Source organism: Balearica regulorum, chromosome 3, assembly GCF_011004875.1.
Source record: "Balearica regulorum gibbericeps isolate bBalReg1 chromosome 3, bBalReg1.pri, whole genome shotgun sequence".
NCBI lineage: Eukaryota > Metazoa > Chordata > Aves > Gruiformes > Gruidae > Balearica > Balearica regulorum.
Genome location: NC_046186.1, coordinates 83,174,159 through 83,242,423, shown reverse-complemented (window position 1 = coordinate 83,242,423; position 68,265 = coordinate 83,174,159). Strand labels below are relative to the sequence as shown.

The 68,265-nt window shown below is 48.6% G+C and overlaps 1 long non-coding RNA gene across 1 annotated transcript; it reads left to right on the top strand.

The window, feature by feature from the left end:
* The first annotated feature begins 8,280 nt into the window (after window positions 1–8,280).
* On the top strand, window positions 8,281–32,843 carry LOC142601042 (uncharacterized). Its single transcript, XR_012834598.1, has 3 exons — window positions 8,281–10,840; window positions 30,718–30,907; window positions 31,458–32,843. It is a non-coding gene; the product is annotated as an uncharacterized LOC142601042 (long non-coding RNA).
* Window positions 32,844–68,265: the final 35,422 nt, after the last annotated feature.

The window sequence follows — 68,265 nt, the reverse complement described above, 5'->3', positions numbered from 1 at the left end:
CGGGTGAAGGCTTCACCGTGGACTTCAGCAAGAGTTTCTCCCTGCTTTTGCTAGGGCAGTCAGGCCTGTGGTGGGTTATGTTGCAGGAGAGTTCATTGCAGAAATTTCAGCTCCTCCTCTAGAAGGACTTTAAGCAGGAGGCGAAGCAGAGGAGGGAGCGAGGGGAGGCAGCACAGTGGCTGGCAGGGTCTGGCAATGGAGGGCTGGGACGCTGTTGTACGAAGGTGCTGCTGCCGTCAGGGAGAAGGAGCTGAGGGGTGAGGAGGCAGCAGGTTGCCAAGAGTGAAAGTGAATTTGCTGGAGGGATTGAAGAAAGGGCATCCTCACTTCAGTGCATTTTTAAGTGTTGAATCAATATGGAAGTACTCGCATGCCAGGAGCAATATTTTTGTTTGCCAGTTTTGCTCTCTTTTATAAGGTGATTGTGCTTACGCCTGGGCCCCGGGTGGTTGTCTTGAAGTGCCATCCCTTTGTCCAGGGTCTGCTCTGTCCCCTCTCACCGAACAAACTCCCAGTCACTGCTGCGAGGGGGTCGCTCTAAATTTACACAGGGGCAGTGGCCAAGAGCAGGATTTGGCTGTCGGCCCTGCAGGCAGTGGTACTCTAGCCTGCCGCCTCCCAGGGGCGGGCAGTCCCGGCCTGGGCCCTGCGACCTGGTGGTTGGGAAGGCAGGGACGAATGGTCTCCCATCAGGGCTGCCTGGGGCAGCCTATGTGCCAAGGGAGGTCTGGCAGGCCATGAGGGGCCAGAGCAGGCAGAGGAGAGGTGGGAGTGGAGCTGTGAGGGTCGTCTGGGTCTGCTCACCCTTCAAGCCCTGCCTCCTGGTTGTGCTGGGGGCGGAGCAGCATGGAGAATCTCCTTTTGAAAAAAAAAACAAACAAAAACCAACAAACCACACCTATGTTTTTTTCCCCTAAATATCAGCTTTTAAGTTTGGTTCTGGCCCTCGGTGTAAACTGGAAAAGCGTCTGGAGGAAGTGGGGGGAATCACGCTGCTGCGGAGCGGCTGCCAGGAGCGGCGGGCCCCAGAGACCGCCTTTCTGTGGCGGGGCGAAACGCCCTCGCGAAGCCTGTGTGGTCTTCACGGGAAGGGAGGAACTGAGCAAACCCACTGGAAACCGGCAAGGGTGTTGTAATGTTTTTTGGACAGCCGGTTTCAAAAAACCAGCGACTGCTTCCCTCTCTCTCTCTCTCTCTCCCCCCTGGCAGCCGCTTCCCGTGCCATGACATTGAGGGAGGTGGTGGTGGTGACTGATGTAACCGCGACTGGGGAGAGTCACTTGCCCAACGCGCAGAGGCTGGCTGGCGGCCAGAGAAATGTGCTAAGGCCGGGTTTTCTCACAACGGGCTCCCTGTCCCTGTGCGCATACCTGTAACTGGGCCAGGTGCTTGGCACAGCCGCCTCCCCGGCCGAGTACGCGAGGCAGCGGAGCTACCCAAGCCAGGAGGAGGAGGAGGAGAAGAAGAAGAAAAGGAGGAAATTTTTGTTCTTGTCCCACGTGAATGTAGACCAAATAACGTCCCTAGGCACGTGTTGTTTGTGTTGCCATATTGTAATTAATAACAATGCCCATTTGCTGAAGCCAGCTGTTCTTTGTGCTAATGGTGGGAGGTGGCAAGGAGAGGGTGAGGGCAGGTCTAGTAGTTTTTTTGCTGGATTGCCACCTTTAAGTTATTGTGACAGACCTTTAAAAGCATCTCTTTGTATGAACTGGAATATAATGCTCAGCTGGGCTCTTAAATTCTGGCTCTGTTGAGAAGAGAGATCCTTTCATATCGATTGTCATTTCATATGCAGTTCAGGCACCGACTTGTAGAAAATCTGGGCCAGGAGAGATATCATTAGGTATTTATGGGGGTTTGGTTGGCTCAGCAGTCAGTTTTTCCATTGTCATGCCGTGACAGTAGTGCATTACATACACCCTCAGGAGACATCCTTCTGCTTCCACAACAATAAAGGACTTTTTTCTTTTTCTGACTCATCTTCGGCTTGAAGAAAAAAAAAAACCACCAACCACCACCAGTAAATATAATTAGCAACAGGCAGATACACTGTATGTAGCTCTCAGAGCCCATTGGGATAGTTCCTGTTAAAATGTATGCTCATGGTTGCTCACTCCATGCTCAGACCTCCAGCTGCATTCCTGGTTATACTTAGATGTTTTAACATCGCCTGGTGATGTTGTAGGCTGAGGAGCCATGTCCAGTTGGGATAAAGAGGAGGAATATATTTAATGCTGGGATTGTCTTTCATGCACACACAGGAGCTTTGGCCAGGCTTGCAGCTCACAAGGTAGGGGAGTACAAATGGCTGTGCTGTGCTGGATGCAAGGTCCACTCAGCTCTTTATCCTGTCTCTGACAAGGGCCAGCAGCAGATGCTGCAGGAAGGAGGACAAGAAACAGAGCAAGTCTAGACTGATCCTGCCCCAGCACGCCCTCCTGGCTCCCAGCACAGCTATTCTTACTCACTGAAGGATGGGGGAAGAGGCAACTTAGTCCTTCTGTTCCCCAGCCTGCAGTGGCCCCCATTTGCTCTGCTTCCCAGACGTGGCTCCACGTGGGATGGAAAGCAGACCCAAGTCTGATCTGGTCGTGTCAGGATTTCTAGGTTAAATGTGTCCTGGCCCACTCAGTATTTCCCTTATGTAAGTGCGATGGAGCTGGGAGCAGGTGGTGTGCAGCTGGGCCCTGCTGCCTGCCAGGTGGGTGTTCCCTCACACCGCCAGCCGAAGCCTGCACCATCCCAGTTAGGGGCTGCCTCCCGTCCCGCGTGTGCCATTGGAGCACCGCGAAGCCAGGACCCAGCCTTCCGGTCCATATTTCACCTTGGGGCGAAGGCTGACGCCAGTCACATGGCTGCGAGCGGGCCAACTGGGAGATTAGTACGGTTTTGTTTATTTATTTATTTTAACCTGTGACTAAGATGGGGGAGTATTTGGATGGGAGCCGCTCCTCCCAGAAAAGTGCTGTTTATATTTCAGTCTCCGGAGCAGAGTCAGTCAGATCTGAAGTGCTCATAACCCAGCAGAGGTATGTGGGCTCTGCTGGCATGTCCTGACGTAACCTGGCATTCATGGCTGCCGGACAGAGTGTGGGCTGGTTGTTTGCTCATCCCAGGCACAAATGGCCAGAAGCTTTCCTCTGTATTCCTGATTGCTGAGCTCAGAGGGGTGGAGGGGAGGAAGAGCAAGCTTTCGTCTGAAAGTGGCCAGGCATTGCATAGGGCCGTACCTGGGGTTACGCTGAGAAAAACGTGACCGTGTGGGTGTGGTGATGGCTTTATATCCACAGATGATATTGCAGGGCTCACCTGTGCAGCATGTGTTCAGCACAGTCATTAGTAACACTGCTGTGTGTGTAAGCAAGTCAGTACCTGCTGCCATGTGATCAAAAGGAGAGGTGCTTTTAGAAACATGCAAGGGTGGCATGAAAAAACAAGTCAGCTGAAGTATCCTTAGCTTGTAGGGCACCTGTGGGCTAGTAGACATGAGTGAAACAGAGCACAGAAACTCCTCAAATATCGAGCTGGCATTTATTTCCATTATCTCTACCTAATTCCACCTGCATAAGCTACTTATTTCTTTGATATCATGTCAATTCAAGACCCTGGCTCCAGACACACCTAATCTCTGGGGGAAGGGCAGAGCCAGCTCAGCCGGCTTTGATGGAAAATTATTTCCCAAGTGATTCTTGTTCCCTATGGCAGGGCAGAGGGCAACGCGGAGAAATAGCCAAGAAGCATTTAAAGCCTAGGGCTTTAAATAGGACCTGACTAGGTGGCTAGCAAACTAATGAAATATGGGGAAATAGGATTTCATATTCTTGAGCTAAGGGAATTTTGGAGAATCCTGTCCCCATATGTCATCAGTTGCTAAAACAAGTCTCCTGGAAATGTAAAAAGTCTGTCTCTCTTCCCTCCTTGCCCTATAGCAATATAAGTAGCACAACTTCATCTGAGTTTCGTGATAAATAAATGAGTAATTCTGCCTCCAAGGCTGTCTGGAACTTCTGCACCACATCCTTGCTCCAGCTTGTACCACAGTACAGTATTTTATGATGTCTGGGATGGAGAAGATGTCTTCTGTGTAGCGTGCTGTGGTATGTTCACTGATCACAGTGTTGTCTGCGGGATGAGAAACAGGGCGAGGCTTCTCTCAAGCCATCAGTCTTGGGCATTTGCTGTTTTAGCACTCTGTTATTCTTTGCCTGGACAGTTAATGACTGGGGTCAGGCCTGTTGGCCTTTGGTCAGCAAAATAAAACCTGGGGTTTTTTTTATAAGCCAAGTTTGTAAGCAAGACATAGGCCCAAACTTCTTTTAAGCTGTCATGGCAAGGGCTCGGAAATAGGAAGAAACCAATGCCAGCTGAAGCACAGTATATGCTGAGTGTGGTGCTCTCATTTCCAGCAGGAAATGAGGACTTTCACATCCTAAACGAGCAGCTCAGCCATGGCAGTGCAGCAGAAATCCTCCAGAGAAAGGGGACTGTGGAAACTTTCCCCTGTGTTGGTGATACCTCCTGGTCAGGGCCCAGCAGCCATGGGACTGCAGGGAAAGTTTGCGTGGTGCTTGCTGGTGTGTTTGGTGAAGGGTCTGCAGGCTCCCAGCTGCCTGTGCCCACCTGCCCACCACCTTCTTAAACTCTGTCTTCAATGGCAAGTAATTGGGGGAGAGGAAAAGCAGCTGTCTAACTATGGTGAGGTTGGCCTTTTGTCACTGAAGAAACAGCCAGACATTAGTGGTGCTGGCTGAGCCAGGTTTGATCTCGGGAACACCTATGTAAAGGTGGGGTATTCTCAAGGAGGCAACTGTGTAAAACCAGTGTAAATGAGACCAGGCTCATGGGGTTCTGTTCTCTAAATACGAGTTTTATATTGAGGTCAGTGGGAGGCAAAGGTGTGTCAGTTGGGTGAATGGTTTTTTTGCTGGTGCTTGAGCACAATGGTGAACCTCAGGGAAGCTTTCCTGAATGAGCTGACTACCTGCACCGTGTCTGGTTTGTGTCCCTCTGGCTTGCGCTGACGCACTGGCATCAGCGAGCTTTCTTGATGTCTAGATTGCTTCTTCCATTTGGTTAGAACATGCAAAGTGTCTTTCAGAGAGAAGGAATGGTTCGGAAGAGGAAGCTGTGTGAGGCTTAGTTTGCATTACTGAATCATGCCTTGGTTTGGTAATTCCCTCTGTCTAGGCCCAGAGTTGCAGTGGTTTCAGGTTTCAGCCCAGCGCAGCATCAATAAGTCCATTCTTCCAAGAAGATCAGAGTTGCTTTCGCTCCATCCCTCCCCTTCTCCCTGGGAGAGTAAGGCTGTTTAACAGCAACAACGATTCAGGGTGCAGTCTGAGCAGGAGGAAGCATCTTTGCCATTTCTTGTCCTTCTGCAAGGAGGCAGGAGCAGCTGTCTCCTTTCGAAGCATCCAGCTTCCCCTACGAGGGTTTGGCTGCCTGTACCTCGAACAGAGGCCAAGAGCAGTTCCAAGTGCTTGGGACCTTGCTGGGTCAGCACTCAGTTTTCCTTCTTGGCCCCACCAGCCCAGGAGGAGCCTCATACAGTCACGATAGATGAGAATATGCTTTTACTGAAAGTGCCTAAGGAAAATTTGAGGTGTCTGATGACAGCGTGTTTGTGTCTTAAAGCTGCTCTGTGGTACTGAAGGACAATTATTGAAATGAATAAATAAATGGACCAAAATAAAATTCAGGAAAGAAAACAGCTCACCAGGAAAGTTATGAACATAGCATTCATTTTGGGTTGGGTGACAGTCGCAGGCACAGAACTCAGTGACATTCAAACCTTTCTCTACAGGTGAAGTGACACAAAATGGGATCTAATTTGTTCGTCATGGGGCATCACTTTCTGGCATTTTTTTTTTCTTGGCAAGAAACTGTGGGTAATTTATGTCAATGTCATCAAAGACACATTCTTGTTACTCTCACAATTGTGACCTTGTATCCAGCTAAAAGAGTTATAGTGGGTAACCAGCAAGATGCTCAGCATACGTCCACAGGGCAGATTTTCCAAGCAGCAGCTATGCTGGCAGGGCTACCTGCCATGTTGTCCGGCCACGTCGGTGCCAAGTGATTCTGGGAAAATGCGAGCAGCAACACCACGGACCAGTAACAACAGAGGTGAATTCCTGGAAGACGCCTACCAAGAGCACCAGCCCATGTTGTGATGTACCGTGGGATGCGCTACTGTAGGGACAACTGAAACGTGGGAGGAGGGGGTCAGACCAGTCACACCGGCACGTTGCAGTGTCCTGTCCGTAGAGCAGGCAGCAACCTTACTGAACCAATCGCAGAAAATTGGCTGCCTTGGCCGGGAGGAAACAGCTTAGCTGTCACAGCTTTCACTCAGAATTAGCTATGAGCTGGCCATTCATAAATTGGTTTTAGAGTTAGTCCTGCCAGCTGCATTACCAACAAAGCAAAACTTGTCCGAGGAACAAGGCGCAGGTTCACACGCTTAAACCCTACCTGTCATAAGGTTGCTAAACTTTTCCCTAGGGCTGGTACTACAGTATTTACTGTATTGGCATGCTGTCTTTTCTGTTCGACTGCTCCATGATTGCATTATAACATGTCCTGTTGACAAGGATTAAACTCAGATTGAACTGCGAAAAGAGATAGCTGTGGCCTTGATCGCTCCGTGGTGAAACCAGAGTAAATTACTGGATGCCAAATGAGTTATTCCCTGTTTATTTCAGATTAAACAAGCTTAGAACCTGGCCTTCAGATCATTTTATTTTTCTAATTCAACTAGGTCATATTTATAAATGCGTGTAGTGGTCAAAATGATCCAATAAATGCCAGCACACAATCCCAGCACTTGCAAAACATCAAATGTATATATTGGCACTTTTCCTATTTGCTGACTGCAGGACAAATAGGTTTCATATTGGGACATCAAAGTTTGTTTCAGCAACTGGATGCATGACAAAGCCATGTTATAATCTGGGTACTGATTATGGCATTGAAACATGTTGGCTCAGCATGTGGTACATTTGGATGCGTAGATAGATCAACTTTTTAGTGGCCTATGGCTTGATTTCAGCATGGAGAAGGTTGTCAGCATATTTGTGCTAATTAAGGAAACGGCATGGGAAACTCCTTTCCACTGCAGATACAGCCAGAGCTCAGGAAATGTCATTGCTCCTCAATGTTTTTTCTAACAGCCAGTTTGTCTTGAAGTACAGAAGCAGCTTTGTGTCTTGACTGTATTTCTAAACTGCACTGAAGCTTGTTTGAGTCTTGTCCAAGTCTTGTGTTTTTACCTGTTTCTGGAGGATGGATTGAACTGTTAGGTCACAAACACATTAGAAGAGCGTTTTAGCTGTATTTGGGGCTGCCAGTGCAGGGTTAGATTCTCTGCCTTGATTGGGTTTATTTGTAATGTTGACAGTAACTGAACACCAAGATATAAACACAAGTTTGTGCTCATGCTTCACTAGAAGAACTTCCTTGCTGCTGAAAATAATGCTTTTGCCCAACAGTAACTCTTTTATTTTCATTCAGGCAGTGTTTTGGATACATTATGCTACTCTTAACGTATTCCCATGTTCGAGTTCCCAAGAAGGCAGGCTGAAACATTGCCAACTCTATTAAGCCCTTTCTGTTACACTGAGTCAGCTGCTGTGATTTTACCTTTGCTCTTGGTCAAAGTGTTACACTCTATTATCTTTTTGTTCTTTTTTTAAACATGTGAAATTGCAATACAAGTGTTGGTTCCATGTGCCTACATTTCCTCTTACTTCAATGACAAAACCAGCACATTACTTTTATTATTAAGACAGGTACACCTAGAAGCCCTTGATGTTTTCCCACGGGATGCACAGCCTAAACATAAAGGACAGACAAAAATGGGAGAAATTAAGCACCTTTATTTGCATTTATGAACAGGGAACTGAGGTAACCACAATTAAAGGGGCACTTAATTCCTTCTTATTGAAAGGCCAAACAAAGAAGCCTTCAGCGAGGCTAAAAATAGACGAGGACCAGCAGGTCTCTGTTCTGCAGATGGCTCTGAACATGGTTCTGCTCACCGGCCCCAGCAGTGCCCAGTCCAGCATAGCCATACGTCCATGTGCCCCCCCGCCTGAGCTCAGGCCAGCAGCCCAGGTCTTTGCCAGCACCTTCCCTAGGTCAGCACAGCTCTCCTGTTCCTGGTACAAGGTGCTCCCAGAGCTGCTGGCCTTCTGCCACCTCCACTTTGATAAGAGTTCTTGCTGGATTGACATCTGCAGTGAAGGCTTGTGATGGCTGCTTATATTGATCATTGAAGACCTCCAGAATGGCAGCTGTTGAGAAACAGCTGCCGTGCGTAGGAGGTTATGGCAGACCTTCCCCAAGTGCCAGTCCGTGGGAAGAGTTTTGCAGCTCTTACAAGTTGAAGGTGGAGTCAGTCATAACCTGACTTACCTTCCTTAGCATTTTGAAGTCTGGTGAAACATGATGCATAATGACACGCATTCTGCCTTTGCAAGTAGGAGACTGCCTTTGTGCCGAGGTGTCTCATCAGTGAACCTCACCTCAATGCAGAGTGCTTATTCAGATGTAACCACGAAAATGAGGACTGGCTAAATAATGCCTCCGATTGAAAGGATCCACTGAAGCTCATTGTAATGATCTTAATGACTTCCAATTCAGCTGTGTCTGTGATACCAGAGTGCAAAGGTAATTATGGAAGTGCTAAATACTATTATTATTTGATATTAGTGACAGGGTGGGGGTGAGACCTGGTGAGTCCTTCCCCCATCTGGCCTAGAGAGGAATGAGGGTTGCCCCCTTCCCTCCACCCCTCTCAAGACCTGGGAAGGAAGGACTCCACAGGCAGGGTGGAGCCAGGACTCTGCTCCCTCTTCCAGCTGTGGCAACCTTGGCTCTTTGCCTCCATGGTGTCAGGAGGTGGCTCCTTTGTGCAGCAGGAGCTTTGGTGCACGTGCAGCAAACTGGGAGAAAGGAGAAGTGCCCCCACACCACCCTTCCTGCCTCCATCTTGGCAGCAGAGGAAGCAAACCTGCTGTCTGTCTCTGTCCCCTTGCTGGTCTTTCCCTCAGTTTACTCTGTCTCTCCTGTGGCCCTCTGGTACTACTTGATGTTGTTGGATTTTCCCTTCATGCTCTCTCCTTTCCTGCTGGGCCCCACCAGCACAAGTGCTCCCTTGGTTTGCACGGGATTTCTGTTTCCTCTGTGTTGGCGGCTCAGACTCCGAGGGTGAGGAGGGGGCCATTCAAACCTGGCTTTGAGTGGGATCTTGGACCAGATCACCTCCTGAGGTTCCTTCCAGCCTCAATTATTCTGTGATTTGGAGGCCCTGGCTCGCTACCGACATTGTTCTAGCCCGGGAAAGTGCTAACCCTTTGACCCATGAGGAGTTTTTAAGGAAACAGTGATAACTTATATGGTTAACAATTTGCTGCCTGACTTTTGTGTAGGGCCCAAGAGACTACATGATTTGCGGGAACCCTCCATGTGCCAGGGTCTGTACTGCAAAGCTGCAAGCACCAGCCTTGCAGGCCCTCCCGGAACATGGGTGAAATGGTGAGAACACATTCAACTAGCTCTGCTCACTGCCCGTGCCAGCCCGCGCTGGGAGAAACCTGTGTGGTGATGATTCAGACTCAAATGATTACTTGACCCAAAGGAAGGCTTGATGATACACTGAGGCTGGGACACACCAGCAGTGATTATAAAATGATTCACTGCCTGTGCTCTGCCATTCAAAACATCCTCTGTATTGCACAGGCAGGGCCATTCACGGAGGCTGCAGTGAGGAAGTGATATTTGCACCTTTTAGCTGCCACCTTCCCACCAAACCTTTCAGCCGCCGCCTCTGGCATGGTGCTTGTCTCTGCTGACGCTAGAGAGGTTTGCTGGCCGGAGGCAGCTCCCTGATGCTGCTGTGTGGTTACAGCCAGGCACCTCCTGCTGATAATGTCCATCCTCACCCTAAGAGGGTTTGGCCAAAAGTGTAACGCAGCCAGGCATCCCAGTGTCCCCCAACACCATCCTGTGCAGTTTGGAAGCACTTAATTGGACTTTAATGCTAAACTGAGGGGCAAGTGGGAACTCAAAGTCCTTTAATTCTCTGTGCTCCAGCCAGTAATTTGCACATCATTCTTCAAAACCCTCATAAATTCTTTGGCCTGCTATTCCCACTTCCATTTTTCCTGCTGTCAGAAATGTGGAGCTCACACAGCCCGGACTGCTTCTGTGTTTCCTTTACAGAGGGGCACATAGTCTGCTGTCTCTTTTCATTTCTCACACTCCTGTCATTACTTTCTTTCTTCCTGTTCCTCCCACCTTTTTGTCCTTCACTCTTCCTCTCCTCCAGATTTTCTCCTGCCAGATATGTGCACTCATATGGTTTCACCAAAATGGCCTGAGTGCACTCATCTATCTAGACTACGTCTATCTTGTCCTGCTGAATGCTTCCCAAAGTGCCGATATTACTGCATGCAGAGCAGGGAAGTCCTCAGCACCTGGCAAGTACTATTTCTCCTGACCCAGGAACTGATACTGCTTGTGGTGGTTTGCTGGAGGCACTGGTAAGATCTGAGGCATGGAAAGTTTACTCATGTTGGCTGGGACTCACAAACGTGTTGGGGCTAATAACACACATGGCTTGTATTGTGCTTTCCCTGAAGCTAAGTTGAGCAACATGTTAGTTAACAAGTTAGGCATTACTCAGAGCTCCTAAACCTCGTGTTTTGCCAGTGACAAAGTAGCAAACTTGTAGTACAACAATCCTGACATTTTCTGTGTAGTGTAATGGCCAAGCTCCAGCGGAGTTGTGCTCCATCCTCTTCATCTTACAGTTCTGCCTGGACTTTTTTCAAATGTAAGTCTTCAGCTGTCATGCACTCTTGCCAGCTATCCTATATGTCTAAATCATTAGGTGAACTATTTGGGAAAATAATCTATCTATATCTGATGAATGTAGCCCTTTCTTCCTGTGAGTGAACTGTCTTCAGACTGTCTTTCAAATGTATTTTACGTGTAGTAGTATTCGTTGTGCTTTGTCTAAACCTGTGCTAGCTATGGATTCTCTGTGTGCTCTTGGATATAGCTGTGGTTTTAAGTACCCACTGCTGGTTATTCATAGCGCACATTTAGTCATTTAACAAACATGGTATTAGTTCTGCTCTCTAAGTGGATGACTAATGCTCTTATAAATAGGAGGAATGTGATCTGAAAGGTCACGTGAATGTTCCCAGTGTGAACATATCACTAAACTATGAGACTTCTCATTCCAGGAGCATGCTTGCAAAAAAGAAAATGCTCATTATTAGGAAGAAGGAAAAGGTTTCAAAACCCATTCAAGCAATTTCTCTGCTTTAACTCAAACAACTTGCAATTGTTTGTTGAGTTTTGCATTGCAAAAGGTTTTTGCAATGTTTGCTTTTCTCTGCAATCTCTCCTGACCTGCTTGCAAACATAGGAATTGCCCCCTTGGAACAGTCCTGATGTCTCTCCTGTGCCAGTGCCCTCCTTTAGAACATATCAGGACCTGAATGTTTCTTAAGTAGATATAAGAAACATCCTTTAAATTTCTTCCTAACCTCTTTCACATCCCATTGGAAAGCAGGACAAAACCTAACACTGGATTCCAATGGAAATGAGAAGACCGCACAGTACAGGTTTCTGTACTGCCTGTAAGCTGCCAGCTTTCCTCAGCTCAGTGCCATGGAGAGAAGATCCTCTGCTCCCCAGGCGGTGGAGGAGGAATGGGGGTGCTGCCTCTGAGGTGAGGTGCTTGCTAATGCAGCCTCCTGAGAGGTCTGGTTTCTCGGTCAAAGAAAGCAGGAGGTAAAATGCAGCAGACCAGCTATGCAGGCACCCTCGTCTTTTCACTTTTATCAAACAAAAACAAAATAACTGAATGCTGCTGCTCTCCTGCCATTACAAGGTTTAGTTTATATTCACAGGAATACAAGGCTAAGGAAAGAAGGAGTGGTGGCCTCAGGACATTCAGCTTCATTTCATGGCTGTGCCACAGACTTGCTGAGGATATGTCGGTAGCGTATGCTTAGCCCGGGTTTGAGCCCAGTCTATCTTCAGGCACTGTCTCTTTGGGCCATTAAAGTCCTTGTCTGGCCTGCAGCACTCCTGTGGTCAAGTCTGAGGCCTTCCTTGGCTGGAGCAGTTCGGGGAGGGCCATCATGCTGGGGCTGGGGCAGGAGTGTCCTGCGGAGACTATGTGCCAGGGGTTGGGCTGCTGCTGCCGCCACTGTGATGCCAAGACCAGTGAGGCACCTCTTCTGCTTGCCCTTCCAGTGGAGAAACAGGCAGCCATGGCATCATATTCCCCCCCTGTCTACAGCTCAGGTTAACCCAGGTACTCATCTCTTGGGCTTTGGGCTGGTGGAACAAAGCAGGGTGAGATGCTCCTGGGGGAAGGTTCAACTCCCATCTGGGAGGTGGCACTGGCTGCATCAGCACTTCTCCATTCAGTGTCAGATGTGACGGTTTAAGCCACCTGTAGCCGAAGTTAGTTTGACTTTGCACTGGAACAAAGTGGAGGAGAGGACTTGCACGGCTGGCTCAGAGATGTGTCCTGATCAAAACAGGCAGGTACATTGGGTCGCTGGCCAAAGCCCGAGGCACAAGCCTGGGTGGCATGTGGCCATGCCTGTGCTAATAAACCGGGCAGGGGCAGGAACTGCGCCCTGATTTGTGGCTGAGTAACACTGTCTGGCCATGGCGTAACAGGTGAACCCTTTTGCCCTCCAAACCCATGTGGCCACACACAAACTACCTATCGGGAACAGTCCTGGCCCATGCTGACTCCTGGACTGTGCTTGGGAATGGTTTGGGAGAGTGCTAAACTGTGCCCAGGACCGCATTAAGAGCTGGAGGGAGGGAGGGAGAGAGGGAGGGAGGAAGGGAAAGAGGGAGGGAAGAAGGGAGGGATGGATCTCCCCGGCTCGTACCCTGATTCACTGGCTTGTTTTCTGCTCCAGAAGCTACCAGTCTGGCTGGTGTTGGGCAAGTTACCTAATGCATGATATAAGAAAGAGAAGACTCCTCCAGCTTCATTTCTCACCTTTGTGCCCTGTCTCACCTGGGGGTAAGAGTGCGTCCTTACCTACAGAGTAGTGAGACTGCCAGGATCGGATACATTGGGAAAGTGGGGTGTGGTACAGGGGAAAGTCCCAATTCGCTGCAGTGGTTTATAGAAATTCGATTCAGTGAAGACTTGGGCCCATGGTATACACATGCCATAAAGATAGTATTCCCAGTTCACAGACCTATCGTAATTTTGTCCATGCCTATTATACAGTTACGGAAATGCATTAGCATAAAATTACGTGGGCTAAAAGCAGTCAGTTGTGTCCTATATTCTCCTCCTGCCAGCCTTTGTCTTGACTTTAGGTTGCAGCCTAAAAAGGACAGTGGAGGATCTGGGTCCCCCCAGGCAGTCTATACACAGTCAAGAAGTCCCAGAGATTTGATAGGCTATACATGGTGTTTCTTTCTGAGCACATGACATGTTTCCTAACTTCTGCAGTCTCGGAGGTTTGATTTCAGCAGAGGATGGTATATATAAATGGTACTTGATTGAGAAGTGCATATGCAGGGCTTATGAAACAGTGTGCATGTCTGCATATGCGTGCATTGAAATAACAGGGCAAAGGTGACCACAATATATTATTTACCTGCCAGCTCAGATTTATTCGCCTGCCTTAGGGACTCCTGACTTTTGTCTCTCAGATTTTGTTGCTAGAGAAAATTTTGGTGTGAAGAACTGTGTTTGAGGGTGCTCTCCTATGGCTAGTGTCTGGGGGCTGAGTGGTACATTCAAACTGAAATCAAATGTTCCACCCAGGTTATTTTGGGCGTGCCAGCATTTGCTTGTTTGTGGGTGCATCTGGATTTTTCCTCTCCCTTGGTCAGTAGCAGAAGCATTTTTCTTATTGATGGCGAGGAGATGGTAGTGGTGGGGGCAGGTCTTGTTTGTCGCTGCTGGCCAGCTGACAATGGACAGTGATAAAAATACAGAAAAAGATGGGAAGAAAGGAACGGTTTGTGTAATTACGCCTGATAAGGATCAGCATGACATTAGGTGTGCTATAAACATATTTGAAACCTACACACGTAAACACATAAAAGAAAACATTCAGGACATGGAATCAGGTTCTTCCATAGAGCAGCCACAATTACATAAAGAAAAAAGGATTTTTTATACTGTGGTGCTGGCAGTCAGCCTTCCCTCTGACTGCGCCTGGGAGACGAGTGTGTTTAAGTGTGAGCAGAATAAATGATCCGTTCGTAAGCAGCATGGCAGACACCTGTGTAGCATCTCACTGCAGCACCTTCCTATGCCGTCTGGGTGTCAGGGGCAGGCATCACGACTAGTCACATCAAACCTAGTTACAGTAGATCTTCAGCAAGATCCTCAGAGGTGACTGTTGGAAAAATGCACCTACATGTTCCAGATAGATCTTTTTTCAGTGCTGTTCAAACCTTGCTCCCTACAGTTGCACAAACACAGACCTGGTTTTGCATGTTGCAGGGCAGTTGCACACCTGAACAGGAGCCATTTTGCAAAGGAGGAAGGAGCAGCACCCACCCTTCCCCCGAGCTGCCATCTCTCTCCCGGGGTTTGGGAAAACCAGAAAACAAGCCCCCCTCAAACTTTCTCTTTTTCCATGGTGACACAACAGAATAAAACAGGATTTCTTTTGAAGCAGTAACAGGACAGGCTTTGCAGCATTCTTACAAGGGTGAATTTAAATGCCAGAGAGTGGAATTTCCAAATGCATTTCCCTTCCTACACCTTTCTTTTTCATCTTCATAAATCTGTGTCAATTTTTAAAGAACCTATTTTTGGGGGAGGAAAGGGGACAGAACAAGTGATGAGCTATTCAGAGCTAAAAGAAGAGATTCATGCTGCTAGAGGTAAGACTCTAGAAAAATGTGTCAGTGTAGCAGATGATAGTTCTCCTCTCTTAATGCCTCTCGTGAAGCATCAAGGTATGCGTGTTTCTCAGAGGGGCTGTACATCTCAGAGGTAGTCTATGAACTGCATGTTGAAACGGTTGCCATGGCAGTGACTGAGTATAAGTTACAAAGCGTGATTAGCCAGAGTTGGCCTAAATAGCTGAAGGGAAAGAAAAAAGAAAGAAAGGAAAAAAAAAAAAAAGCCAAGGACTTTCTGTTATTTCTAATACAGATCCATCAGTATTAGACTGTGCCAGGAAGAGGAAGCGGCGCTAATGGAGAGGAGCTTGCAGGAGCACACTCCGCACACCAGCCAGGGTTCCACCAGCAGCGTACGTTGCGAGAGGACCTTCACCCCTTACAACGTGCCAGCGCAGCAGCTGCGCACTGGGGAGGGGATATTAGTACAGAGCAGTCCTGTTAGCGTTGATGTGGTGAAACGGTACTTCACCAGAGTTGGAGGTGAGGCCAGGGCACAGCATGGTCACAGCGCTCTCCTGGCTGATGCCTGGTGTAGCCACATTAGAAAGTGGGAGGCTGGCCAGCAGAGAGGTTGCAAGGCTTGCCCCAAGTGACACAGAGGGCTGCTAGCCTGGGTGGGATGTTAATTGGTGAACTCCCTGTCCCTACAGCCATTCCAATTCTTCTAGCCCACTAGCCTATGTCTGCTTGAAGCATGCCTCTGAAAGGCATCCCATCTTCATTTGGAGCCTAAGAATTGGAGAATGCAGCCCTTTTTGTTAATTCATTGCAGTGGTTAGTCATGCTTGCTTGTTAAAAAAAATAATTGCACCTTATAACTAATTTAAATGTGTATGGTATTAGCATTGAGCCTCTGGTGCATGCTGTGTTCTCTGCTATATTAAAAAAAAATTACTTCTTGAGATCCTGTGGGTTTTGGCTGTGAAGGTTTCTTAGGCACTAGAGTCACTTTCGAGCTTGCCTTTGAAGAAGCAGAATTTTTTTAGTTTTCTTTTAGATCTTCTCAGGGAAAAGTGGAAGATTGGGAGACTAAGGTGAAGACATCTCAATACCAGGTTGTCCTGGTTCCAGCTGGGACAGAGTTAATTTTCTTACTAGCAGCTGGTATAGTGCTGTGTTTTGAATTTAGGATGAGAATAATGTTGATAACAGACTTGTGTTTTAGTTGCTGCCAAGCAGTCAAGGATTTTTCAGCTTCTCATACTGCCCTGCCAATGAGAAGGCTGAGGGCACCCAAGAAGCTGGGAGGGGACACAGCCAGGACAGCTGACCAAAATGGGTCAAAGGGATATTCCATGCCATGTGACATCATGCTCAGTATATAGCTGGGGCAGTTGGCTGGAGGCAGCATGGCTCAGGAACTAGCTGAGCATTGGTTTTGGGTGGTGAGAAATTGTGCTGTGCATCACTTGTTTCTTATATTATTATTCTTCTCTTCCTTTTCTGTCCTATTAAACTGATTTTATCTCAATCCATGAGTTTTACTGTTTTTCAATTCTCTCCTCCATCCCACTGTGGGGAGGAGTGAGTGAATGGCTGTGTGGTTGTTTTAGCTGCCTGCCAGGTTAAACCATGACACAGGTCCAGATGGAAAAATGTCCTCTCTAGAAGCTGTAGAATGCCACATTAGGGGGCCAGATGCCCAGTGTAAAATCAACAGAAGAGATTTATGCAAGCTGAGAGCATGCAGCTAGGTGTTTGCAGGAGCAGAACCTCTTAGCCTGATTCTCTTCTCTCATAGCTTTCTAAAATAGAGAAGTTTAATTTACATTAGCCTGGAGTGCTTCTGCTTCATAGTCCTTTGAGTGAGATAAGACATGAATCTACTCAGGCCAATCCATAACATTTGACCACTTACCAAGGATATTTTTCTCCCCTCCAGTCCTAAGGGATCTGTAGATTCCTCCTTTAAGAGGAGTACAAACCAGTGGTACTTACTGCAGTTAATGGACATCTGTTTTGGCTGGCGGAGCTGGGGTGAGAGAGATCGTATGGCCTGCACTTCAGGAGGAAGAAAAGAAAAACCCACAAGACAGCTATTTGCCCTGGATATCAGGTTGGCTTTTGCCATTATTTGCAGGAGTCTCTTCCACTTCTTGCATCTCCTAAATCCTTGTCATCCAGGTTTGAAAGCTGGGACTATCTTCTTTGGCACCAAGTCAACAATACGTTTTTTAGCACCAGCAGCCATTCATATTTTACAGTAGTGTTTCTCTCTGTTCCTTTCAAGCAATAATCGTAAATATCAGCTTTCACTCCTAGAGCACCTTTCATCCCAGGGGCTCCTAAAGCACTTTTCAAGCTTAACAAGCTTATTGCAGAGTACTCCTTTAGAAACAGTGAAACTCGCTTCCCATTAAAGCCTGATTTTGGGATAACCCCCCCCCCCCAAATTATAATGTCTTCAGTACACCAGGGAGCCTTTGCAGCTGTTATTTACTGTACATGTTCCTTTAAAAAAAAAAAAAAAATTGCTTCTTGCTCCTCCATCTCCCATCTCCCCCAACTTAATCCAGCAGTGCTGAATTACCTGGGGGAGAAGAGTGCAAGTAATGAGAGATAATCATCCCTTGTGATCTGAGGAAGTGCTTTTTTCTTCTGGAGTCCTATCACTGCCCTCAACAGTTTCTTCTGGCAACCCCATTTCCATCCAGTCTATTTTCTCTTTATCAGGGCAAATATCCTGGGGCAGAGTTGAATGTCCTGTGGCTTTAGCCAGAGAGGTCACCATCCACAGTTGGGCTATGCTAAGGATCATGTGAAAAACTGTAGTCCTCTTCAGGACAAAGTCAGCTGGCCTAATTTAAGTCACATTCCCCTGCAATCAAAGCAAAGCTCGTTGCTTTGCATTGAAATTAATCACGACCTTTCAAATGGTCCTTATTTGGCTCATCTGTGGGAGCAGTAAGCCCAGAAGAGGAGATTGTTGCTGGTGATTTCTGAGCTGAATAGTTTGTTTCCTAATGAATTGTATGATTAATTTTAGGGTAGCTTGACTCTGACCAGTGCCAATTTGTTTTCCTTGCTTTCAGGAGGATTCAGTATGGTGGGACCTGTCCGTCTCATGCACAGAGCTTTTTTCCATGCTGACTGTGTGGGAAAGTGGTCTCTCCTCAGCTTGGCTGAGAGAGGCCCAGGTGAGGCACATGAACTCCTGTTGCTTCTCCAAGGACACACCAAGAGCCTGCGGTACAAGGGGGAACAAAAGCCCTATCTCTGGTTCAGTGCTTCCACCGCACAAACATAATTTATCAATAGAGATAGCTTTAGATGAAAGATACATCAAAGCATATTTTTGGCTGCTGCTTTCAGAAGTAGTACTAAATCTCCTGGGGGAATGCAAGCAGTGAGATATGATCCAAGTATCAAAATCTCCATCTTCTTAGTGTCTCTCCTTCCCTCACACTGGTCGGGTTCACAGGGAAACCCTTTCTTGGGGTTGTTATGTCATCTATTCCCATCAGTAGATTTTGGTTCAGTAATGCATTTTTGTTCTTTTCCAACAAAATGCTGCTTATTTCAACACTAGCTCTGAAGATCTGTAAATTGGCAAAGGATCCAAAAAGAATAATGAACCAGCAGTTACTGTTTACATTGGCCACCTTGCATAAGTGCTGATATTAGCATTTCTGAAAGGATTCATTCATCACTGAAAAAAGGTTTGTACCTGTGAATAAAAGCTTGCTTGGCCGGGCCTGTGTGCCTCCTTTCCTCTATCAACAAAGCTTACAAATGTCAAGAGATGGTTTTGCAATGGATGTTAATGCATACCTATTATGTCAGGATGAGAATAAGCCATTGAAAATATTCCATGTCTATCTCTGATGGTGTAATGAAAGCAGCAGTAAATTTAAAGAAAAATCATATTTATTTTCATGTGTCTTATTCGTGTATTTATTTCTTCAGAGACCTGGATATATATATTGAAAGTGGCTCTCTTGGGCTTTTTTTGAAGACTAAAATCCTGCAATACAACCTCAAGCCCAGTGATTAGTTCTCACGTCATGGAAAAGCAAGTAGACCTGCACTAGAAAGAACAATGGCTGTTGAAAACATTTTGCCCTTTCCAGACTATGACCTCTTCTGGGGATGTCAGCAAAATAAACATCCTTTTATAAAGTACCCTTAAGTCTTCCTTACCTCCTTCTGTTTGTCACACTTGTTGCAATTTGCCTTAAATTAGTTGCCCATGAGGGTCATCCCCCCACCCAGAGAGATAACGTTCTCTGCTTCTCAGGGGCCATGATTTCAGCACGTGGCTCTGTTGCATGTTGCACAGAAGGAGCAGGAATAATGCTAGAAACCTCTAAAGGGCTGAGTGGGTATATAAAAGGCCAGAGGTGCACATAAGGGATTTAATTGTAAGTGATCAGAGAAGAGGCGCCTGCTCTGCAATGGGCAAACACTTCTGTGCACAGAATCAGGATAATTTCCCTTCAATCCGGGGCGGATTGCCAGCAGTCTCAAATGTAATCCTCACGGTATTACTTCCAAAGATGAAACGAGGGTATTACGGGCATCGCCACTGAGACAGGTAATCTTTAAATGTAGCTGCAAATTGCCTGGTTTAATGCTAACAAACCCTAATGGTGAGGAAGAGAAGACAGGCAGCAGCACTGATACAGCATAATATAATGCGATGGCTGATATAAATGTGACTCATTCTAGCCAGAGGCTTTAGTGTAGGAAGTCGGGTAAAAGATATAAAAACAAATCTGAATTTTTTTTCCTCCCCAGTGAAGGTCACCACCAGGAATAGCATGGGAAATAATTAATGGAGGAAGAAATGTTCCCCTTCTAATTTGAAGTATTGTCTTGCTTCACAGTTTTGTTCTCCTCTTTGGGCTCCCATAACAAACACCGGCAAACACGCAGGGCCTTTCTCCCTGAAGCCGCTGATGGATATCCCACGCGGCAGGCAGTGAATGCAAGGGACTGGCTGTGCAATGCTCACGGTGTCTGTTAATGGGTGTCCGCCTCGCTGGCAGTCCACCCACCAGCAACGTGCTGAATGGGCCTGGGAGACTGAATGGGGCTCTATGCAATGGCAGCCAATTTTCCTGGCCAACCTGGAGGAGCAGCGCCAAGGCTGCGTGTGACAGCCCATGCAGCCTGCTACTGAGGGGGTTTCACCCCTTTTCCTCTGCTCCCGAGCCCTGAGGAGATGGGTCTTCTTTCCAGCCCCAGCACAGGTCCTGCTCCTTCAGTCCCTGTGCTTCACGCTGGAGGACTTGGGCAATACAGGGGCCACTGCACTTGTGATGGCACAGGCTGTTCTCCACTCCTCCCACGGAGGCCTGAGAGGCTCTGGGCTACTTGTTTGCTCTCTGTGATCAGCACTGCACTTACACAAGGGCAAGGGGAAGCTACACAGCTGTGCCTGCGGTGCAGCGTGCATGCAACGCTGTCTGGGGTGGGAGCCATCCACAACACCACCCATCTGCAGCACAGGAATGTGATGCTGCAATTTAATTCCCTTTCAGCAGAGTGCTCTTTGAGTGGGGACAGGTGAGGAAAGCAGTGAGGGCCCTGCAGGCTGGAAACTGGTGCAGCTGAGGGGCTGCTGCTCCCTGGGGCACAGGTTTGTTTTCTTCCAGGTGGCTGTAGCAGGGAGGAGTGCTGGTGGGAAGCTCTGAGCTTTGCACTCTCGACTAAAATCTCCTGTGTGTGACTCCGTCCCTTCTGCCACAAAGGACTGGGTATGTTTTCCATTCTTGACTGCATGTGGCTGCTCCGAATATCCCAGGTTATCTGTGCACAAGTCAGCTGCCTTTCCCACTTCTCGGCTCTTGAAAGCTCACCAGGCCTTCCTCGCTGCCCAGCGACCACATACCAGGGTCGTTAAGGCAGTTAGCACAGGGTTAAGATACATTCGTTTTCAGAGGGCTTTTCTTTCAGGAGCCCACGAGGTGAGAGTTCAGATCCTCCCTCTCTCCCTCAGCAGGTTCCTGACCCTACAGTGGACTGTCAGAGGTGGGAGCACTGCAGAAGTCCTGAGTACCCTTGAGCTTCCATATAGCACAGGAAAAACCTATTACGGGAAAGCTGCTAATGGCAGAGGTAAGCTCTTACTTGCATTTTCCACTGGTGTTACAGACTCTGGAGAATCAGCTTGTTTCGGCCAGGTTCCCAAACTGCTTTTTGGTGTTTATCCAAAACAAGCCTGTGCATTGAGGTTTCCTACCCCAAAATTGTCTAACAAAATGAAAGGAATGACCTCAGTTGCACAGATGCTTCTCCATCTGGTTCCGCAACTAGAGCGGGGCCAGGACACAACCCCAGCTTGACTCCTCTCTTCTCCCCCAAAAGGAGCCATTTGAGGACACTAGACCTTAGTCCAGATCTGACTTTGACAGCTGACCCCTCTCTGTGTAGTGAGTAAAATGCAGAAAGCTTTAAGGCAGTTCAGAAGCGTGGCTGTACATAAGTGTTGGGTGTTTGGATGGTAGTGCTCATAATGCTGTTCAGTCTGGAGTATTTGGGGAACAAAGATCAATCCCATAAGGACGATCTGTCACTTAGCATGTCTTCATGTTGACTTGAAGTCTGGACCTTTCATTCTGCTTGCTTTCTCACTTTCCAAGGCATGTGTGTCACTCTTCTAGCGGTCTCCTCACGGTCATGAGATCTGGGGTCACACATTCTCTTACCTGGGGTTTTCACAGCTGCTGCTCCTTGAAACGGTTGCAAGGGATGCTGACTTGAGTGGGATGACCTGTTGCTCTCAGGTTTATTTCTTTATAGCATCTCTATCAAGAAAGACTATAAGACACATAATTCAAATACTTCTAGCACCATAGCCTCGTCAAACTCAAATGTTATGATTCCTTGTGAATGTAGGTTTTGTGAGTTTTTATTCTCTTTTTGGTGAAAAAAGACGTTATGTAATTCAAGCTTTTTCTCCTTCCTTCTCTTTTTTGCACTCAAATTTACCATATTTGCAGATAGACTGTGACTGTTAGCAGTTGGTATGGTGCAATGGGAGCAGATCCATAGAGGCGGCTGTTTGGTGCTGAGGACTTGGTATGTCAGGGGACTTACATCAGACTGCCTCCATTCTGATTCCCAGGGACCGGATGCTCATTAGGGGTTGGAGCACAGGAGGTGCGCCCCTGGACTCCATCTCCTGGTTTCCTTTCGCTAAAAGGGAATCCAGTTAAAAAAAATTGCTCCCTGATGTAAATCAAAACATGGCAAGTGGGACAAACAGGGGATCTGCCTCATAAACTCATTACTGATGCAAACAAAACCAGGCACATAGAAAGACCGGTCAAGAGACCAAGCCTAGAGACATTGCTTTACCGCGGAGTCTCACATGGTTCAAATGTGCAGCAAGCGGATCAGTTATCTGGCTAGTGAAACAGCTGTTTAGCTTGGCTGAGCAGCTCTCTTATTCTTTCTTGGATATAGCTGCTAATCTATTCTTCCCTACTCATACACCCCCCCAGCCTTCCCCTCTTCCAAACCCTCACTAAGCATATACCTATATATATATATAAAAAAAATATGTGTGTGTGTAGGCAGTTGTGTCTGCTGCCGGGATTTCCTCCCAAACAATACCTGTTGTGCTGGCCGCAGCGGTTCTCTTGGTTCCCATGCTCAGAGCAGTTTGAGTTTCCTGCTGGCTCAGCAGCAAGACTTTCAGGGCTTTTTATACTTATTCTTCTTCGGGAGCCAAGCAGAGGAGCGCAGTTTGCCTGTGAATAGCGAGCTGGCCGGGCAGGCAGCAGGAAGCTTGCATACTAAACCGTGTGAACTTTGAGGAAGGGGGCTGGGGGCCACTGGCTGGGCTTCACGAGGTATTTGCTGCAGCCTGCTGCCTTATAAACTTATCATCTCAGCACAGGGATGCTCCCCCCCACTCCGCAAAGGAATGAAAATGTAAAATGGGAGTGGAAAGAAGTGAGAGAACTGAAAATGGAATTACAGAAGACACACAGGGAGGGCTTGGAGAACAGAGATGAATAAGGAGGGTTGGGTTTTAATTATTTCCATGAACCCCTGTGCCTGGGTTTCCTGCATGGAGCGGGGCCACGGCACCTCACGCTGTGCTGCCCCGGCAGTGGCCGCACCGTCTTCTCTGGGTAGGGGCAGCTTTTCTGGTTATTGCCCAGGCAAATTCAAAAGCACAGAAATGAAAACACACTTCCCTCTTCCCCCTTGCACTCCCTCCTCTACTCCTTTCTGTTGCTGTCAGCAAAAATTAATAAATAAGTGGGTTCCTGTTTGCAAGGACTAGGCATCACGGGGTGGCTATGAAAGAGGGGTTTGATCAGCAGCGACATGAAACGTGCCTGCTTGTTGGTCATGGGCAAAACTATCTCTGGAGCAGGGAGAGGGGTGATTTGGCAGGTGCTGTGGCTCCGCTGCAGATGCAAGCGTGCTGGAAGCATCCTTGGAAACAGGCGGGAAGCGAGAGGAAGGAAGGATGGGCTGCAGACCAGCTACCTGCCTCTCACTCGTGTCTGCACAAACAAATGAGGAAGAGGCTTTGCCTGTGCTTTAAAAATGAGGTGGCAGAGGATCACACAAGCCGTGCAGATGCTTCCTGAGCAAGAGTGGCCTGATGTGGGCATGGTGCTGTGGCAGGTGCTGGTGGGGTGGCCCTGTGCAAGGACATCTGCTGCACTGGCCTGGCAGGCACTGCCGGAGGGGTGGCAGGGACCGCGGGACAGGCACGAGCACCGTGCGCGTAGGATCTCTTTTTAGGGTGATGGCATGATGGAGAGGGCCAGTGGGAGGTGGAAATGCTCAGCAGAGTGACAGACCAGGAGATGGGGTGCAGTGAAGCTTGGTTAGTCATGCTGTAAGCATCATTGTGAAATGATGCAACCTTCCTGGCCTGATCTGAAATAACAACAACCCACAGCTTTCCCTCTGTTTGGCAGCACCCTTCTCTGAGGGATTTCTAAGCTGCCCATTACTCTAGGCTCTAAATAATCCAAAAATACACAGTAAATCTGAGAAGTTGGGGCCCCTGCTCCCCTGCCCAGCTCAGCAGCAGTCTGTGTCTAGCTCCCAAGCGAGCACCAAGCCAGGTGACACGTCTGCTTGGCACCTGCATCCTCCTGATGTCCCCCCAGGACAAGTAGCCTTGCCCAGAGGTTCCTGAGTACTGGGGAGATGGGGAGATACGGGTCTGGGTCCCAGAGTGGGCTTGTGGGGAGCCACTGGAGGTCCTGGGGGGACCCACCTGCCGACCTCATCTGGATCCCAAACAGTCTCTGCCTACACAGCCTGGGGCAGAGCTCAGGCACCTCCGAAGGTAGCCAGTGCCTTCACCGTGGTCGTCTTGGAAAGTACAAGGACAGTCCCAAATTTGGGGAATTTACCATCAAATTCATGCTTTTTCTGTTCATCTCTACTCCTGGCTCAGCAGCTCAGTTTAAATTACATGTAATTGATGACTTTGGTGCCTCTGTCTGTTTTTTAAGGTTATTCAACATTTTTTATGAGGCCAAATGTTTAGTTGCCTGTAGCCCCTGCAAACTTTCTTGTTTACCGCTTAGCTGTTTTTTTTTTCTGTGTGGGTTATCTGTCTCAGGCTGAATGCATCTGGGAAGCTTCAGCAAAAAATGTTTTTGCTTGCTTACAAGAAAGAGATGAGAGAAACAATTTTTTTTCTTCATATTCAAACATGTTCTTAAAGTGATCTGTTGAGAAACTCTAGTACTTTCTGCCTTTGGAGGAGAGGCTTGAAATTTGGCAGATATCAGGAATGTGCCTTTGGTTGTTCTTCATGGAGGGGGAAGAAAAAAAAGTTGAGCTAGGAAACCTTAGGGGGAAAAAAGCCTCAGATCTCAGACGTTCAACAGAAACTTCTTAAGAGTTAGAAGCTGAATTCTCTGAAGGCACTTGCGCAGTGGAGACTTGTTCAAGTCTGGCGGCTAAATCAGAGACGAGAGTGTGGCAGGCACACCGCAGCCTCCTGCTGCAGGTGCAGAGCAGCAGCTCGTTCCGATTGCTTTTCTGTGCTGACAAGGTTGCTGCGGTGCTGGGGACCAGACCCCGGAGGTGGTGTTGCACGTGCTTCTTTGCTGACAGGGGAACACGCGGGAAGGCTGATGTTGACTGGGGCTGGGACCTGGCTGAGGAAGGGAGGTAGAGAGCCCTACTGCAGGGCAAAGGCTGAGCCCCCCCTCCCCGGAGATGGGGACTGATGTCTGATGTGGAGCTGGATGTGGGAGCAGAACCAAGGCAGAAGACAGGCTGGAAGGACCAGGAGGAGTCAGGTTTAGGAGTATCTCTCCCCACCAGATCATACCTCCTGCAGAACCTGGGATACAGCAGATGCAGGGATTTCTGCTGCGCAGTAGTTGTCTGTTGTCAGCAAGTATTTGGGAAAGCCATTGGCGTGGGCTGTGACTCATTCCTGCCTCATCCCTCAGCAGAGGTTGATGGGATATCAGTACTCCCAGTTATTCTGCTTTTCAGGCACTATGGAATTAACATCTGAGAATAAGAGCCAGTCCTGCTGGTGAGTCATGCAGCCGGTGTGATGCCACATGATGGGATTCCTGCATTTTTGTTTCGGTTCGCCATCTGCAAATCAAGGAAATGACACAAACCCAATGTAGACTGAAAGTATGGCAAGTTTCTAGGGTCAAGCACTTGGTGGTTAGAAATGCTCAATTTAACGCTGCCCTCGCCATCTGAGCGCGGCTCCCGTCTCCACAGGCATCATGATAGTGTTGCTTACAGCTGCAGGATCAAATGCATAAGTAATTTTTTTTTTCTCGCCTCTTTTAATGCCCAGAGCAGACAGTTCTCAGCAGGTGAGTGGAGGCTGTGCAGGGAAGGGTCCTCATCCTGCCTCGTTGCAGCTGGGCACGACAAGAGGATCCCCCGCTCTGCCTTCACGCCATGTGGACTCCAGCTCTTGGCAGCAGCAGCAAGACCAAAACAGATGGAGTCCTCAAATAAATTATCTGCCAAACTCAAACAAGTCCCCATTGGGCACATGCAGAGTGAAGTTTTGTGTAACTTGACCACAGGTGGGAAAACTTTGGACCCTCGTGAAGGCACGTTCCCCTTCCCTGGCTGAGCATTGGTGCCAGCCTCTGAAGACAGAGGCACTTAATCTTTCGATTTGGACAGAGCAACCTAACGTATATTTTGCTAATCTTATTCTGGGAGACAGCTGAAGTATTTTAGCTAAAAATTACCAAAAGAGTCTGCCTGAGGCAGACATCCAGTATGGAGTATTTGGGCTCAAGCAGCTGAGATTTGTCAAAGCTGTGCATAGTGAAAAGCAGTCATTAATGGGAAGTGTTAAGCAACTTTAACTCCAGACAGCGCTCACAGGGCAAAATGAGAAACTTTGACTCTGTGGATGGTCCCACTAGAAAAGATGTGTGTGTATGGGTGAAATCCTGCTGCTATGCGTTCAGTTAGCAAATCGCTACGGGCGAATACTGACCTGCATTTGTAATATGGCATTTGCAGGTTCCAGGGGTGGACTTGCTGTTTTGCAGGCTTACCGGTTACTTTGTGGTTTGCTGTTAAATCAAACGCTGAGGAGAAATGGTGTTTTAGTGATGGTAAATTGTGAAGAGAAGCACGTGGGATTCCTCCTTCCCTGTGGGAGGAGGAGGTGGCAGCGCAGGGGGACGTGGATGCTCGTCCCGACCCTGCTGGCATGTGGCACATGTGGCAGGTCGCTTTGCGGGAAGGTCTCATCACTGCAGCTGTGAGTGGTCCTGGGGACACCTCCCAGCTTGTCTGACTACCTCTGCACTGGTGGAGGCTTTGGTAGGGGGTTGAGAGGGTGTGGTGGTGCAGCCGCCCTTCCCTGGGCCGCTTTGCGATCCCACCATTGTGTTCTTGTCTTGGTTACAAGCGCAGTGAGTCGGGATGATCAGGTGCTCCCTGACCCTACCTGGAACTCCTGCTGCCTGGATCATAGCCTGATCTGCAAGGTACCAGAATTACCAAAAAACCAACCAACCAACCACTGACCAAAGTCAATCCTTTTGCGATCCTACGTGAGATCCTTTGAGCTCTCCGGGATCGCAGTGGGCTGTGACCCAGTATCTCCCCTGAGCTGGATGCCTCTCGGGGTAGATTTCGCGAGGATTAAAAAATCGTCTGCTGACAGATGCCCACAAAGAAAAAGAGTTCAAAGATCATCTGCTGACAAATGCCGACGAAGGAGAAAAGTGAGTAATTCACTACAATTTGTGAAGAGAGAAAATCTTGATAATGGGTTAACCTCTGTATCTCTGTGTGTGTTGATGTGTATGTGGTTTGATTTAGGAAACTCTGTCATATCTCTCATGTGAACGTTGCCATTTTCAAATCTTTAAGTTGCAAAATTTTTATTATAACAAATTATGTTGAATAGCTTTTTTTAATTGGCTGATAATTGAGTCATTAAATATCATACAATCTAATCTCGTGATTTACCATAACAGTGTTAATACATCTTAAATTGCTGCTACCTCAAAATTGTGTAAAAAAATCAACTTGTGACACATTGGTGTAGTCAGCAGGATCCCAATGTCACTATTTGCGACAGAGGCTGCGAAGGTTCGTGGCGGGGTCTCACAGCCCTTCCTGCAGAAGGGGAAATGCAGGCTGGCAGTAAGAGGTATTTTCCTTTCTTGTTACACTTCATCTAAAGCTCTGTAAACAGCACTCTCTCCTTGATGTTGACACCTTCAAATGATTTTATCTCCTCCTTAGGGGTTTATTTACCCAAACTGTACTATTTAGTTACTTAATCTTCCCTTTAGTTATTTGACTGTTGTTCTTTACTGAATTCTTTCCAATATGCCAATGTCTTTTTTGGCACATGAGCGCCTGCAGTTACTTTCTCTGTTTAGAGGGAGGCTCAGTCTCAGCAGCATACTGCAAAGAGAAACCATCTTCCTTCTGCTCTCTTATAAGATGCTCTTCACCTCTCTGCAGGTTAAATCAGGCCCTCTTATTTTATAAACCAGCATCTAGTTTGCTACTCGTTCTCATCCCTGTGTTAGGCCCTTTTCAGCAGCTGCTACAGATTATTTTTCCAAATATGTTTCCTTGCACTGCCCACATCCCAGGCAGGAGCTGATAGCTGCTGTTTTCCTTCCCAGTCCCCCATCTCAGAAAGACTTTTTTCTGAGACTGAAATCCTAACAAGAAACCGAAGCTCGCACACTCTTCTCTTCTGCATTACTAAATCCAAAATGATCCTTTTGGAAAAAGAAATGCTTTGCACGTTTGTAATTCTCCAGCCTGGGAAACAATTCCATTCCATTCAAGGCTGCACTGTGCACTCCCTGCGTGCAGGCTGATGGCTAGTTTGGTTACATGGAAAAGGGAAGGGCATTAAAACGGTGAGCAAGGCTCTTCCGGAGAAGGATGGGCCAGAGCCGTCTCAGTCCAGCCCTTGGTTATTCTGGGCACTAATGCATTCTGCCGAAACTTGGGCAGAGGTTTAAAAGCTGATTGTTTGGACGAGTAAAAGGTTTGGAATGATATATGCACTTTGTATGTGCATGCTTCACTTTTATATTCCAAGTGCATTAGGATGTGAAAGGAGCTGATTTCAACTTAGTCTGCAAATGAAACCCAAGCCCAGGCTGCGAAACATGCACTACCTGAAGAGCATTTACTAGGGTGTTCATGCAGATTTTCTTAAGAAACCTTTTTGACTATTTCTTCCCTGCAGGCATTAGAGGTGGAAATAGGATAGGTTTTGGACCTAACCTCACAGTCAGGGAAAGGAGAAAGGCAAAGGGGTTCATCCAGGTAGCTCCCCAGTACCGTTGTGTTAAACCAGCAGTGAACCGGGAGCTTCTCCAAAGCTGCGGGAGCCACATGTCCCACCCTGTTTGCCTGTGGCTGCCGGGTTAATTTTTCTTCTTTTGATGTCTGAACACTTCAAAGCTTTGTTTAGTATGGGTAAATAAAAACTAGCTACAGCCAATGGAGAGACCTGGAAACCATTTGGTACAGAAAGATCACAGGATTCTGAACACAGACATCTTTTAAACTGAAAATAATACATACATTTAAACAGCAGAATGTGCAAATAGAGTCATAATGGCCACTATCAGGAGGTACTGGCAGTTTCTGTGAGCAGAAAAGTCCTTGTCTCGGAGGTTGCTGCTGCTGCTCCTCAGGCTTCTGTCCATTTCTGTGTTGTTACTTGCAGTGTTTAAGCTCCATTAAGCTTAAGTGCATAAATTTTCTTTGGCTATTCAACCCCAGCCACTTTTGGGAAGGAATTGGCCAGAATCCCCGAACCTAAAATAATCAAACATCTCCCTTTCCATTAGAAAGGCTCCCATTTATCTGACAAGCAGCGCAAAATGGCATCGGTAGCTCAGTACAAGCATCCTGTGAGAAACCTGTTGTTGCAAAACCAGGCAAGCGGCTTGCGCATACGCAGATAAGGTACCTTTACCAATACCCAGGTTGTTACACGGCATGTCAGTATATTTGGTTTCATAACACGTGTTACTTTTATTATCAGCCTCTTGGTTTCTACCACTCTCTTTAGAAATATTCCAGCCACGACTTGTAACCTTTACAGGCTCATCCAAGGAGCATGGCCTTTCAGACACTCCTTTTGCGAGTATTTGTTGTGCTCCAGGAGAGGATGTCTTTGTTTCAGGATTGTTCTGGGCATGAGAATTAAAAATCAAAATGGAGATGGTGGCCAGCCCAAAGAACCAACTGAAGTAATTTTAATGAATTTCTTTCCATACCTGCCAATCCACCCTCCCCTGCAGGAAAAACAACTCTCAGGCGAATAAAGCGTATGGCACGGGAGATGGAGTGCCAGTGCCAAGTTTGTCTTTGCCTTAGCAGAACTCACTGCAAGATGCTGAATCTGCAGATCTTCTGGAACATGCTTTTCGAAAGGGGAAGGCATATTCCCACCACCTTTTTAGCTGGGCTTCTGGGCTCTCGTTGTTGAAATCCTCAATGGGTAGGACATTATTGTGGCTGCAGCGCGGGCAGACACACAGTACTATGTTCAAGCTAGCTGCTGTGGGTAGCAGCACATGTGGCAACAGCAAAGAAAACCCATCAATGAGGTGCGCTAAATATTTGAGAAGGATCTGAAGCCCACACTAACCTGCCTTCTGCATGCATGTGGGATAACTATCTGTGACGACTGCTGTTTCGGCAGTGTGGTTAGACAGCCTGTTCCTGGCCATGGTTTGTTATCCAGTTGGTGTTTATATTGCTGGGAATATTTGAGGACATGACTGTATTTGAGCTGTCCAGATGTGAGGCGTTCAGTGCAAGTCTCTCCATCATGACTTGCTCTACAGTGAGCTCTCGCAGAGAGTGAGCTATCGCCACAGGTTATTTATCCCAAAATAGGCGTGGAGTGCTGTGAGAAGGTGCCGCTCTCCATCAGCTCAGAGAAAACCCTCAATGCCAGCTCAGCCTGTGGCCAGCCATTACAGCTCGCTCTGCTCCCAGCTCAGCCCCATCAAGTGAGGCTCTGGGAGGACACGTTGCTGGTGGGTCCTGATGTGGCACAGGTAAATACGACCTCACCACCAACTTGCTCAGCTCTCTTCTGAAGGATGTAGGGCGCTGGAGGAACTGTAATTTAAGTGCCTCTTAGCAGTACGCCTCTCCACGGTTGGGTGACAGCTGAAGAGGAGGTTTGAGTGTCAAAATTAAGAAGTTAGGCATCTAAGGCCTTTATTGGACCTATCTCTGTGGGGACTGATGCTGAGCAGGCTTACATAAAAGGAAAAAATCCCCTGCTGAGTTACTTGAATCTTTCTGACAGCTATGGAAATGTTTGTGCTGTGTACTCTTACAGATGTGTTTCTTCTATAGGTGCTCTCAGACCTGAGAGATGAGGCCATCGTTTTACCTGGACACGTGCCCTGGGGGGACACCATGGGTTGGGCAAGGGGTGCTGCTCTCCCAGGACCTCTTGCAGCACTTTGGCTTGGAGATGTTTCGTAAGGCGGGAGGTAAAGTCCCCACCTTTGGACCCACACCTCAGGAAGGCCTCCCACTGTGGGTAAGTGATGCCTCTCTTTCCACAATGTAGAAGATACCCGGCAGGGTGATGAAATTAATGGGCCAGGGAGCTCCTTTGTTTAAATGAATGCTGGGAGAGGTGGGGGGAGGCTTGGTTTTTCACATGGTTAATGTTCCTTTTTAGTCCTCTCATGGCAACCTGTGTACTTTGCAGTTCAAAGTCACATGAATCTCTGCTCAGCAGAAATGTAAATGTTTTGATAAAACTGTTCTTAACAAGTTTGATTCGTTTAATCAGCTTGATTAACTGCAGAGCTTTATTGTCTTTAATTGGGAAGGATTTAATATAAACCACCATATTTTTTTGTAATTTTGTGAAGAATGTGGCGGTGTGTAGGATCCTGCTGCCTCGGCGGTGGTGCAGGAGGTGCCTGTCTGGCACCCAGACGTTCCCCTGCAGCTGCACGTGTTCGAGAGCCCTGGAGAACTTTGGGTGCTGAGCCCATCCCTGGGCGAGGAGCAGGATGGACATGCAGCTGAAAGCGTCTCAATAGACCCTATTTCTTTTCTCTTGTGTTTGCATCTCCTAGATGATTAACCTCCCCTTCCAGGAAAAATGCAGCATGCCTCTTCTGACAAGTCCCACAAGAAAGGAAGCGTGGTCATCCACAAGAGCCTTCTCCTTGTTTTGGTTCATAACCAGCCTCAGCCTGCACTGAGTTTTCAAAGGCCAGCTGAACAAAATCCCCAGGTTTACCAGTAGAAAGGGGAAAAAAAGAGCTGATCAGAAAACCTCAGCTTGCATACACATCCCAGCTGGTCTTTCCTCTCTTCCATTTAACATGGCAGACTGACAGGCTGTAAAATATGTCCAGCTGGAAAGAAGATCATTTTGTTTTACTCTGCCCAGCCTCATTTTTCAGAGCTGAATGTCCAGTTGTATACCTGTGTGAAACCTCTGAGGCCCTGGAGGCTTAGTGCAGCATTATTATTTTTTTTAATAGGCGGTTTATTGTCCACATTACGTTTTTCTGTGCCTTTTGATCAATATCGCAGACTAGAGAAACCAAGGAGAGATTGAAAACAAACGAAGTCTCCCCTTAAATTTAGTCTGCCCGACGCACCGGAGCAAGCAGAGCATGGACACAGTCTCCGCACCAGCGGGTTTGCTGGTTGCTCAGCGAGCGCTGCTCTCTCCTCACACTGCCGTGCTGCAGAGCTGCTGCTCAGCGGGTCTCAGGGGTCTTGTCATCAAAATCCAAGGGCTGAGCAACACGGTTTCACAGCTCTCTTCAGACAGCTTTGTGCTTTTACTCCCACCTGACTCTGAAGTGGAATTGGCACCTGAGAAAACGGTGTATTTCATAAGAAAGGAATGTTTTTCATCCTTTCCTAGCACTTCCATGGTCCTTCTGCATGTACGGCTCTCACAGGCCAGTGTGATGCAGGAGACGACATTTCTAACAGCAAACAAGCCAGTTCCTCTTTCACCTTTGACATTTCTACATGATATGAAAAGCTCTCGGCTGTTCACCGAAAGTTAGTATTTAACTTTTTTTTTTTTTTTTACAGACTAAACATTCACAGGTCATATCCTGTACTAGCAGTTGTTTTAATGGATGCACTGCCAACAAAGACACTTGGGTTTAAGTGGCTGATCCTTTGCGACCGTAATGGCCTTTAATGAAAGGTTTTGTCTTCATAAGGCCGAAATGTTCTTTATCCAGCTTTGGCTTTTGAAAGAAACACCGCAAATGTTTTTGGATCAGATATGAAATGTTGTGTAAATTCTGCTAATACCAAGGTGGAAAATCTGTCCTTTCCTTATTAATAGACTGTATTTCAAAACAAGGGGAGGGTTAAAACCTAAATGTTTTTTATCCTATGAATTCATCAAAGTTTTACATCTCCAGCAAGGGGAATATTTAAAAACAGAATAAATATGTAAAAATAAATTAAATATGAAACTAAAGAAATGGTGGGTTTTTTTAAAACTAGATTTAGCTTTTCTTTTCAACTCCCCTTCTCTGAAGTTGCTTGCACTTGGGGATTGTGCCTCCTGACCCTCGGAGGGCTCTGGCAGGACCAGGCAGGGACACGGGAGCCCCAAATGACTCTTCACAAAGGCCGAGATTCAGAGCTGTTCTTCAACGTGATTTCAGTCCATGCTGCAGTCACTACGGCGTGTGTTTGAGGCTGAGGAGGCCACAGCTTACCGGTGCAGTCAGGAAACTGCTAAAAGCTCCGTCAGTGTTCAGGATGCAGCATGGTTTGGGCGGCTTGGAAAAAGAAAGTCTTATCGCTGGTTACTGGATCCAAGGAGAAAGCAGCTATGTGTTGCTGATTACCTCCTGGGAGAAGTAGCAGATGACTGACAACTTTTAAATTGCTCTTTCATTGTGCTGTGTGAACTGCACATGGGGACTGGAGCTGCACCGGAGGCTGTTGCATCACAGATTATGCTTTCAGCAGAGCTTTGCAGAAAAAAAAATGAAAGTAAACGGTGTTATTTTCAGCCTGAACAGTGAGCAAATTCTCAGTATCTAAATGAGAGCCCTTGAAGTAAGCTCCAGGTGTTGCAGGAAGTGGTGGAGGTGATTCAGTAAATGTCACACTTCCCTCCAAGTCAGTTCTGAAGTGGTGTCCAAAAATAATATTTCATGGGCATCTGGCTGTTTGAGATGGCCCTGCTTCTTCATGAAAACTAGTGCTACCTGGCACCTTCCTGATTTTACACCACCTGTCTCATGTTTGCCTTTATCTTCCTGTCTTTGTTCTTCCCTATGAAGATATAACAAGTCTCTAAAAACAAGCATTAACCCCTTTTATCCTCGTTCCATTGCTTTCATGCATTTTCTTAAATATTTACGCCCCTTGACTGACTGATATTTCCTCTGCTGCTTTAGTCCAACATATTTTTCTTTGCAACTGCCCTATTCAAGCATTGATGGGGGGGCAACTAAACAGCTGCCGGGTTGAAGCAGGCAGAGGGGTGCAATGGAAAAGAAAAAACAGGTGATACATGGACTGCAGGCAGAGAAGCATCAGCTATTTGTGCGTGGGCATTGCAGGCTGTGGGTGCCAGGCGGGCAGAGGCATCAGGATCTTTGCTATTCTTCATGGACAAGTCTGATGAACTTCTGTAACCACTGTCTAGTTTAGATTTTGTAAACTAGCACTTCTGTTTTTATCTGAGCCTCATCTGAAAGTGATTTTAAAGTAGTTGTCTAACCACAGGGGTGTCCGCTCCTGCAGCTACAGCAATGCTTTAGATCAGGTACTGGTACGTCCCTAAAGTTAACCCTAATGCACTACTACAAGGAGGGATCTCAACCCCAAGTCACCCCAGCCCCGAAGGAGCTGTCTTGCAGCAGTGGGTTAGGTGCTGGGTCCTGGAGATGGCCTCGGCTGCCCTGGCTGGTGGAGATGGACAGTGCTCCCAGAGGCTTGCCGTGGCCACTGTGCCGGGGGAAGATCTTGACGGAGCTGCAGCAGGGTGGCAGGCTGCCTGCCCATGCCCCAGCCCTCCTGGGTGGCACGCAGCAAACTGCGTCTCATGCTGGCAGTGAAATCACCCCGGAGCCCCTTGTCTTAGCGTGAACTGTCACCTCCTGCTTTCACAATGATGAGGTTTCATATCCTTCTTACAGCAGCTCTTTTCTGGAGCTGCCTGGGCTGCAGGCCAGCCCGCCCAACCGCCTTCTCCTGGTGGAGACTGGGGCTGAGCTGGATGACCCTGCCACACCGCCTCCACCCCTGTGGCCAGGCCTTCGGGTGTGAGGAGCACTTCCCTCCTCCGTCGTCGCAGCCTGTGGGAGCACAGCGTGGGCTGGGAATGGAGATGTGCATGGGATGGCAGGAAAAACCCTGTCCTGTCCTGTCCTGTGGGATCGCAGTGTGTACGGGCAGGGACCGTCCCTCTGTGTCTGTCCTCCTCTGCAGCATTGGCAAGGATGTTGTCCTAAACACATGTTCCCTCTCCTTCCCCTTCTCAGCCAGTGCCGCTGTGCTTGTGCCTCTTGTCAGAGTGCCTGGATCCACCTGGGCTGCTCGTACAAGTCAGTATCCGCTGAGCAGTGGTGCTGGGGCTCTTCCGCTTCTGTGCCCAGGGCAGACGGATGAGCTGGAAGTGCTTGCATTATCAGCTCAGTTCAGGCTGGGGATGTGCTTTGGAGCAAGCCTCCTGGTTGCTCCCATGCACTCTGCTTCTGTTCACCTTGTGGGGTGGCCTCAGAGTGCATAGGCTGGGTTCCTTGTGGAGGAGACTAAACTGGAAGATGCTCTCCAGGAGCACCCTGCCCACTTCCCAGCTCGGTCCATAGGGCCAGACTGCGGCTAACCGCCCCCTAAAATGTGTGTTACGTGGATGTCCTCAGCCCCGAGTGCTTTGCCCTACAGATCTGCTCCTATCGGGCTGCATGATTTGCTCTTGTAGCCACAGCCCTTGTGACTGCTGCTGGGATAAGTGAGCAAACCTGAGCTCTTTTGGCAGTGGCCACAGTCCAGCCTTCTGGGACGTTATGGTGCACTGAAATTAGTGCCAGGCAACCTTGACACACCAAAGTGAGAACTGCAGCAGTTAAGCAGTGCTGGCAGAAACCCATGGTGCCCAGGCAAGGCAGATAGGTGGGATGGGAACCACCACAGTTGTCCCAAAGTGAGTCCTTGGGGTCTTTGTCTTCAGTTCTCTGCTGCAAATGGGGGTGGTGTGTGTGTGGGGGGGTGTGTGTGTGTGTCACAACATTTCTGTACCTGACAGGGATGTGATGGGGGTCAGAGGGATCTTGCAGTCCTTGAAAGACCCAGAGGCGCTACAGTGAGGGGCACTGCAGAAGCACGTGGGTGGCAGCACCCCCTCAGCTGTGTCCCTGTGCCATGCCTGCGGTCCCCAGATGGGATGCAGAGGTGTGGGAGGGCAGGCAAAAGGCACACAGGCCAAGGAATAGGTTTTGTTTCTGAACACTCATACATCACGGGCGGTGGAATTTTTGTCTGCGAGTCATTTTAGTCCCATAAGTACAGAAAATGGGGGCTGTTTTGCTTCTCACTTATACTGAGGGGATTGTGTGTGTGTGTGTCCATTTTGCATCATGTTTCCTGGCACACAGAGCAAGTTTTCAGGGCTTCTGTTGTTCTGCTTCAAAAATTCCTGCCTTTTTGTTGACTGAGATGAAGGAACCCTTTGGAGAATGATGTCACCTGCACCTCAAATAATCAGAAGTTTTTGATCATGAGTTTTGGATGGCTTCAGGGTCAGTCTCACTGATTTACAAAGCATATACACCTGCTCTTCAAAACTTGTAAAATATGGAAGCAATTTGTGTATAGTTGGGAGAGGTGCTCACACGCTTGAAGTTTTGGGGGTTTTTTGCTGTGTCTTTACAATTTCTGAGTCCCTGGGGCTTTTTACTGTTTCTTTCAAGCAGACCCAAATGGCTTATGAGGAACACAAGGCTTTGGCCCTTTGAGTGCAGGAGCAGGTAGCTCTGAGAAGCAGTCAGCCCTAAAAGCAGCTTCTTGTGCAGATCCTTCTCAATTTTCTCTGGAAAGGAACGGGCACAGAGCACCCTGCCTGTCCCTGTGAGCCCATCCGAGACCACAGCCTTACAATCTCCGAACTGCTGTATTAACAGAATCGCATTTGTGCCCTTTCCAAGCAGCAATGGCAGCCGTTGTCACAGGAAGACAACAGCCGGGTTTGCAGGTCTGGCAGCCCCCTGAGCGGCAGGGGCAGGCTGTGCCTCTCTGACCTTTACAGTGGGCTCAGCCCTGATGAGCCGGTCAGCCCAGCTCCCTCTCTGCTGAGGCTGCAAAGGGGTGCAGAGCCAAAATGTCCGGGCAGATTTCTCTGAAAAGGTCAAAGCGGTGCAGGCTGGCGGTGCTGGCAAGCGAATGGCAGAGGGGGATTTCGGGCTCATTCCTGGGACAACAGCTGTGGGGTGGGAGCTCATCCTGGCCCCGGCGCTGGCTGTGGGGGGACCCCAGCTGCCACCAGCCCCAGTAGTGGCACCTGCGGGTCTGGAGGGGACCCCAGCACGCCATGCAGCCGGCTCGGGGTCTGGCAGCCGTGGTTTCCTGCTGGGCAGGCGGCCGTTGCAGGGGATGATTCAGAGCCGCTCGGCAGGGCAGCAGCCTTCTCACCAGGGAGCACAAATAGCCCCTCAGCAGGCAGGCGTGGGTGGGTGGGAGCAGGGGTGGGGGGCACGCTGGGACCGGGTCGGCACAGCAGCACACATGGAAGGGCACACTGGACCGCCATTTACGCCGGTGCTCAGCACGATGCCTGGGAGGTGCCGTGGGAAGCAGCATGGGCCGGTTCTCCTTGCGCTGGCTCAGGGCTTACATCAATCCCCTCAAAACCCACGGAGCCCTTGGACACACTGGCCACGGCTGGCTGGCTGTGAAACATCCCCAAGTATCCTGCCGGGCGTGAGCAGAGCTGCAGGCTGTGGTGATATGGCTGTGCCTGCTGCCCTCCTTACAGGTACGATGCTACTTAGCAGGACTTTGCATAATTTCTCGAAGGGAAGGATTTGGCAAGACAGAAAAGAGGAAATGCAAATTTTTTCCTTTTTTTTTTTTTTTGCTAGGGAAGCCACAGCTTTACGAAGTCACCATTCATTTTAGTAGCCAAAGCAGCTGCACACAGCAGATTTGGTGACCGGACGCTGCGGTCCAGTTGTGTGTGTAGTTGATGCAAAGCTTGGAAAATAATAAACACAAGCTTCCCCGAGCAGGGCGCGTCCGTTATTGCGTGCACGCTGTAATTCAGGAACTAGCAGATGTCTGAGCTTCGTGCCCAGCCTGACAGAGACACAAGAAGGGAACTGGTTCAGGGTTTGTGCACAGCTGCGCCGGTCAGATGACTCTGTCAGCTGAACCTGTCCCCAAACCAGCCCTGATTTATCATAGCAGGGACTGTGACCTTTGTTTGGTCACAAAAATACCATCTTGGAAAGCTCTCTGAAGGCTTTGTAAAGAAGGAGAGTGGTGGTAATAATAGTTCAGGGGCGTCCCTGTAAAGGACCCTTTGCCTGCCGGCTGAGATGCACAGCCCTCTCCCTCCGCGTGCCTCTCACCAGGGTTGCTCAGGGGCAGTCACAAAAGATGTTTTCAAGGGGCCTGGTTCACGGGATGGTTAACAATTTTGCTTTGTCTGTGGGGTGACAGGGCATTGCTCTGCCTGGTGGTCTTGTTCCCACCTTCAGGCAGGTGGTGCAGCCTTGCCCACAGCGTGGGTGGCTCAGACCCACGACCAGCCCGTGGCTGTTTGGTGGCCGGGGCAACATGTGTTGGCAGCTGCCATTGGATCCTGTGCCACAAAACCGGTGTACATTGGCAACCTCAGCCCAAGATGAGCAAGCCGGGCTGTGCTTCTCACTGTGAGGGCCTTCTTGCTCAGAACTTAAAACCTGGGCTCAAGCTCTGATCTCACGTGGTGGGGTGGCCAAAGGCTGTGTGAAGATAGCTCTGCAGATTGGCGTGGCCAGGACTTGACCACATCTCCAAACATAGATGAAAGAGAGAACCGGAGATGCCTGTGAATTTCCTTTCAACCTCATCTGTTGCAGCTGGGCACACCGTACTGCAGACCGTTGCGGCCACAGCTGAGTTATTAAAATGCTCAGTCGGAGAGCCTGAAGCTGTGTCGGCAGGGCTCTGGGGCGCCTTTCCACCGCTTTGGTGAGGCCGTGGAAGAAAGCAGGCTGCTGCCCAGGCTGCGCCTGTTGGGTGGGAAAATGGGAAAGTGTTTTTTTTTTAAATGAAATTGCTGCTTAGCAGAGTTACGTATTCACCAACGCTCCTTTTCTTTCAAAGTCCAGAGAGTAATTGTCTTTGCCTACTGTGTGAAGTGATAGGGACTTTCTGTTTGCAGGAAGAAGGGAGCATAGGTTGGTGGCTAAAACTCAGGAGTGGCAACTTGGAGATACAAGCACCATTGACCCGCAGGCACTGCCAAGCTGAGTCATAATTACGGATAGCTACTAATGCCTTCCTTTTTTTTTTTTCCCTCCAAAATGCACTGATGAAGGTTGCAAATGAATCCTGAAAGGCACTGTTGCCAAAGGGACCTCAGCAGGCAACTCTGCAGAAAAGGCTAAGGTTGTGCAACACTTATCTGCAAAAATCTGTGACTCGTTCCCCGAAGGCAGGCGCAGAGGCGGCAGGGTGTTCGCAGCAAAGCCCAGTCTGTAGCTGCAGCCCCGAGGGAATCCTAGCTACTCCTGCCAAATACGACTCAGTTCAAGACCTTTTCCTCAACCTTTGCAGCAGCCTGTGAAGTTCCATAGCTTAACTTTAAACAAGCAGCACAAAATGCCCCTCAGAACAGCAGGCAGAATGCCACCAAGTTGCATGGGTGACTGTAAGGAAATCAGGAGATCAGGATATGGAAGGACAAGAAGAATGTGCCAAAGTTGGTGATCACATAATTTGTTTGCAGTGAGTCATGGTCTTCCACTTTCACACATTCCCCTCAGCCTCCTGCACAACCATGTACTGTCTGTGTGGCATTTTGTGAAACGACCAAGCCTCCCGGCTTTCCTGGACGGTCCTCTCTTCCCTCGCCTGCCCTGCTGATCCTGCAACTCAACAATGCCTGCAGTATCATTTCATATAATATGAAAATGATACATATAATGCCTCAGTGATACTTAAGTCCCGTGGCCACACTGAGGAAAAAATGCTGCTTTTACCAAGAGGAGCCTAATGGAAAGGGTGTTTCATGCAAGGAAGAAAAGTTTGGGAAGAGGGGAAAAGTCAAATGAGTGCAAACACTGATCAAAGCTGTTCTCTTGCTCAAAACGAATACTAAGAAAACTTGCTCAGTGGGTCATGATGAGCTCATTCAGTCCACTCGATTACTGGAAAAATCTTCCACTTTGAGAAGTATGCATGTGTCTGTGTTGAGTCAGAACCTGGCACAGCAGCTTCAGTACACATTTTTGTTATAAAAAAGTCCCCTTTGTCTTTTGCAACCCTAAAAAAATTCTGGCCCAGACACTTTCGGTGTTTCGTGTTTTTTACATAGAAAATGTGGGCACTGTAGTGTTACGTTTTGCCTGGAAGGCAGTATCTTTGGGCCCAGGTCCTTTTTCCCACCTGCAACACTTCAGCATTGTGCATCCTTTTATTTGCTATCCAACTGCCTTTTATTTAGTATACAAATAATGGTGTATGAACAGGTTGCAAGTGCACACCTGCACATGTTCGTACACAGAAATTGCATTTTAAAAAGTTTGCTGAAAGCATAGCAAAATTTTTCTGCTGAACTTCTTGGCAATTTTTCAATGCAAAGCTGGCAGCTATTGTGTAATGCCTAGAGCCTACGGTATGAGGGCCTCAGAGAAAATGATGTGTTCGGTGAGACTGAGAAAACACAGTCACAGACACCACGGAGCTATGCTGGGATGGGCACAGCAGTTGTGGGGAGGGGTCATGGTCAAATATGCTATTTCAAGCAGAATCTGAGATGAGGATGTGTTCTTAGCCACAGGAAGAGCGTTGTCTTACTCAGAACATTTAATCATGCATCATGAAGAGAAATACGTACTGTAAGTCCTCATGATTTCTGTTTCCAACAGATTTTTTCCTCCTCTGAAATGACTTGTATATATTTTGGTGCTGCTCATTCACAATATGGTAGCATCCGCGCTCTGGCTTTGTTGATGGAAAGCTGGAGGTTCTCCAGGTGGTATGAGCCATGCTTCTGTCATGGAGTTAACCTCTATGTGCCTCTTTTCAGGAGGCAGGCAGGCAGAGAGAAAGAGGGGAAAAAAAAAAAAAATGTCCTGCTGACGTCAATGAAGACCACACTGTACTGGATAATATTACTGTGTACCTCAACCACCCACTCCCTTTAATTTACTAGAAACTAAGCAAGCTGTTTTGAAACCCATCGCTTCCAGCGTGTTTGCACTGTTCTCCCTTGACCAAAGGCTATTAATTGTCAGGAGCTTGAAAGCTACCTGATTCCTTGTTCAAAGCACTGAGACAGAGGGGATTTCCATGAGTAATAACTTCAGTCTGTGCCTGTGCAGCGCACCGTAGGCTAGAGTAAATTGATCCAGCTGCTTGCAAGACTAGATGGAAAAGTGCCCGGGGGGGCCGGGAGCACATCACCAGATGGAGCTGGATGCTGTTGTCATCACGTGGGGCTCCCCAGCTGCTGGGCATGCTCGGGCTCGACTTCCACCATGAGCAGGGAGCGCTCAGCCTTCCTGTTTGCGCCGACTTGCAATGCGAGGCAAATTCGCCAGCATATGTTGCAACGTCTTCTCTTGTAATGAAAAGGATAATTTTAGATTAGCCAGAACTGCTGTCTTCTTCCCCCCCCCCCCCCCTCTTTTCCTCCCTGCTCAATGTCCTCACCACGCTGACCCCAATATTTTGTGCATGTGTTTTGCTCGGCAGCAATCTTCTCTGTGACAGAGACTATAAAAGCTTCTGAGAGGCCAGCTACCTCTACAAATAATAAAAATTGGCAGAATTAACCTGTAACCTGAGGCGACGAAAATACAGATTCCACTAGCCAGATGGCAGAGTTCAAAGATCCATTCACTTCCTGGCGGAGGTTGCACAAGTTAATTTTTATCCTTGTTAAAAAGAAATAAGAAGTGAAAACATAGCAATAAAATGTGTGCTGCTTGCTATCTCTGGTTTTAATCACATTTATTTTATTCCTTTGTGTTTTGTTATTAGAGATGTTAGGAAAACACATTCTTTCTCTCTTCTGGAGATGTTTAAATCCTGCTTGATTTTTTTTTTTTTTTTGTTATTTTGCCGGGGTGTTTGTATGATCAGTTCAATTTAGGGTATTGGAAGAAGACCACTATACAAGAGAAACTAATACGTGAATGCAATTCACTTATTTTTTTAAAATGAACAATTCAATTAGAATTGCAGGGAAAAGAGATGGCACCCTGGATTCAGTGTCCACTTGCTTGCGGGAGAGCCAGGGGCCGGCGGCGCGACAGCAGCTGCCTGGTCGGTGCAAGCTGCGCGAGGGCCGGGTGTGCTCAGAGGGTCTGGGGGCTGCCTGAGCCCGAGCCCGAGCTCTCCTGCGAGTTCATGGAGGGAGAGATCCCCATTGCAAACCAGGTGCAAAGCCCTTAACAAGGTTGCCAGAGCATGGGCTGCGCAGTGGTGGGGCAGGGGCGGCGGGGAAAGGCGTCCCCCGAGTGCTGGCACTGCCTGTTGGGGATAAGAAATAGGGCACGGAGGCTTTGCGTCCCAGCTGCAGAGCAGCTTGCTTGGCAGGAGAAAGTCATTTAACAGAGGGGGACGCTGGAGCAGGGAAGCGGGGTGTGGTTTATCCAGGGAGTGGCAGGAACGGACCAGCGCAGGGATGTCCCACTCCGTGCCCCATGCACCACGCTGCCGTGGCAGGGCTGGCCAGCCAGCGCCTTTCCCAGACAACAAATCCGCTCCGTCCCTTTACCTTTCCCATTAGTCCCCTCTGACAAAACCAACGTATGCGGACAGCGTTGCAGCACAGGGACCTCACCGCACCCCTACCAAACCAGCGGTAGTAAATTTACTGGAGAGAGATCAGGGAATGTTAATCTGAGAGCAGCGCTCGGTTCTTCGTTCTCCCCGCCTGACCACACGACTTTCTTCACAAGTTTAGTGTTAACTGGGAGAAGAAAGGCTGCAAAGTGTGAGGCTGAGATAAGTGCCCGTGTGCCCCGCTGTCAGGTGGCTGTCATGGAGCGTACACTAAGGTAAAACGGCTCAGCCAGCAGATTGCAGAAGCAGGAGTGGAAGAATAAAGTTCACGGGTTGTTTTTGTGACGGTTTGTCCTCCCTCACCGGCTGGGCCATTAATGAAAACAGAAGTTGAGCTGCTGGCAGGGTTTCGGAGCAGGCTGCAGGTACCCTTCAGGAGAGCAGCACTGGGAGTTCCAGGCAGGGAGTTTATGATTAACTTTGCAGGCATTTATTGTGCAATGCGAGATGGCCACCGGCCAGCTCAGAAGTTAAGCCAGAAGATGACTGTCAAATGAAACTGTTACGTTTGGCAGATCTTTCCAAAGCTGCTGTGCAAAACAGGCATACTGAAGCTGATTTCTGGATTTTCCAGACCCTCTGTATGGCACATTCTTGTACGGCAGTCTTCTTCGTTTTCCCCTTTTTGGCCGAAGAATTGGGTTTGACTTGCAGGCTGCGTGGATTTTAGGTCAGGATTTGTACTACAAGCCTTACATTTACCAGCAAACCTCTCCTTCTGGTAATTCCTCCTTTAATGATCTTACAAGGAACCAGCTCTGCTTCACTTGGCTTTCTGAAAACAAAACCGTTTTCTTTGAAAAGCCTTTTTAGCCCAGATGAAGGTGAGGAGGAGATGAAAAGGCTGGTGGTGCGAAACGAGCCCTGCCCGTGCAAGCAGATTGCGATAGAAATTTCCCTCTTGTGTGGCTTACCCCAAGCTAAGGTCAGTCAGTTAACTCTGTTTGGACACCGTCTGGCATGAATACTTCAACGATAAAGCTTAATGTGTAACTGAGGGCTTTTTTTTTTCCCCTTCTGTGTCGGCAGTTGGCAAGAAGATACTGTAAATAAGGCTCCCTGTGAGTAAATAGATATGTGTGGAGAGGGGAGGGGAGCACTGCAGTAAGCAGTTTTGAAATTCATGCCAGCGTTGCTTCAAGTGATAAGGTTATTTGAGTAACCTGCAAACCATGCACAGGTTTCAAAAACAGGAAAGCGTCGTTTAAAAACCTTCTGAGGCAACACGAGGGCTTAGAAAAGAAACTGGCTTTGCGGTTAAGTGATTGTACTTCCTTATTGATATCAGGACTGAGGCGGCGCAGGGCCTGATGGGATGGCGGCACTGCGGGTGGCGCGCGGGGTGGCTGCGATGACCACGTTTGCACCCGGCCGAGGGGCTTTCTGGAGGGATGAGAAATCTCAAAGTTTCCCTTTTCATTTCCTCTTTGGGCGAGTCAGGAGGGTTTTTTTATTCTCACTCTCTTTTTCAGTAATGCAGTAAGAAATAAGTAAATAATCCAAGCACAGGCTGACGTCCTCAGAGGATGCTTTGTTTTCTGAGCTCACCCCATCCCCTTGCCTTTGGGAGGGAAGGGCGCAGCACTTTCCTGAGGGGTTTAAACATGGACATGCAGAATTTGCTGATGGCTACATTTCTCCATAGATAAAACAAAGCCGCATGCTTTCTGTTTGACCTTTGTTTTTTTGATTAAGAAAATCAGCCCGTGAGATCTGAAGTTAAGTTTCCACGGGAGAGAGAAACGCATACGCCTGGGCGCACGTGACCGTCGATGCGCACGTGCCTCGCTGAACACGGCGTGACCCCTGCGTGCATTGGCAGCACGCTCCTCGGGGATTTACGGAGCCGGTACCTAGAAAAGACAAGTCTTTCTTACCTGAAATAGCATAGTTGACACAGTTCCAACACACTCCGTTATTATTTACTAAACAGGAGAGTCAAAGCGCAAAGCTGGGATGCAGGCTTTATCTTTCCCAGCACGCATGGTTTCCAGGGGAGGTCGTGCTCGTTCCTCTTGAGTTTGGGTACGTCCGTTCTTTGAGCATGCAGCATCGGGACCCGAGTGGGTCCCTTCCCAGAGGGATGCCTCTTCTCCTCGTGGAAGCCGAGGGGATATTTCAGTCCCACCCTGGCTTCTCCTCCCTGCCACCTTACCTTCTGGGACACACACCCTGGTTTCCTTGCTGGCAGCAGCTGCGGTGCCGGCCACAGCGGAGTTAGTTAGAGCAGAGATGGCTTTGGCTCGTCAGGTCCTGTATTTTGATTACTCTTCAACTGAAATGTCAATGGCTTCTCAGTCAGCTTACTGCAAAGAAAATATTTTAAAAACTTTAGGAAATTAACTTAACTAGACCTGGAGCAAAGTTTTTTGGCTAGAAATTCATGCTCCAGCCAACACAGCAGACTTTTGCCAACTCATTGCCTTGGTCCTAGAAGCCAGCAATGAAAAGAAAGAGAGAGGGAAAAAAAAAATCCCCTCCATCGCCCATTAGATTTAATTGTGCTTTTTTGTAAGCCTCATAAATCCTGCCCCAAATCACGTCATCGAGCCACAGGGAAACTGAAACCTTGCCTAAGGCAGGAGCCAGCAGGGCTGTTCTAGCTAGAAGGGTTACATTCAGGGACAAGTTCAATGCACTGCAATCTTGTTTTGAATGGGAATGTGCTTGTCTCTGTGTGTGCAAGACAGGCACCTGGGTGCGGGAGACGGTCCTGCCTTTTTCCTCTTTGGATGTCAGAAAAGCTACAAGAGGAAGAGCAGCACGAGTGGAGGCAAAGCAGACATCCTCACTGCCGCTCCCCGAGAGCCTTTCAAGCGCTTTTCCTCTTGCGCTGCAGCGAGGGGGAGCAGGAAGGGAGGGACAGGGACTTTATTTTTTCCTTCGGGCATCAGACAGACAGAGGGAGGAGGATTGAAAAATAAAGATGCCTAAACTAAACTGAGGGTTTTCTTCCCCTTTTCTCTTGTGGTGCTTTGTTATAATTTTTTTTTGCATGTAGCTCCCAGCCAGGAAGAGAAAAGAGAGCTTCAGCTGGGAGGCAGAGCCTCCGTGCTGCCTCCGGTGCGGTCCCTCGGTCACAGCTCTCCTGGCACGGGGCAGGTGATGCCCAGCGAGATCAGCGGCATCTCCCCGGGGGAAGCCAGGGCCTCCCCAGCCCCAGCCCAGCCAGCCGAAACATCACCATCGGCATTTCATGGGAGGGGGTGTGCATGAAAGGGCCTGCAAGGTTTCGGCAAGTGCATTTTTTGGCTTTTTACCAATGGGGCTGAGAGCAGGGTTTGGCCCAAAGTAGCGGCTGGCACTGCGCAGGGGCACGGTCGCTTGCCCGTGAAAGAGGGGTGTCACGTTGCACCCCGCTGTGCATCTCCCTTCGCCTCCACGGCCGGCAGCCCTGAAGTGTTCCTGCAGCCCCTTGTCTCTCCGGAAGGGATAAAGCTAACAGCAGCAGGCTTGGACGGGGGCTGAGCTATCGCTAGCAGTGTTTAGTCACCCATCTACAGGCTGCAGCAGAAGCTGAAAATGTTTGCTTATTTCTATTTGGCTTTTTTTTCCCCATCTCATGCAGTAAAATATGCGTAAAAGCACAAGGGGATAACGCTCCCTCCTGCCAAGCGTCAAGCCGAACCCCCTCAGCTCTGCAAAGTCCCGCCACCCTGACCTTTGCCTTCGGTCGGGCTTTTTTCAGACTCATCATTATTTGTGCTGCATTTGTGCTGCGGAGGAATGCAGGTGTTTCCTCTGTTCCCACCAGCGTGCCCATGCTCTGATTTCTCAAAGGCTGGGGAGGCTGCTCATGCGTGTCCTGTAGTGCTCAAGGAGGCATTTGAGGAAAATGTGGATGCAGTTCAGGCAAATGACCAGGGCAACGGCGCATTTGCATGCACTTGCATGTAAGTGTAATTTAGGCAGGCAACGTGCCGAGCTTGCTTGAAAATCTGGCCCATGTTTTTCCATTCGTGGGTTGGTTTTTTTTAAGTTAAGAAAAGGCAAACAACTTGTTCCTCCATTTGATGTGTAATAACCTGAGCTGGTTCCCTTGGAAAGCTTATTTATTCTCCTTGGCTGCTGAAGTGGATGCTGAATTTTGAGCATCCTGAGAAGAGACGGTGTGCATATGGGGTTCTTTGTTGCTGAAGCTTTTGTTGGACGATTATGAGACTCATTTATATAGCTGTTTATGTATTAAAATTGTTGGGTTGCCTGGAGCTACGGATAAGCGCTCCTTGTTTGACATATCTCTAAATAAATATAGAGGCACATTATTAATGGATACAGCTTTAAAAGCAAACACCCAGAGATGCACTTACAATAAGGGGCGGAAAAACCAAGGTTACATCATGTTGCTAGAAGCCAATTGCTTTGTTTTCTAAAATGTTTCTCTGTAGGACACAGATGATTTTTTGACTCATTCGGTGTTTGAGCATCCAAAAAGTCTCATGGTTGTTCCAAAATTCTTTCAACAGCATCCCAAATGGCATTAACAGACGGTTACAGTATTTTACTGTCCAGCGTATCCTTTTTCCCCGATGTCCTCATGTTTGATAGGGAGGTTTTGGAAGGAATATTTTCATATTTCTGGAGAACTGTGTCCCTGCTGAGGGAGGAATCAGCATTCTGGGGCTTTTCAAACCACATGATTTTGCAGTCTGAAGAAGAGTGGCTGTCCCTGGGCTTGTCCACGTGTGCGAGTGCAAGGGTACCTATGGGTGAGCGCCCTGGGTTGCCAGGAGAAGATGGAAGCCCACTGCTCCCACTGTCATCCCGCTGCCAATCCTTGAGGTGCCTAGCTATGGCTGGCACAAGGAAACATCTCCTAAATGCGTAGCTGGTTCCCTAACTGGCAATTATGAACTGGCTTGTGCACTCTCTGCCACCCCTGCTGCACCCCTTCTCTGGAGAGCAGTGCTCCCATCACTGTGCCACTTCTTCCTCCTCCTCCCCAGCCTGCTCAGGCTTGGAGCCAGAAGCTCCCACCCGGCTCTTGCTCATGGCCTTGCTGTTTGCTCCTCAGCCCCACCAGGAACTGGTTGTTACTTGTTTTGGACCTGAAGGGTGCAGGTTCAAGCAGGGCTGTGACCGAGGACAGGTTGTCCTACCTCCGCATGGGGAGCTGAACCAGGGGTTCAGGACTGCAGGTTGGGTTGAAAGCTGACAGCTGGTGTCCCTCTGCTCTCGCTGCAGAAAGATTGATGCTTTTGCTGCCATTTGCGCCCTGAGCCAACAAGCTGCAGTTTTGGACAGAGGAACCACTGCCAGCTGCCTCTTCCAGGGGCCAGCCACCTCTCTTCTCAGACCTCCTTGCTCAGCAAAACCCATGTGATGACATTTGGGACATGGGACTGAAGAGCTTCCTCACGGAGCTGCAGCAATGCTCCCAGGGCTGCGGGTGTATCCTGCCTTGGCAAGTTCGATGGCTGCATCCCTGCACACACCTCAGTGACGCTGTTGTGCCAGCCAAACCCTGCAGCACAAACCTGGCTGTCAGCTGTAGTTTTTGTGGGCACACCTGCGGTGCCCCAGGGGCAGGCTGAGACCCCGAGCCCTCCCACAGCACCCAGGGCCAGAGCACAGCTGGGTGCAGGGATGCTGACACTGGCCCAAGGGGGATGTATGGCTGGATGAGACCCTTCCTGCTCCTCACCAGCTTTGGTCTCGGTTGTTACCGCTCACCCAATTGAAAAGTAGATACACTGTGCTTGGAAAACCATTGGAGGAGCAGCTTGGCCGGGTGAAGCAGTGAGACCCCTCGGCACGGGTGTGCTAGCTATTTAAGCCCTCAGAGGGGGTGGCAAGGCTCCTTGCGGCTCCTCTGGCTCCTTCCTGGGACACATGAGCCCCCAGGCTGAGGGCTGGCAGCTCTCTGGAGGGTGGAAGCCGGGCAGGCCTTGTTATTGCCTGCTTAACTGGCCCCTTCAAGTGGTTAGCCTCTTTCCTATGCGGTTGTTTTTACAGTGATCCCATCTGTGGGTGGGTGAATTGTTCTCTTCCTCACCCGGCACTGCTCCTGCAGGCTAGGAGGGTTTTGGCTGGTGTGCTCCTGTTTGTTTGCTCTAGGGAAGTAGTGTGCGTTCACCTACCATGGGGAGGGCACGTGCACAGCAGCCGGCGTGCCTCTGACCCCTGCAGCGGCTGCTTTTGGAGCCAGGTGTTTGCAAGGGCTCCTCAGACCACTGCCATCTTCTGGAAACCCATCCCTCGGCATCGCCTGGGCTGCTGCCACAAGAAGGGATGGTTCCCCAGCCCGACCCTTTGCTCCACGAACAGCCTCCCCGAGAGGCGCAGCCTTGCAGCTGGGTGGCTGCAGGAGAGCCGCCGGCCCAGCCGGACGCGGGCATCCCCCTGTGCGCAGCCCTGGCTGTGGCACCTCTGCTTTGCTGGGTGAAAGTTGCCGTCCCCGCCACCCTCGAAGCAGTGATGTGGTGTCCGAGCAGCGGCTTCTCCCTGCGGGGCCGGGGGTCCTGCCTCCGGGCTGGGGACCATGTACAGAGGTGCAATGCACTGCAGAAGGGAAAGGAGGGAAAAATGAAAGAAGACAAAAGGTTTAACAAAAAGTACAGCCCAGTTACAGTGCTGGACGTGGCAGCGTTGCCCCAAATCTTTACCCCATTTCACTTGTCCGTGTTGCGGGGATGTGGTGAGTTGGCAAAGGGGGTCTGGCCTGGGTTGGGTGGGAGGTGTGTGTGTCGGCCTCTGCTCAGCTGCCGCTCGGATTCCCAAAACCTATGACACTGGCAGGAGGGCACAACAGCTCTGGCAGCACTCTACCACCAGAACGAGAGCTGCCGTGGCACCTCTAACCTAGTTCAGGGCAGCATTATCACCAGTGTCCTGGCCAGGCTCTGGGAGCTTTTGCAATCCACTGCTTCCAACCAGCTGGAATTTGGTTGTCCTAAATGACTCCTGCCCCCTCCCGTGAACAGCCCTCAGTGAACCCATGGGATGACTTTCCTGAGGAAAGGGAACAGGGTTGGCTTTCGTCTGCGTGCTGTTCAACGTTAGCTGTGTCCCTCTCAGCAGGCAGCCACTTTCTACCTTCTTTGCTGTGCGCTTCGCCACGCACGCCGGGGTGCCTGCGGTACGAGGCGCTCGCTCCTTGTGCTCCTCAAATGGGCAAGCCAAATCGGATGGTGTCAAGCTGAACATATTTAACTTTTGGTTAACTCGCAGACTTACACTACATGGAGGAGCTTTGGAAAGTGATGAAGGAGACAGAAGTGTTGGAAAATATGGAGAGAGTGAATAAAAGGGCAGGCTAGGCTGATCAAATTCCAGCCAAAAAAAATCTCCAAAGCAGCAAACCAGAGATGGATAAAGAATTGCCAGTGAGTCAGGGGGAAGGAATGGCAGCATTGTCTCTTGTTTAAGCAAAGAATCTGTAATGGAAGAAGATGAAGTGCCAGGGAACTAATATCCCTCTGCAGCAATTGTTTGATCCCTCCCTTCCCCTCCAAAAAAGCAAGTTGCTGCTGGCGAGCTAACAAGCAAAAAAACCCAGTCCAAAACCTAATCTAGTGTCTTGTGCCAATAAGCGCATCTGTCGGTGTGTCAGTGTTGATCCTCCTTCAGTACATGCCACATGCTCGTTTCTTTACACAAGATGGGCTGGAAGGGCCATTAACTAGATTAGAAATTCTAAGGCACAATTAAAAACCATGCTGCTTCTTTGCTTTAATCTTCTCTCCTTTAGCTTCCAGGCTTGTTTTCTCCCTGGCCTGACACAGTCCTAAGTCGTTTGGCGGTGGTAGGGTATCATTACACAACCGAGGCTGGTTTCTAAACTGTGTAACATCATGCATTACCTTGGCAGCAACACGCAGGTCCATCAGGCTCTCCAAAAAAGGAGTAACCCCACTGACTGGCAAAACAATAGCTGCATTTACCACCTGGGGGGGAGAAGATTTGAGCATTGAAGCTGTGCGACCCGGGAGCAAAATGGTGACTCGAGAAATCCTCTTCTGTGCAGTTTACTCTCCAGAGTTACGCAGAAAAAAATAAAAGGAAAGGAAACGTTTGATGTATTTGTTCATAATGCAGCTATACATCTGCAGACCTATGGCGTGCTGTTGGGCAGCTGGAGGTACCCGGGAAAGAGGGCTACTGACTGTGGGCAGTGCTCAGCGAGGCAGGGCTCGCGCCCCAGCAGCCGAGACGAGGGGCCCAGCGCCAGCAGCCAGGATGGCTGCATCTCCCCCGTTCCCATGCAGGCCATTTCTCCAGGGATGAAGCGACGCTGCAGATTCCGCCGCAGTGTGCACTGCTGCAAGAGAGGTCGTGCTTTTGGTCCTCCCGCTCTCCTCGCACAGCCGGGGCAGGGATGTGGACTCTCCCCATCCCACTGGGAGCAAGGGATGTTCGGGCAGTCCCTGCCCGTGGCTGCATGGCACAGAGGGCGGCTCTCGCCCGCCCCGCTGGTACCTGTGCCCTGAGGGCAAGGAGAGCCCAGGAGGAGCAGCACCATTCGGAGCATTCCTGATGTCCTAAGCAAGATCAGATAACACAGGGTAGATTGCAGCCTGCTTTCTGAGATGGGGAATTGCTGCTTAATTGCTACTGCATTGTACCAATGCAGGGGGAATTTTACAGAGGACATAACGTGTTCTAAAATGACTTTTTTTATTCCTTGGGTAAGTGTTTTCCTCATGCAGAATAGCGTTCATTACTGTTATTAATGGCCTCACCGGTCCTTGTGCTAGTTCTGAATCTTTATAGTTACTGTCATTAAACAATTTTGAAGGTACAGCCAGAATCCTGGCCTACCTGCATTAAAACCAGTAGAATTTAGGAATTTGATTTTTCACAGGTTTGGGCATCAGGATATTTTTGCATTCTCTCCTGTGCTTATTGTGCTGAAAAGCCCTCATCATCACTGCCTATAGAATATAGTAGGAAAACACTTCCCTGCTGTAGAAAATTAAAGACATTATAATTGCCCCGTTAATCCCTACGGGATTCTAGAAATGAATGCTATAGTGTCCTAGTATTTCTACAGGAACCCATTTGCTTGTCCTTTTTAAACGCTGCAAGATTTTTCCATATGGTTATGTTTAGGATGCATTATGGAGGCCTTTCATCTTCGTCCGAGCCCCAGGATGAAATATGGGTCACTGCTAGAAAAAAGCAGTGAGGCTTTGTGATCCAGTAGTCTGTTGCATCTGATATGGCAAACCCTGTGCTGCTAGGAAAGCCATCATCCTTTTGGGAACTAAATGGCTTGGTGGGGTTGCTTTAAAATTGGGGCTACACCTCTTTGATACTTTTTTGGATGAAAGAACAAGATCTTTCACTCTCCTTACTGTGGAGTGCCAGCCAGGTTTAAAATTAATATCAACCGATGTTGATATTAAGAGGGAAGGACATGAAAGAAACATTTCTTCCCCAGAAACAGCCCTGCTTTCCTGCCTTTTCCATAAGTGCATAGTCGTCTGTCAGTTTTGGTACCAGCAAACATTAAAAATAAGAAGTTTTTCAAATACCGGGAATTCCTCTGCATCTTTAAGTGTCGCCCAACAGGAATGCAGAGGCTGTAAATCCGACAAAAGAGAATTGAGCCAGTCAAACAGTTAACGTGCTTCTGCAGAGAGCGCTTATTCCCGCTTAACAAAACATCTGAAATGTAGCGTGTGTTTTTGGAGAAGGCTGGAACAAGGTGAAAGGCATTGCCTCTTGTGTCCTGGAGCCTGGAAATGGAGAAGTAGCCCAGAGCTGAGGAACAGGGATTGAGTTTCCCGCTGTCCCAAATTCACTCCAGCTCCCCAGCAGATTCCAGGAGCCTGGGATAGCTGATGTGAGATGCCTGCGGTCTTATTTGCTAGAAATACTGAGTACCTATCCTAGTCACTGATTCGGAGCACAATAAACTGTGGTAAATCAGGCTCTTGGCACTCAGAATACAGACGTTTGAAATGAGCAGAGGCTCTCTCAAGAGATATTTTTCCCGGCTATAAAAAGGGGGAATAGCTACATTACAAGAGGGGAGGTTAAATCATGGGGTTTTTTTGTAAACGACTTTGAAGCTTTGGAGAGGAAGCCATTATAGGAGTACAAATTGCTCTTTATTTTTTTATTTTATTTATTGCCTCATTTTCAAATAATGAAATTCTGAACATACCTCCTCGCTAGCTGCTGAAAAATAAGGGAATGCGGGAGGATTCTTAATGACACTAATAAACCCAGCTGAACACTTTGCCAACAATTTTTTTTTTTTTATTGCAAAAACCCCATTTTATTAATACAAATGGTCTTTATAGGATTGCATTGGTTGCCACATAGTTTTGTTTATAAAAATATACAGACCAAATTATTTTGTTCGAAAAGTTCCCTTTTTATCTGGTTGGAACGGAGCAGTTCATTCCAGAATTTCATTTTGCAATGACTTTTTTTTTTTGTTTTGGTGGTGTAATTTATATTCTACAATAAAAATAAGAAGAATTTAAGTGATGTAATTTTAATGAAAGTGCAATGTATTATCATAGGATATAACTTTGTGTGAGTGGAAACTTCAATTAGTGGGAAAAATGCAAATATACTGGTGGTCCATTCTGCAGCCTTGCTGCCCTTCTTTACTAAGGAAGAGATGGAAAGCTTGCTGGAGTGTCCAGAACAGCCCTCTTTGCTTCTTCTGTTCAGTCCTCCTTGTTCTCAACGCCTTTCTTGGCTAAAAGGTAGCATGATTTCAACTGCAGGTTACTTCCTTCAGGCCGCAGTACGTAGATTTTTTCTCTCCCTTGGCCTGCGTGGAGACCCTGGCCGTGTGTGACGGGGGATCATTCACCCATTCAGCCAGCAGTGGTGGTGGGGAGAAAATCCATCCCTTCCGCCCCTCCCTGCCGCTGCCCTTCCTCCGCCCTGCCGTGCCGAGCTCCATCGTGCTCTGTATTTCGCTCTCCACGCGCTGTTGAGTCCTGTGGGTGCCGTGGGTACCCACCAGTCATTTTTCTTCCTGCCATCCCCTTTGGTAGTATGAGGCTGACCAGACAAATTAATTGCTACGCTTCTGAGGGGGTTTTGCCTGCCGATATGGTGTTGCCATTGGGGTTTGACTGACGAAAGATGCTGATCGTGACGTGTGGTGAGTCCCACGAAGCACAAGGAACGCTCCTGCCTTATTCTGGGGAAGAGGGATGTGGAAACATCCACCCTTGGCACAGAGCAGGAAAAGGGATGAGAAAGGTGGGACTTAAGTTCTGTTACTCGACAAGTGTTGGAGGCGATGTGATGCTCTGAGCGGTCAGAGCCCAGGCAGAGCCCCGTGCAGCGTGCACAATACATGGTGTACTCGCTGCTGAAACCGCTGCTGCTCTGTGCTTTTCCAGGAAAAATGGAATATGTGAGTCTCCACAAAATGTGCACTCTGTTAGGCATCGTCTGGAGTGGCTTTTCGGGGAGTGAGGGAGCTCTCTGTGCATTAGCTGGAACAACTCCTCCGCTGAATGTACGCTCGGCTCCCTCGCTCCTCCGGACCACTCCCTCTCATCTGGCTCTTAGCACTTCCAGCCTTCAAAATGTTCAAATAACTTAGCTTATCCTCACAGGACCTCTGTGGGAGGGATGCAGGGATGGGTAAATCCGTAGTTTACCAATTGGGAAACTGAAAAATAATCCCTCATCCCTAATCTGCAGGGAGGTGTGCCAGGCAGCGCTCAGACCACGCCGCAAGCATGTGTCTGCGCGTGCAGGAGCAAATGCACACTTGTGGGCATCTGTATGCTAACACAGCTGTGTGTTTATGGCTTGGCCAAGCTACGTGGATACTGCAGGTTCAAACAAAACTTGCTTTTGGTTTCCCTCACGTAATGCTCACCTGGTATCACAGAGTCTGGTGCAAGCTGTTTGTAAGAGATTTATTTCCCTGTTGGGATTGGTCAGCGAGGAGGAGGGATATATTGACATGCAGTGACGTCTATAGCAGCGCGTACATGGACACAGCAAAATGTAACCCACCGGTGGTACTAGCCAGAGGTACTGACATGTGCAGAAACCACTTCCACATACCGCAGGGCGCGAGGAGCCAATGGCACCGCTGCCTCGGGGTGCTCCGGGGTGCATCTGCTTCATCTGAGCTGCTTATTTGCTTTTCCTGGAACTGAACTAGAACCCCCAAAGGATGTTGCATGAAACTTGTAAACCAAAGTCAGGCCTCTTTGTCTTGTGATGCTTGTTTTAATTTTACTGTGGGCTGTCAGGAAAATAATTTGTGATTAAAACTGAAAGCTGCCTTGAGGCAGCTGCCAGGCTGGGGGGTGTCAGTGGGGACTCCGAGGGAGTTACTTAACTCCACGTCCTCGGTGCATCGTTTTTCCCCGCTCAGATCCACACGGAGGATCTATTCCCAGGTGTAATCAGGGTAGACTGCCTCGGACTTGCAAAGAGGTGAATGCTAGAGCTGTGATCAGAGTCTGGAAGGAGAAGGCAGCCCTTGTGTGATTTACCTTCATGCTGCAGCGAGCTACTGAAACCCTTTGTAAGAAAGGAGTGAGTCTGATTTAACGAATTTACCAAAGCTCACGGGTTTGTGGTGAAATGTCAGTACAACAGGTCTTTGTGAGCTGTGGATTTATGACATGTAAATAAGTCACCGTGCTAATTGTGGCCGGTGTTAAAGGTAGCGAGCTAACTGTTAAATAAAGCCTCGCAGGATGATTTATTTGGGTTATTTTGCACACGCTTGTGTGAAATACGTTTATAGATCTTCTGCCTCCCTTCCCGGCAGCCGCAAGGGTAGGCGCAAGGAGAAGCGTTCAGTGTAGGCTGGCCCACGCTTCCTCCCCAGGGCGCCGAGCTCCAGCAACCAGAAATCATTAAACCGGGAGAGGGAAAATGACTTTTGGCTGCGCCCGAGCTCCATCGTCAATGTTGCCCTGCAAATCTCTGTGCTGAGTGGAAATGGTTTCCTCTCCCCCAGCTCTAAGCTTACAGACTGGGTTTCCTGCCTTCCTGTTAGTGCCTCCACCTACCCAGACAGCTCTGACACTTCAGACTTACTGATCAGCTATTTTCTACCACAGCTCTCTTAGCAAAGGTTTTACACGGCGGCGTAACAGCTGACTAAGCAGCGAGCCTGCGAGCGAGAGAAATGAATGTAGGGCTGCTTCTTATTCAGCGACCTGACAAGGCTCCGTCTCAAAATGTTGAGGCGTTTCTCTATGCGAGCAGCCTGTTCAGTGGGCTGGCATCCAGCCGTGCTCTGGGAGGTGGGAGGCCAGCCCTGCCGGGCCCCTCGACGAGGTAAAAAGGCAGGGGGGATATTTAAAATACAGTACCTAGAAGAGAGGAGCAGGGGCAATTTCCATAGTGAAACAATGACGGGAAGATATGCTGAATGTTATCATATGCACAAGCAATTAATACATAGGAGAAATGTTATAGGCAGAGACTCTCTGGACCAGAAATACGAAAGTACAAAGCAATTTTCACATCAGAAAGCCTGTCATTTCAGAATGTCCCAGAATGGCGCATTTTGGGGCACCACAGCTGAGCTGGAACCAGCCAGCCAGCTCTCAAAAGATTTTTTTTAATATATACATATATATTCCCTCCCCTGTGCTGAATTCCCTCCCTAGCCAGGGTAGTGCACATTTCCATGGTGCTTTCAGTTTTCATGCTCACTTTTGCAAATTACTGCCAATATATCTCAAGAAATGAAGCAACTCTGTCTTCAGTTAGTGATGGATGTACCTTAAAACATTCAAAGCACTTGAAAAGTTCTGATATCTTTGGTCTGATCCTTAGCCAAACTATGTCTAGCCTTGTTGGAGTCTGTTTTATTCAGACACTAGGGGCAAAAACATCTGTAGATTTCCATTTTAGCACTGTTAATCTACTGTCATCTATCCTAAACGGGTCTTCAATCTTACCACACTGGGCAGGTGGGGAAAAAAACTGGGGCATACTCTTTTGCAGATTTTAGGAATTAGGAAAATTTATGTTACTGTGATGGGACCTGGTTTCTGCTGTGAGGTCGTCTTATTAAGTGCCCCCTTGCCCGGTGGCTGGTATTTGAGGGCAGAGGGGTCAGGGCACCGTCAGGATATTAACACTTGCCCACTGATGCAACACACTCCCAGACAGGGGCTGCTAATGCTGGGAGGGCATGTTCCCTCCTCCTGCCTGGAGAAAAGTGAGAAAGAGGAAAGGAATGGACAATTATTAACAAGGCAAACCAGCAAAGGTGCTAAATGACTTCATAAGGACTCTGAGAAGGAAAATGGAGGAGATAGATGATCAGGGAAGTATCGGTGATGAGAGGAGATGAGATGGATGGACTTTGTGGGGGATGAAGGCTGGTTCAATGGCAGATGGAGCAAGGTTAGAAAGAAAGTCCAGGGCTGGCCTGTGTGCCTGAAGATGAAAGGACCTGGAGGGAAAGGTGACTTCCTGTGAGGGTGCTCATTCAGGGATCTGGTAATTTCTTGTGCTTTACCTTTTAAGAACAGCAGCGGCACGTTTCTACATGTATCTGCTCCTGTCTTTGTGCCTACTGGTACTCCGTTGGTGCTGAAGAGCTAACCTGTGGAGCAAAAGGGCTGAAATATGCCTTGATATTGGGAAGAGGTGGCATTGCTGTCACTTGGGAGGGACCTCAGGGGTGAATTTTTTGCTTATGAAAAGTGTTAGGAAGGCAACTCTGCAAAATTGAAACCTTTAGTCTTTCTACTCAGTGTCACACACATGGCCAGGAGGAGGTTTGCCTTCAGAGCGTGGGGTACTGAGACGGATGCTCAGTACCAGAGTTTCTACTGAACAGGTCAATAAGCCCACCAAAGTGATGGTGCCTTTCATAGCATGCCTGGAAATCACTGCTGAATGTAATGCAGCATTCACACTTCAATGCATCGATTTCTCTGAATGCCATGCCAAGCAGATGAGAAGCCTTTGTCAGCCAGTTTGGGTCAAGTCCGTCATCTGATCCCTGACCTATAGTGTGTGGGAGTAGAGTATGAAGGATGAAGTCATCAGAAAAGTGCAAAGGTCTTTGTCCTTGGGGGGAGAGGTAGATGTGCAAGAGGAACAATGTATTCAAAATAAATCAATAAATCAAAGATGCCAGCCCTGGGCAGATGTGTTTCTGTGCTGATTCTGGAGTCCGTGCAGGAGCGCAGCAGAGCAAGGTTTGGCAGGGTGCCCTGGGAGGGGCTTTCACGCTATAGGTTTGAAATGTACAGTCACCGCTGGAGCATCAGGGGAGAATTAGCATGCAGTGCTGCTTGCCTTTGCTCCCCTGACCCGGAGGACAAAAGCCTGCAGAGTGAGAAGGATTTTTCAAAGTGGTGTGGCAGGCAAGCAGAAAAAAAAGAAGGGGATTGTGGTGTTGCAGCTATTCATTGTATATAAATGTCTCCTTTTGCTGTGCTCAGATTCCATTTTCCCCAGACCTTGCTCTGATTTTTTCGTCTCAGCAGATGTGGGTCAGGCTCAACAGTATGTTCAAGAAGAAGATCTCAATGGCTGCATCTCGATAAGATGCCTTCAGTCAAATGTGACAGCCTGCCCGCTCCAGTAAGGGGCATCACTGCTTCTACAGGCCTGAGAAGGTCCCAGGTCCTAATGCCAGCATTGCTGGGCAGCGTGGTGGCTTTTCGGCTTTTCCCTTTCCCTCTCTGTATCTCCACATCGATCCCAGGATTCGTGAGACATCGAAGAGGCTGGGTGTTCTTGTCTCTGCGGTTTGGACAAGAGAAGGAACAGGACTCATCTGGCTCAGAAACTTGGGGTATTAATTACGTGTTGGTAGGCTCTTCAGCAAGACATGCTGACCACTGCATGTACCAAAACAACCTTAGTTGCTTTTTCTGGCATGGCATTTCAGCTCCATGCCTTAACATGTTTGCCTGGTAAGTGAGACAGGGGCAGTATTTTGAAAAGTGCAAACGCAGAGATATGCAGAGACCATTAATGGGAGAGTTCGCTTGAAGAGCTGGAAAATTAAACGGGGAGAGTCTAAGAAGAGTGATTTAGGAGTGTAGGGGCAGCAAGATGCCAAGGCTATGGATAGATAAATGGAGCATCAATTTGGAGTAAATTGCAGTGTAACAGCTCTGCGCACACACGTATTAGGGGATTTTAAAAGCCAGGCAAGTTTAACCCTTATACTTCAGGGCTAGACCTGTCACTGTTGTGGCGGGACTGCGCAGCTTTCACAGGTTGCAGTGCATTTGTGGCTTTTTAAAGATGGGACAGTTCTCAATCTTGCCACAGGTTGATCCCTTTATGGCTCCTGAATCCTTATGTTGGAACAGAAGAAATGAAGTGAGGAGCCATGAAGAGTCTGGAGAGTGAAAGCCCAGAGATGGGCAAGCGGGAGCAGGAGGTGGGAGGCATCCATGGGTCTCCCGGGTGGTGGAGAGCAGTTCAGGGAGAGAAGCCACAAGGCTGTGGCAAGATGACATTGGCAAATGGACGTGACCATGTCCAGGCCAGGAATAGAAAAGCCATGACTGAGCCCAGCTCCTGCCCCAGCATCGGCACACTGCGCCAGCCCCAAGCTGCTTTGGCCTGTGTCGTACCAGCAGTGCTGTGCTGTGGTGTGCCCGTGGCCTCGCTGACCAGCCCTCCCACCGCTATCTCATGGGGGTTGGTTTGGCCTGTGCTAGCTCTCCATGGGTCACTGTCCTTGTAGGTTGGGGCCACAGCCTGCTCTGCCCATGGGGATGCTTGCCAGATTTGGACCTCTCCTTGCTGTCTGCTGAGCTTTCCATGCTTGGACTGCCCTCTGTAGCGATCCTGCTCCTCCTGTGTGCCCGCCTGTTTGCTAGATGTGGCCTTTCTCACCCTCAATCTCAGTCACCCTACATCAATCACTTCAGCTGACAGCCTGGCACCCCTCCTGAGCAGAGCCAGTCCTTGCTGGAGAAGTGCCGGGAGGTCTCCCACTGTGGTGGGACTTTTGCCTCACTGGTATTATGAAAAGATGCACAAGAGCCAAAACCCAACTCTTTCCTAAACCATTTGGATATCTTGATGAGAAAATGTGCAGTGTGGGTCCTGCAGGCATGCGTCCCCACCCTGGGGGCCATTGTCAGCCGCTCCACATGACCCACTCATCCACTGCGAGCCTGCAGTGAGACCCAGGCACATCAGGTGGAAGATTGTGTCTACGAGATTCTGTTAAGCCAAATTTATGTTGTCAAATGACTTGGCAGTCATCAAATCTGATCCACACGGAGCCCTCCCCTGCGTGGAGGGAGAGCTGCTGGTCTGGGACACACTCCTGCATGGCCTCCAGCAGCCTGGGGGTTCATCGCCTCTCTGGACATGCCCCACAGCCCAGCTTTCCTCTGGGGGAGGTTACCTGAGGCACTGGCTGGGGAGGAAGCTTCTCAATTTAATTTGAAGTTTCAGTTATTGTCGGGAGCGCCGCGGGAGCAAGGCAGTTGTAGTGGGATGAGCCATTGCTGCTTCTCGCTGTTAATGCCAGTGACATTGTAATTTTCGTGGCTGTAAAGATGCCCGGAGCAGAGGGTGGGCCGCCTTGGAATTAGCAGCAATTTATTTTTTTTTTTAATACTGAAAGGAACAAATGGTCTTTCCAGCAAGCAACCTTCGCTTCTGTTGCCATGGTCTGTCCTCCTCCCAGGAAAGCACTCGCTTCGGAAAGACTCTGCAGCCCTGCAGAGTGGGAAGGGCTGCTCACACACACACACAAAACCAACCCCAACAACCCCAAAGTAAAAAGCAGCTGCTGGAAGTAAGGGCTAGGCTAATGCGGAGATGAAAGCATTTATGCAGAGCAGAGGTGAAGAATATTGGCTCCGCGGAGTGGGCGGAAGTGTCCTAATGAATGAGCAGCGCGATGCGGGGCTGCCTTGAATAACAAAGAGGGAAGGAGGGCGTTAGGATTTGATAGTACAGACTTCGGAAAAAATGAGAAGCTGAGAAGAGAAGGAAATCATGGCTAATTTAAAACTGCCTTGGAGAAGCAGGTGGGAGGAAGACCTTGAACATTTGCTACACTATGATTTGAAAGTGAGGAAATGGAAAAACAAGGGTTGGAAGGCAGAGCAAGGGAGGGCTCGCCTCCCGCTCGCTCTTTAAAATGAACAATGCCGACTCTTATAGAGAACATCAGGGATTTTCTGAGAAAATGCAGGGCTCCTGGAGTGAACTGTCCTAAGGGAAGGGCTGAGGAAAAAGGATGAAGCCAGTGGCTCCCAGAAAATGATGATGATATGATGAGTCAGAGGCACTTTTGGTTGCACTGAAATATTTACTCTTTGTCAGCCTGTATCCTCAAAGCCCACATCAAGAAATGAGGGCAGCCCTTCTTTGACAGGTTATAGTTATGCTATCAGGTGGTGTGCTAAGGGGATAAATAACAGCAGCCAGAGGAGCTTTATCAGCTCTTCCTGCTGTTACTTGCTTTGGACCAAATTCTTATTGACTCGGTTGGGCGTGCGCTGGAGCCTGGACACCTCTCCCCAGTGTGCCTGTATTTCCTTTTTTTGCATGCTTAACTTGACAGAGGTGACAACTCCATTATGCAAGGCACATGTGACAGTGGCACTGTGCCCCTCTTGAAAAGTTGCCCAGGTTTGTATCTCACATTTTATACAAAGAGAGCAAAGGCCATCCAGAAAAAACAGGCGCAAGCAGCCAATACAATCAGTTTCAATGTATTCTCCTCTTCTCAAAAAACATCTCTCCAAAACAATCAGAGCTGTTAAATAACACTTATTCTGTGTGGAGGAAGTACGGCACGATGGGACCGCCATCTCATGCCAAGGAAAACACTTGGACTCGTTTGGCCTGTAACAATGGACCAAACCAAAGGAAGCTGGAGGCTGTGGTGCCTATGGGCTGTGCTGGGGGGAGCAGGGGGAAGCAGGACCCGGTGGCAGGCCTGGGGGAGGATGGGCGCGCGGCGGTCATGCTGCGCATCCGGAGTGCTCGCTGGCTCGCTCTCCCCCAGGCAATGTCTACCAGCCAAGCCCAATTCAGGTCATGCAAGCAGAGCACCATCACCGTGCAGCAGGTTTGTAGTGATCAATCAAATCACAGTGATTTCACTGAGGGAAGAATTTTGATTTTATTTACGACAGTAAATGCATATCTCTTTTTTTTTTTTCTTTCCCCTCTGCTGTACCAAATATTACCTGCTTGTATTTGACAAATAGTCAGTATTTCTGAAACGCTGTTCATGATCCCAACAGCAGCACTGAATAAAGATGTAGCACTATGTACATAAAGGCTTTAAAGCTTAGAGTACAAGGATGAACTGAAAAGCAATCTGATCAAACCCATATTCTGCCTCCACCTTCCCCGTGCAGTGTTAACGTCCCTGTTCCTAACCAGACTGTCCCTGTCCAACTCGCCCACAATTCACTCTCATGGGTATGTAGATCTTCAGACATCTATCCTCAGATGTCTGCTCAGTACCCTTAGTGTTTCACAGCCCAGACTAGACACTGGCTTGGCCCAGGGTGGAAAGGCAGGGAGGCAAGTAGCGTGCTTACCACGGGCTGCTGAATGGAGTGTGCTGGTTGTGTAGGGCCACATTATATTGTCTGCTGCAACAACCAGCATCGTGGCACCCATGCAGAGACTCATCACAAATATGTCATGCGTCATGCAGAGAGTCATCACATGACAAACAGGCCACTTGCATGTATAGGTATCAGTTTAAAAAAGAGTATTTGGCCTATACACTTTATATTAGCTGTGCATGCCTGATGGGAGGGGAGGGCTTTAACTGTCAGAGATTTTATATGTGAAAAGAGATTTAATGAAACTCTCTAAGCTCACAGTCATTTTCTTGTACTTTTCATGGAGCAGAAGGTGAAAAATGTAGATTTGATTAGTGTTGCTGAATCTGTTCTGATAAAAGACATCTTTGCTATGTCTTCCCATCCTCACATGAGGAGACATTTTACCTCCTGTGTTACTTTTCTCCACCTCTGCACATGAAACAGACCTTTCCTTCCTATAGGTCTGTCTGCAAAGGTATTTATCCTTGATCTTCAGGTGCCCTCAGCCATGCCCAGTCTCTGGAATTGCTGTTCCTGTCTATGGATGTGCATGGGGCAGCCCTGCTCCCTGACAGCCAGCCCCCCGTGCAGTGCAGCAGGGCTCCCTGTCGGGCTCCTGCATCCCACTGGCCACTCTCGTGGACTGCGTGAGATCCCCATCTGATGGCTTCCATGCAAGCAGGACATGTGATGGTGCTCAGTTGGAAAGGGGGGCACTTATCAGATCTGATATAGGGATGAGGTGGTCTCCCCCTGGGTTTGCCCCTCCTTGCCCTCTCCTGGGGCGAGGACGCAGTGCTGGGAGGACCGGCATCACGCTGGGGCAGAGCTTCTCATGTCCCAGACCTGCTGCATGGGGCAAGTCCCTGACGCCCTGGAGGCAGGAACAGGACACGGGAGGAATGGCTGAAACACCGACTGCTGACAGTCTTATTTTGGTCGATGTCCCGCTGAAGTCAATGGGATATTGCTCCAGGAAAAACTGGATAAGGATCTGGGGATTTGGCAGTGAGAGAGGTTCTGTCTTCTTGCTGTTTATTCCCTGAGTGGAGCCCTAACCCGCTGTTTGTGACTTCATGATCATTTCCAGAGCCTGCGCTAATGATGTCATACCCGGGGGATTCTGGCTTCAGGTGGGAAATTAACAGCAGGAGCAGATGAACTCTTTAATAAACAAAGTTCCTGTTTTCATGCAAATGTCTTCAGAAATAAGGAATGAGGGGAGTGAGAAATACAGAAATTTATGGTATAGACGCTGTTTGGAAACAGACTTTTTATGAGTTTTCCAAGAGGCGCCAGCTGCTCTTTAATGTTTTTATTAAGAGTTTTATGTATGAAAGCTCTAGCTTGTGTAAACAGCAAGGCTGAGAAAGTTGCAGGGATTGTTGTTAATGGTGAACCTAACAGGCTGGGGATTTGGCTTGGAAAAGACAGTGCGTGTTGATGTTTATGCAGAGTGGAGATTTTTAACGCAGCCGGATGACGCCTCTGATGTCCCTGTTGTTCTTTGGGCTCTTCCGCCTGTCTCCCTCGCTCTCGTGGCCATCCCCAAAGCTTCCCATGTCCTTCCTTCCTCCTGAGGTCTGGGAGAAGGTGGCACAAGCGCATGGGAAACCCTCCAGCCGGGGCAGCCCCTTCTCCGCTGTGCCACAGCTTGCCATCGCTTGGGGAGGCCGGAGGCTTGGCTCTTACTCCCCCGAGGAGCAAGCTCCCAGGTTAGGAGGTGGCCCCGTCCTTGCCCCCCTGCCCCGTCCCTGGCCGTGGAGGCAGGGCTGGGCAGGGTGCTGCTGCAGCGGCATGGCAGAAATGCACGCCAGCCCTCCCATCACCCTCTCCACCATGTGCCCTGGTACTCCCTGCCCTCACCAACAGCCACCGCTAATCTGCGTCTATTAATCTGCTATTTTGGGGAATGCCTATTGTGCGCTCCAATTAACGTAATTGCTTTATTTTGCTGGAGAGAGTGTCGGAGCCCGTGCCACAAATAGCTTTGTGCGTGTTCTTCTGGTGGGCTCCCTTTGTTTGGCAATTAGCTCTCCAGGGGTGAAATGCGTGGCACCGTATTAGAAAAAAAATGCCTAAATTCCCTTCAGTGAGGGCAGAAGGCATGAAATAGGCAGCTGCACGCCCAGCGCTTCCCAAGGAGGACCTGAGCAGTGATCCTTGGCGCTTGCTGCTCTCCATCTTGCTCTCATGTTTTTCTGCAGCAGGTTTCTGTTTGCTCATCTACAGGAATACTCTGCATCTAGCCTGCCTGTTTTTGAAAAGGTGACTGCTGATGACAGCTAAGATAACAAGAGGGAGGTTTTTTTGGTTTTTTTTTGTTTTTGGGTTTTTTTCTTCATGAGAACGCCTCCAGTTCTATTAATAAAATCTTGAATCTGACTCGTCCTTCTGAGAACTCCCGGCCCCTCTTCACCCATTCAAATCAGTATTTTTAAGCTGCTGTAGGTGGATTGTCGACAATGGTTGTTATGCAAACTCCCAGCGCTGGGTTCGGGAGCTTCTTGGAAACCGGCAATGAGTAATCTTTATGTTTCTGACAGGTCTACGAGGAGGGGAGGAGGGAGGGGGTGCAGTTTTGCTGAAGATAGGTTGACAAAATAAGTGTCAATTCATGACAAACTAACTGCCAAAAATACTCACATCAAACACTGGAAACAATTAGCGAACGGTATGACAGAACATCTCTGAGGCTGGGAAGCGCACCGAGGACAGAGCCCCTTACTAGTAAACTGATATTTTAACCTTTTTTTTCAAATTTGGGTCAGAAGAAATGATGAGGTCCTTTGTTCTCCAGCGTTACTTGTAGGTTTGGTGGTGGTTTTTTTAACCCATTGGCACTGGCCGTACTTGAAAGATGAGATAGGTACGTTTATTTCTCTAGCTTGTTGTGTGAGGTGAGCTCTGATAATGTGAGACCTGATTAATACTGTGAGGTCATAAAGGTGTGAAAAGGCCATCAAAATTTGAGGATCTTTGGTCAGTACTAACATGGACTGCGGAGGCTTCTGAACGTGAAGCTGAAGCAGCAGTCCTGTCGACCAGTGGTCTATCAGTAGGCTGATACTTTTGGAAAAAAATTATCTGAAGAAAAATTTCCCTGAATAGAGAACTGGCTGCTGATAGCTCCTTTTGTACACGGTCCACATCGGAAGTCCAATGTGCAAGCCTTCAGGTGCCGAGCTGAGCAAAATGGTGAGAGAAGGGCTTCATGGGGAAAGGGACCTGCAGCAACATGAACAGCTGCAGTGCTTTTGGGTGGATCGCCATGTGGTGCAGTTTGCACCCAAAGCCATCACATCCTACGCTGGCTGGAATTCGGAAGTTTGGCTTTGCGGTACCTGTTTCCTGACTGTGATGAGCAGCTCCTGTGGCTGCAGAGCACACCGGCAGCAGATGGGGTTCAGGAGCCAGCGCAGCCCCGTGATGGCCCCCGGGCTCGGGGCTGTTCCTGCTTCTGACACCCAGGGCAAGTCACCTAGTAGTTTGTAACAGCATCAGCCAAAGTGGCACGGGCTCATCTCAGGTGACTTTCCAAGGTGCCAAGCTCCTGTTATTGATATTTCACACTGCTATCACCGTCCCGACTGCTGTTCTCTGTAAAGCACCCGGTGTTATTGTCAGCTGTCACACCCAAGTACCCATAACAAGCCACATCTTTGCATCATGCTGGTAGTCACAAGGAGGCAATACCCAGGAGTCCACCAGCTGGAAAGCCCCACAAGCATTGCTTATTACTACACTGTAGCTCACAGATCTTCAGAAGGCGATCTGCCCTGTGAATCGGTGTTTTCTAATGCTGAGAGTCTCCATGCTCCTGCCAGTCTGCTAATTCCATCGCTCCCCTCTCAAGTGAGTCAACAGCCATCTGTGCATGCTGAAAATCAAATAACTTCTGCTTTAAGAGGGCTTTTTGTCATTTCTAATGAATCCCTCTGCATCACCCTATGTGGTACCTAGTGATGTCCAAGATGAAATCAGGAGGAAAGAGTATGATCTGAAGCCACCCACAGCAGCCTGGTATCACCTTTCCATCTCAGCTGCACTTCAGCAAGCCAGCTGAAATGAGGCAGTTTTCTCTGTGCTTGATGCCAAACGCTACTCTCACTGAAGCAGAGGGAAGTTTTGTTTTTCCCTAAATAGGAATGATTTGGCCTTTGGTGGTGCTCAACTGGAAAGAATCCAGCAGTTTTCTGATCTTGTCAGAATGGTTGAGATGATCATAAATCAGAAGTGCTGCTCCAGAAATATTTTCCCTGGGTTTGATTCTCCATCCCACCATGCTGGTATAATGAAAAGAAAAATTGGGCCCACCACTGGTTTAATTTTACAGATAACCGCTCTCTTTCCAGGCAATCTTTGTGATTAATTTTTCTCACAGTCTGTCTTTTTTGGGGGGCGAAATTTGTTTCATAGGGCCGCTCAGTTTTTATGGTTTTTTTTTTTTTACTCTCCTCTCCCTTTCCATATGGGGAAGAATAAAGTGAAGAAACAACATTTTCAGAGAAGAAAGACTTGGAAAGAGTTGCTGTTTTCTGGGAGTCTGCTACAGCTGTTAATTTGTGGAAAACCTCAGTGGAAAGTAAGCAATATGGCAGCATCGCTTTACACGAGAATTCAGCAATGGCCTCATTCCAAACTGTGGCTGATTTAGGTTCTTGGCTTGCACAGCCAAGGCTTCATGTAGTGTCATGCTTTTTTTTATAGATAATGTTGATGCAGCTGTGAAAGGCTCTGATGTTCTTCTTTTTTTTTTTTTTTTTTTTTACGTAGAATTGTCGTCATTCAATCAAGTTTAAGCATTGTGGAGCTGTGATGTTGTTTGTCTTTGCTTGTTAGATGTTGGCGGGTGAGCCTGAGATGGGCTGAGATGTTGTTTGAGAAAGAAGAAAAGGTTCCCTCCCTTCTTCCTTGCCTCTTTCACAGAAATGCACTCAGACCCAAACTCCCATCCAAAAAGGCAGGGACTCTGACAAAATTTGGAGCTGGACTTAAACATTGTGGGCCGGGCCCCTTCTGGCTCTCCAGAGCACGCACGTTCTGCTCTTCCTGTAGACTTTGGTCCTCTCCAGCATTTGTCATGCACAGTTGGTGGCGTATCAAGATTTTGAGTACTGTACTGAGTGCAGTAACCTCTTTTTCTTGGATGGACATTTTGTTTGTGGAGGATACAGCATGGTGCTCAGTTGTCTGGGAAGAAATGAACATTGAGGAAAATCTCAGCTATGTGACATCAATTAGATCAGAGATTAGTTTTCCAGTAGAAGTGTCCAATTATTCAAACCTTTCCAGCAGACGAAAGAGCTTTTGACAATCTGTTTTGCTGAAATACCCTGCAATTCATTTGGCATGGATTACATGACCTATTAGAGATTAGAAAAGGGAAAAAGGGTTTCTAATTAATGTCAGCCCAGCTGTTAACTTGGGGAGTATCAGTGAGTGGTAGCACGAGGCGGCTCCTACAGATATTCCTGTGATTATGGTTCATGTGTACATGGCAACGTGGACCTGTAGCCTTCTGCACAGAGTGTTGCATGAGTTACCTGTTCCCAGGTAGAGGATTAGTGTGCACTGGACCAGCTGCTGCTTCTCGGCTCTGCCTCCTTTTCCAAAGCAGGATTTTATGAATGGGTAAGCCCCCCCTTTTTTGGTTGTTTTTTTTTTTTTTTGATTTGGGTTTTTTTTGTGCCTTTTTTTTTTTTCCCCCAGCACTACCTTGTCACATAATGACTGATTCACTCACCTCCTTATCTCCGGGCCATATGACTTACTTTGATTGCATCTTCCTTGCCAACTTGGCTAAGTATCTTGTTTCTTTCCCCGAGGGCAAATTAGGGCAGAATCCTTGAATCCTGAGAGTTTCCCGAAGCATCTGGAGAGAAGAGGAAAACCAGAGATGGGCCAGAAAGAGGCAGGCAGAGAAAGATGAAAGAATTTGGAGGCAGGAAGTATTTGCTCTTGGAACAAAGCTTCCTCCTGGCTGGCCTAAGGCAGAGCAATTTACTCTTTTCTGCAACATGCAGAATGGCCCAGCCCCTGCTCTTAGGAGTAAACATTTCAAAGGTGCCTGAGGGGCCCCCTATTTATATTTTTACAAGCTCCTTGGTCTCCTTTGAGTCTCAGGCTATAACCCCATTGCCAATATCGGCGCTAGCTTGAAGTGAGGTAGTGTCTCGTGGAGATACCTGAGCTGGGCTGAAGAAGTTTAGCTGCTAGAAGTAGTGTACGCACAGCAGTGCGTTCATCAGAGCTTTGTACCTGCCTGCTGGCATACCTTATCCTCTGCCGAGTCCTGTTTAAAGCTGTCTCTAGCCGACACTTGGGACTGCCTGGGCAGCAAAGGGTTTCTCTGAAGCCCTGGCTTCTCTGCAGCTGCCGGCAGAGAGTCAAGGACCCAAATGCCAGCGTCAAGGCAGAGCATGGG